Source organism: Microtus oregoni, unplaced genomic scaffold (assembly GCF_018167655.1).
Source record: "Microtus oregoni isolate MIOR12 unplaced genomic scaffold, Mior012 000007F_ref0000211, whole genome shotgun sequence".
NCBI lineage: Eukaryota > Metazoa > Chordata > Mammalia > Rodentia > Cricetidae > Microtus > Microtus oregoni.
This window is the reverse complement of record NW_024543066.1, coordinates 54,138,695-54,207,961: the sequence shown is the minus strand read 5'-3', so window position 1 is coordinate 54,207,961 and position 69,267 is coordinate 54,138,695. Positions and strand designations below refer to the sequence as shown.

General features: G+C 49.7%; 3 protein-coding genes across 6 annotated transcripts; 1 reads left to right on the top strand and 2 right to left on the bottom strand.

Annotated features, from left to right (window-relative positions):
- Window positions 1-18,521: 18,521 nt before the first annotated feature.
- Window positions 18,522-27,832, bottom strand: Ube2q1 (ubiquitin conjugating enzyme E2 Q1). 2 transcript variants are annotated; one of them, XM_041656634.1, is made up of 13 exons: window positions 27,204-27,832; window positions 25,091-25,195; window positions 24,655-24,759; window positions 23,983-24,033; window positions 21,693-21,833; window positions 21,430-21,514; window positions 20,776-20,836; window positions 20,514-20,604; window positions 20,343-20,401; window positions 20,193-20,241; window positions 19,830-19,925; window positions 19,456-19,522; window positions 18,522-19,009 (listed from the first exon to the last, which is right to left on the bottom strand). In XM_041656634.1, exons 1-13 carry the CDS (start codon window positions 27,528-27,530, stop codon window positions 18,978-18,980), a joined length of 1,269 nt encoding a protein of 422 aa, XP_041512568.1. In that variant the 5' UTR covers window positions 27,531-27,832; the 3' UTR covers window positions 18,522-18,977. The 2 variants fall into 2 exon arrangements, with proteins under 2 accessions (XP_041512568.1, XP_041512567.1); XM_041656633.1 differs by having other exon boundaries at window positions 18,522-18,944.
- Window positions 27,833-27,987: 155 nt separating this feature from the next.
- Chrnb2 (cholinergic receptor nicotinic beta 2 subunit) lies at window positions 27,988-45,277 on the top strand. 2 transcript variants are annotated; one of them, XM_041656632.1, is made up of 6 exons: window positions 27,988-28,967; window positions 36,334-36,479; window positions 36,654-36,698; window positions 37,222-37,331; window positions 38,079-39,051; window positions 42,395-45,277. In XM_041656632.1, exons 2-6 carry the CDS (start codon window positions 36,450-36,452, stop codon window positions 42,563-42,565), a joined length of 1,329 nt encoding a protein of 442 aa, XP_041512566.1. In that variant the 5' UTR covers window positions 27,988-28,967; window positions 36,334-36,449; the 3' UTR covers window positions 42,566-45,277. The 2 variants fall into 2 exon arrangements, with proteins under 2 accessions (XP_041512566.1, XP_041512565.1); XM_041656631.1 differs by lacking the exon at window positions 27,988-28,967 and adding an exon at window positions 35,086-35,356.
- Window positions 45,278-47,124: 1,847 nt separating this feature from the next.
- Window positions 47,125-68,789, bottom strand: Adar (adenosine deaminase RNA specific). 2 transcript variants are annotated; one of them, XM_041655590.1, is made up of 15 exons: window positions 68,742-68,789; window positions 63,468-64,887; window positions 61,218-61,401; window positions 60,065-60,213; window positions 59,400-59,538; window positions 59,107-59,291; window positions 54,137-54,362; window positions 53,748-53,919; window positions 52,990-53,083; window positions 52,359-52,481; window positions 51,989-52,122; window positions 49,752-49,934; window positions 49,004-49,116; window positions 48,592-48,719; window positions 47,125-48,423 (listed from the first exon to the last, which is right to left on the bottom strand). In XM_041655590.1, the coding sequence occupies exons 1-15, from the start codon at window positions 68,767-68,769 to the stop codon at window positions 48,177-48,179; spliced, it is 3,525 nt and encodes a 1,174-aa protein (XP_041511524.1). In that variant the 5' UTR covers window positions 68,770-68,789; the 3' UTR covers window positions 47,125-48,176. The 2 variants fall into 2 exon arrangements, with proteins under 2 accessions (XP_041511524.1, XP_041511525.1); XM_041655591.1 differs by having other exon boundaries at window positions 54,215-54,362.
- Window positions 68,790-69,267: the final 478 nt, after the last annotated feature.

Here is a 69,267-nt window from a genome sequence, read left to right as displayed (position 1 = left end):
AGGCATGGTGACACATGCCTCTCAGCATTCCGGAGGTTTGAGGGCGACCTGCTCTACCAGGGATACATAGCGAGACCCTGTCTTCCCATTTCCCCTGAGCACTCCCCAAAAAGGAAGGAAGACAAAGAAAGAAATGCATAGGGGACGTTTTCATCCACTTAGAGTGGAGCAAGTGCTCGTCCATGGGAGGGCGCCAGCGCTCGTCCATGGGAGGGCGCCAGCGCTCGTCCATGGGAGGGCGCCAGCGCTCGTCCATGGGAGGGCGCCAGCGCTCGTCCATGGGAGGGCGCCAGCGCTCGTCGATGGGAGGGCGCCAGCGCTCGTCCATGGGAGGGCGCCAGCGCTCGTCCATGGGAGGGCGCCAGCGCTCGTCCATGGGAGGGCGCCAGCGCTCGTCCATGGGAGGGCGCCAGCGCTCGTCCATGGGAGGGCGCCAGCGCTCGTCCATGGGAGGGCGCCAGCGCTGTGTGTCAGTTCGAGCTTGCAGCTCGGTCTCTCTGGGTTCTCAGGTGAACCCTCAAGGTGCTCCCGCTTCTTCCTTAGTGCTGGGTGCTGACTCCCACCTTCATCCCTCACAACATCTGTTCTCTTCAAGGCCTCTTAGAAAGTGCTCCGTACTTGGGACTGCGTGGAATCTGACCCAAGCAGCGATTAACTCCAACTTTTGGAAGTCTCTGGGGCCCTTCCCGCTACTGACCCAGTTTTGCCATCCTGTGAGTGTCTAGGTTGTCTGTGCCAGGCTGTGCTGAGTGGGAATGTCCCCAGTCTAAAGGTCAGCATGAAGGTGAAGCTCCAGAACCTTCTTCCCTGTAGAAATCGTCTTCTGCTATCTGCGCAACAACCTTCAGCGTTGTGCGCTGGGGGAGCTGCGTTCTGTCACATGGGTCCAGAGGCTGCCAGTGTGCCCTGGATCTCTCTTCCCTTGAGCTCTCTTGGCCAGACATGAGTTCCTAGTGAAGTTAGCCATCAGAACAGGTGTGCAGAGTCCCACCTGCTGGGGAATCTAACATTCCTAGATCAACAACCCATGGGCCAAAAAGGAAATGGTAACAAAACCATGAAACACTTAAAACTGAGCACTGAAGATGCTCCCGCAGATGCGAAGGTTTGGAGATACAATGAGAGCAGTGCGAGGGGAAGGGCCAGTCTCAACAAAGGAAGCTTGAAAATTAGCGGATTGAAGAAGTAGATTAAGGAAGAAAAATACATTCAAATGGAGAGATGATGCTACTGCAAAAAATTTTGCCTGGGAAATTTAAAAATTAGTGTTATAAGCTGTGCCTGAGTGCAGAACTATAATCCTAGCTACAAGAGGATCCTAAGTTCAAGGGTCTCAACTGCAGGAGAGTTCAAAGCCAGCCTGGACCAGTTAGTAAGACTGAGGGGCTCTTAGTGGATGAGGCTGCCTTAGCATGTTCTGGGAAGACCCTGTGGAAATACCCCCCCCACACACACACACCCACAGTCAAAGAGATTGTTAGAGAAAAAGTTTTATTTAAGAAAAGAACATGTTTATTTGGTGTCTATCTTCCCATCTATATGCCTAGTTGTGTGCACCATATGCATACAGATGCCTGCCAAGGTAGGAGGGCATCAGATCCCTGGAGGTGGTGGTGAGCCGCCTGACGCGGGTGCTGGGAACCGAACCCAGGTCCTCTGGAAGAGCAGCAAGAGTTCGTCACACTGAGTCATCTCTCCAAATTTTCTTCTTTAAGAAATTAATAAAACAAACAGACAAATAGCCAAACAAACTCTAGCCAGCATTGGTGGCTTATGCCTTTATCTCAACGCTCAAGAGGCAGAGGCAGGAGGATCTCTGTGAGTTCAAGACCAGCCTGGTTTCCAGAGTGAGTTGCAGGACATCCAGGGCTATACAGAGAAACCCTGTCTCAAAAAACCAAAGCTAGGGCTGGGCAGATGGCTCAGAGGTTAAGAGGACTGACTGCTCTTCCAGAGGTCCTGAGTTCAGTTCCCAGCAACCACATGGTGGCTCACAACCATCTGTAATGAGATCTGGTGCCCTCTTCTGGATAGCAGGCATACATGCAGACAGAATATTGTCTACATAATAAGTAAATAAATAAAATCTTAAAAAAAAGCTAAAACAAACAAACAAAAAACCCTCTGTAGCTAAGAGTCTGGCATGTAAATGGTGTGTGCTCTCAGCCTTAAGAAGGCCGAGGTCAGAGGGTCACAGTTTTGCAGGCAGCCTGGTCCACAAAGCAAGACCTTACCTCAAAACAAAACAGCAAACTGATTAGTCAAGGGGAAAGTGGGCTATAAACAGATTCTTATTATCAGTGAAAAAGAGACCGTGCCTGTAGATCCTGCAGAGGCTAAGGTGAAACACATGAAGCTGATGACTTTGGAAACCTAGATGGCACAGACCATTTTCTAGAATTCTCTCCCTAGATTCCTAAAGCTGGAAGCCAGGGTGCGAGGGTGTGAGGTGAGCGCTCTGCCACTGAGAGGCGTTCCCAGCTGCCAGGGCATTCTTGTTTACGACAGGAACAATGTCCACTGTCACCATTTCTGTTTAATGTACACTTGAGGTTTTGGTTATCCAGTAAGACATGAAAAAATAAAGACATATGTTATTAGGAGGGAATTGTTGGTGGGCAATATTTCTTCTTTTTACATTATTTATTTTGTGTGTATGGGGTGTGTCTTAGTTAGGGTTTCTATTGCTGTGATGAAACACCATAACCAAAAAGCAAGTTGTGGAGGAAAATGTTTATTTGGCTTCCACTTCCATGTCACTGTTCACATCAAAGGAAGTCGGCAGGAACCTGGAGGCAGGAGCTGATGCAGAGGTGCTGCTTCCTGGCTTGCTCACTGTGGAAGCAGAAATGACACCCGTGACAAGGAGCTGGCTCGCTGGGTAAAGCGTTCACTATGCAAGCATAAAGACTGGAGTTCAGATCCTCAGCAGATGTGGAAAAGCCTGGCATGTGTGGTAGCCACCCCTAATCCCAGGATTTAGGAGACAGACAGGAGACCCCGAGTGCAAGCTAGACAGACAGCAGGAATTGCCAGGCTGGGTTCAGAGAGCCCTTGCATCAACAAATACAAGTGGTGAGTGAGTAAGAAAGACGCCCAACTTTGGACCTCCACACTTGCCCAAATATGCACACATACCTTCACACACACGTATCCACACACAGGTGAACATGTACCATGGCCTGTCTTCTGATTTCGACTTTTATCTGTGTGTATGTCGTAGTTTCTATTGCTGTGATGAAGATCATGGCCAAAAGCATCTTGGAGAGGAAAGGGTTTATTTTATTTCATATCCTGTGCTTTGTCTTCCGATTTCATCTCTTATCTGTGTGTCTTAGTTTGTTTTTCATTGCTGTGATGGAGATCATGGTGAAAACATCTCGGGGAGGAAAGGGTTATTGTATCTTATAACTCCCAGGCCACACTCCATCACTGAAGGAAGTCAGGGAAAGAACCTGGAGGCAGGAACTGAAGTACAGACCACAGAGGAGTGCTTACTGGCTGTGTTCTATCTCAGTTACTTTTTTATTGCCCTGAAGACACTATGACCAAGGCAGCTTATAGAAGAAAATGTTTATTTGGCGTTTACAGTTGCAGAGGGTGAGCCATGACCGTCATGGCAAGGAGCCTGACAGCAAGCAGGAAGACTGGAGTAGTAACTGAGAGTCCTACATCCTGATTTATAAACAGGAAGCAGAGAGAGAGAGAGAGAGAGAGAGAGAGAGAGAGAGAGAGAGAAACTGGATTCCACATCCCCTTTAACAAGGCCACACCTTCTAATCCTTCCCAAAGAGTTCTGCCTGCTGGGGCCTAAGGGGCGCACGCCCATTCAAGCCACCATGCTCTCTGCTTTGTTCAACTCGTTTTTTTTTCTTTTAGTTTATTTATATGGTGGATTACATTAATGAATTTTCTTATGTTGAGCCATCCATATCTGTCTCTCTGGGATGAAACTTACTTGATCATGGTGGATGATTTTTTTTATGTTTTTTTCCCGTTTATTTATTTATTAAAGATTTCTCTCTCTTCCCCGCCACCGCCTCCCATTTCCCTCCCCCTCCCCCAATCAAGTTCCTCTCCCTTGTCAGCCCATAGAGCTATCAGGGTTCCCTGCCCTGTGGGAAGTCCAAGGACCACCCACCTCCATCCAGGTCTAGTAGGGTGAGCATCCAAACTGCCTAGGCTCCCACAAAGCCAGTACGTGAAGCAGGATCAAAAATCCATTGCCATTGTTCTTGAGCTCTCAGTAGTCCTCATTGTCCGCTATGTTCAGCGAGTCCGGTTTTATCCCAGGTTTTTTCAGACCCAGGCCAACTGGCCTTGGTGAGTTCCCCATAGAACATCCCCATTGTCTCAGTGTGTGGGTGCACCCCTCGCAGTCCTGAGTTCCATGCTCGTACTCTCTCTCCTTCTGCTCCTGATTTGGACCTTGAGATTTCTGTCCGGTGCTCCAATGTGGGTCTCTGTCTCTGTCTCCTTTCATCGCCTGATGAAGGTTAATATTCAGGAGGATGCCTATATGTTTTTCTTTGGGTTCTCCTTATTTAGCTTCTCTAGGATCACTAATTATAGGCTCAATGTCCTTTGTTTATGGCTAGAAACCAAATATGAGTGAGTACATCCCATGTTCCTCTGTTTGGGTCTGGCTTACCTCACTCAGGGTAGTGTTTTTTTATTTCCATCCATTTGTATGCAAAATTCAAGAAGTCCTTGTTTTTTACTGCTGAATAGTACTCTAATATGTATACATTCCATACTTTCTTCATCCATTCTTCCATTGAAGGGCATCTAGGTTGTTTCCAGGTTCTGGCTATTACAAACAATGCTGCTATGAACATAGTAGAGCATATACTTTTGTTGTATGATAAGGCCTTTCTTGGGTATATTTCCAAGAGTGGTATTGCTGGATCCAGGGGTAGGTTGATTCCGAATTTCCTGAGAAACCGCCACACTGCTTTCCAGAGTGGTTGCACAAGTTTGCATTCCCACCAGCAATGGATGAGTGTACCCCTTTCTCCACAACCTCTCCAGCAAAGGTTATCATTGGTGTTTTTTATTTTAGCCATTCTGACAGGTGTAAGATGGTATCTTAAAGTTGTCTTGATTTGCATTTCCTCAACTCGCTTTTATACAACTCAGGACCACTACCCAGGACTGGCACTGCCCACTGAGAACTGGGTCCTCCCATATCAATCTTTAGTGGGAAAATTCCCCACTGGCATACCTATTGGTCAGTCTGATGGAAGTATTTTTCACCTGAGGGTCCCTTTTCTCAAATGACTCTATCTTGTATCAAGTTGATTAAACTAACCAGAGCAATGTATATGTAGTTCAATCTAGATTCTGTTAGGTTTCTTGGGGAGAAAATGTGGTATTGGTCTTTTCTGCTCCCCATCCTGTATATGACAGGGTCTTACTATGCAACTCTGGCTGTCCTGGAACTTACTCTGTAGACCAGGCTGTCCTGGAAGTCACAGAGATCCACCTATCTCTACCTCCTGAGTGCTGGGGTTAAAGGCCATGTACCCTATATATAATTTTTAAATGTTTCCTTAATTTATTTTATTTTATGTGTGTGAGTGTTTTCCCTGCATGTATGTGTGTGCACCACAAGCATCCCTGATGCCTGTGGAGGTCAGAAGAGAACACTGGATCCCCTGGAACTGGAGTTATAGACAGTTGTGAGTAGCAATGTGGTGCTGGGAACTGAACCCAGGCCTCTGCAAGGCCAGTGCTCTGAACCACTGAGTCAGCTCTCCAGCTCTTTTAGAAGTTTTTTGGTCAGTCTGTTCTCTCCCCCTCTGCCTCCCCTCCCCCTTTCCTCTCCTCCCCCCCCTCCCCTTCCCCTCTCCTTCTGTCTTCCCCTCCTCCCCTCCCCCTCGCTTTCCCCTCCCCTCTTGTCTTCCTCATCTTCCCTTCCCCTCTCCCCCTCCCCTCCTGTCTTCCTCCTCCCCCTCCCCCTCCCCTCTCTCCCCTCCCCATTCCCCTTCCCCCTCCTCTCCTTCCCCTCCCCTCCTGTCTTCCTCCTCCCCGTCCCTGTCTCTCTTCCCCCTTCTCCCTTCCCCTCCCCGCCCCCCCCCCCCCCGTCTTCCTCCTCCCCCTCCCATTTCCCTCTTCTTCCTCCCCTCCCCTCCCCTCTCCCCCTCTCCCTCCCCTCGCCCCTCCCTGCTCCCCTCACGTAGCTCCTATCATTTTACCTTCTAGTCACCAGCTCTTGTTTTGTCTCATCCTGGGGTTGAGTTTATCTGCTTAGATTTTGGTTATTGTATTTTTCTCTATTTTGAAATGTCTGTTTAAAAGTATTTTAAATCTTTTTAAGCTTTCCCTGCAGCTTTCTGTGCCTCTAATGGAAGTTCCTATTTCTCATTCACTTTAAGGTGTCTGCAGTTCGCACTTGCTCACGGCTGTGGCAAACCGTGTGCCAGGTAGTGTGACGTCATGCTGTTGTTCTATTTGGTTTGAGAGTTTCTGGGTTCTGGGTCTGATGAGTTTCATTGGAAACTTGGATATTTTCTTCTTTCTTTTAACTGTATGACTGGATTTGAAATCTTTATTTATTTCATGTCCATGGGTGATTTGTCTGCAAGTCTGTCTTGCCTGCAGAGGCCAGAAGAGGGCATCAGGCTCCTTAGAACTGGAGTTGGGAACATCTGGGAGCTGCCATGTATGAGTGCCAGGACCTGAACCCAGGTCCTCTGCAAGAACAACCAGAGCTCTTAACGCCTGAGTCATCTCCCAGCCCTGTGACTGGCTTTGTGCTTCCTGCCCTTTGTGACACTGCTGTGGCAGGGGAAGAATGTGAAGGTCCAAGTCCAGGTTCTTTTTTATAGAAAGGCAGACCGCCACACGCAGCGCCTCATTTGGATGTGTCTGGAGTCTTGGAAGCTTGAACACCCTACGCTCTCCTACAAATGGACCTTGAGAGCTTGTTTGGAGGTTCCAGCAGGGGAGCGTAAGTAGCTACTTGAATACCCTTGACCGAAGACCAATCCTCCTCTATTCGGGGAAGGTCGTCCTCTTCGACTGAGCATGCAGCTTCTGGAGCGACGCACATGGAGCAGTGAGGGAGGAAGGGGACACCCGCCTAGCCAGTCAGATCAGCCAAATCAACCCTGGCAATCAATGGGGTGACAGAAGTCGCAGCCAGATTGCCCTCACATCCCAAGTCCAGGTTCTTAAGGTGACAGTACCTCATTTTTTTTTTGTTTTGTTTTTGTTTTTTCGAGATAGGGTTTCTCTGTAGCTTTGGTGCCTGTCCCAGAACTAAACTAGCTCTTGTAGACCAGGCTGGCCTCGAACTCCCAGAGATCCGCCTGCCTCTGCCTCCCAAGTGCTGGGATTAAAGGCGTGTGCCACCACCGCCCGGCTGACAGTTGGTGCTGGCTCACACTTCCCACTGATATAGCCCTGTGTGTGGCCATTGCCCTGGGAAAGAGCTGACTCCTCCCTTGACTTCTTCTGACTTACCCCAGTGGATAGAGAAAGGGAGAGTCGTAATCCTGCTGCGTAAGCATAGATGTCTAAACTTCTCAAGTGATCTCCATTGGTGTCCAGGCTGGGCATGAGAGGGAGCCATTCCTTTACTTCCTGGACGGTGAAACAGGCTGCCTGCTCTGTCTTCTGTAATATCATGGGGGGAGTACTGAGGTAGCTTACCAGGAAGTCGGGATTATCTATTCCTCTTTGGTTGGTGTGTGTGTGTGGAGGAGTTACTTCAGTCAGAATAGAGAAGTTGTCCTTTGAAGGCTGTCATGCCAGGCTGCTTCTGGTCCTTTGCCTGGAGGAAGTAGGCTTAGGTGGGGGCGGGTTTGTCTATGTCTGCTGGAATTCCTGGGTTGCCAGCCTCTTTGGCTCTGAATCTGGAATATACACAGCACAAAGAAATTCCAGAGAACCATCACCATGTACACTGGATGCCAAGGTCTCTAGTCAATCTGTCATCTTCTTACCACTTCTGAATCATTTTAGATATGTTTTATATACGACAGCCATGTTTCACTTCACTTAGCTCATAGAATAGGAAGGACCACGGCAATCCCATCCCAGGCTGGAGGTTCTTAAAGTGGAATGTACATCTTTAAATGGTTGTGAAAAATCAAAAGAAAAGATTTCCTGGTACTTCGTCAAGGCAGACATGGTGCGTGCTTGCAATCCAGCACGGGATGACTGAGGCAGGAGGACCTTGAGTTCCAAGATGCCACACAGTTACACAGTAAAGCTCGAGAAAGAGGAAGCATGTTTGAGGACGTGGAGTCGGAGGTCTCAATGAAGGTGGAATAAAGCCTTTTTCAGAAGTGTACATCGAAAAGAAATCTATGTTCCCTGTACTTGTTCACAGAAAGGTGGGGATGACAGTGTTCCCATAAGCTGCATCTGTAAGCTAGAAAAACAGGGAAGAACTTGGTGGTGGTGGCGCACACCTTTAATCCCATCACTCGGGAGGCAGAGGCAGGCTGATCTTTGTGAGTTTGAGGCCAGCCTGGTCTACAGAGTGAGTTCCAGGACAGTCAGGGCTGTTACTCAAAGAAACCCTGTCTTAACAAACCAAAAAAAGCAGGGAAGAGCCAGCTTGAACTCGTCAAGTTCAGGAAAGGAAATCCCAGTGTCTCCATGAGAAAACCAGCAGGGACCAAGGGAGGTGTCTGAGGATCCAAGGTTGATGTTGGCAGGAAGAAAAGCCAAAAACCGAGCAAGATGAGTAGATAAAAAGCCACGTGTGATGGTGCACACCTGCAACCCCAGTGGAGCAGAAGGGTCGGGAGTTCAGTGTCTTGAGAATCCACATGGCAGAAGGCAAGAACTGACTCCTGCAAGCTGTCCTGTGACCTGTATGTGCACATTGTGAATAGTGAACATAAAAAATTAGAAAGTCATAGCCTGAACACTGGTTCTTAGGATCGACGTTTAGAACTGCCTTAGGGATGTTTAAGTAGAAAGGACTGTGTGTGCTTGGCTAGAAGAGGTAACCTTTAAGACATGGCCCTGCTCTGGCAAGGCAGAATGTGGTGGAGAATGTGTTTGGCTGCAGCAGCTCCTCCCATGGACACTCCTGCTCATGATGTCACCTTGGGTCACATCTGATGTCATGATAAGTGATGGGCAGAGGCTCACAGCTAGGGGCACCCAAAGCCAAGCAGTTAGGTGACTAGGAGCCAGGATGAGAGCCCAGATGGACTCCAGAAGCTGCCCTGTGAACAGTCACACTGCTTCTATTTTTAAAGCACCTACTGAATGCCATGGTACACAAATGACAGTTCTACTAAACCCTCACATCACAGCAGGTGCCATTCATGGTACAGAGCAAAGTAAGGTTCGCTGAGCACCATAGTATATGCCTGAAATCCCATTACTTGGGAGGCAGGTGCAGGAGGTCCACCTTGAATTCAAGGCTAACCTGACACCTTGTGGGATCCTGCCTCAAAATAAGTGAAAAAGGAAAGAAAGAAGAAAACTCAGGCTTGGGGAGTTGTGCACAGGAGAGAATTCTGTTGGTGATTCTGTTGTCTGCCTGCTGTAGGAAGTCTTACAGCCAGCAGTAACCCGCCCACTGGGGCATGGCCTCTTCTACTATATATGCTGATGCAGAGCATGTGTCTGGCCTCTTTTCTGGCCTCTCTCTCTCTGTTCTGGTTGAGGATTTTAGTTTCTGATCTCTGTTCCAGCAGAGGATTCTGATTTGTGAGTTTACCCCTAAATAAATAACCATCTATTTCTCAATTCTGAGCTAGTGAGGTATTTCTATTAAGTGACCATCTTTATTTGGCGCCCAACGTGGGGCTCAAACCCATGCCCCTGAGATTAAGAGTCTCATGCTCTACCGACTGAGCTAGCCAGGCCATGCCAAGTGGTATGGGACAATGGTCTGTATTCTGTCAATTATATTTTAAATAAACACTGATTGGCCAGTAGCCAGGCAGGAAGTATAGGTGGGATAACTAGACAGGAAGTAGAAGTGGGTCACTGAGAACAGGAGAATTCAGGGAAGAAGGAAGTCCTAGTCTGCAGTCCTGACCCATCCAAAGAAGAAGCAAGATGTGACTGTCTTGCCAAATAAGGTACCAAGCCATGTGGTTAACATAGACAAGAATAATGGGCTAATATAAGTTATAAGAGTTAATAAGAAGCCTGAGCTAGTGGGCCAATCCGTTTATAACTAATGTAGACTCTGTATGATTTTTTGGGGATTTAACAATTGCAGGAACCAGGCAGGACAAAAACCTTAGACAACAAATGGCACCCAATGGACAACTGCATCCACATAAAGCCTGAGAAAGCTTGGGAACTGATTCTAGATATAAAATAATAGAGTCAAGCATGGTTTACTGATAGCAGCACTTTCTCAGGTGGGCTCTGCTTGCTAGAGGCAAATGCATCACATTTAAGAGAGGCTTTCTGACTCAGCTTTAGCACAAACTCTGACTCTTTCAGGCAGGTGGTCCCTGCATTTGAGTGTGGTTTTTGAGCACAGTGCTGCAGCTTGCTTGCTGGTAGGGACCTTGAGACGCCATAAAGTTGTGGTAGTAAACATGGTTACAGTTGATCCTCCACCATGAGGCTGGAATCTCATAAAGCTAAGGAATGGGCTGAATCTAGCCAGCAAAGCCATGTCTTTAATCCTACTCATATTGCTTAGCAAATTAAAGACTCATGTGGTCAGAAAAAGAGCGAGAGATACAGTAAAGATAGATTCAAAGATGAAAAAAACCTCTAAATGGTTTACTGTGTTTAAAAATATATGTAGGCTTGGGAGAAGAAAGAAAAAAGAGAGTAGTTGGGTGTGGTGGCACACACCTTTAATCCCAACACTTGGGAGTCAGAGGCAGGCAGACCTCTCTGAATTCAAGGTGTGGTGGCACACACCTTTAATCCCAGCACTTGGAAGGTAGAAGCAGGTGAATCTCTGTGAGTTCAAGGACAGTCTGGTCTACAGAGGGAGTTCCAGGATAGCCAAAGATACACAGAGAACCTGTCTCAAAAAACCAAAAATTAAAAGTAAAAATAAAAGAAATAGAGGTTAAAAATAAAGCCACATAAAGATGAAAAATATACAGAGTCTGAATACTGTATATTATTATGTTGTCTTTGAATTACTTGACAACTGAGGAAAGAGCAACAGCTGCTAAAAGACATTTAAATATAAATGCTGCTGGATTAATAAAACATAAATATTTTGAAAATACCTTGACTTCAAAATTGAAGTCAAAAGGTATGTTACTTTGGAGAAGAGGATTTGCTTTTGTTTCCACAGGAAATGAAAGGCTGTGGATTCATTTTAAGTTACAAAAAATCAGGTTTGATCAAGAAAGACCACCTGAGAAATCTCTGATAGGAACAGATGGCCCAGATGTCTGAGTTCTACATCCAGAACAGATTCAAGACTGCTGTCTGAGATGATCAAGCCTCAGCATACTCCAGTCAGGACTTGATCATAATTCTAAATTTTCTTTAAGTCCCCATAACATTATCAGTGCCACAAGCCAGCAGGAAGTAGCTTGGAAAACTACGCCCACATTCCCCAAAAATGGACTATGGATAATGGTCAGGAGGAAAGCTAAACAAAGGAAATTAGATTCAGAGTTCTTGGGTTTTTTTTTTTTTTTGAGGGGGAAGTGGTGTCAACTATATTTCAAATAAATGATTGGTCAGTATCTAGGCAGGAGAATTCAGGGAAGAAGGAAGAAGGAAGTCCTAGTCTGCAGTCCTGACCCATCCAAAGAAGAAGCAAGATGTGATTGCCTTGCCAAATAAGGTACCGAGCCATGTGGTTAACATGGACAAGAATAATGGGCTAATATAAGTTATAAGAGTTAACAAGAAGCCTGAGCTAATGGACCAATCAGTTTATAACTAATGTAGACCTCTGTGTGATTTCTTTGAGACTTAATGATTGCAGGAACCAGGCAGGACAGAAAACCCGACAACATCTGCCTCCAAGCCTGATGTGGGAATTTGAATGTAATTGACCCCGTAATCTCATAGAGAGTGGTACTATTAGGAGGTGAGGCTTTGTTGGAGTGGGTGTGGCCTTGTTGGAGGAAGTATGTCACTGTGTGACTGGGCTTTGAGGTTTCCTATGCTCCGTATACTGCCCCATATTATAGTCAACTTCCTGTTGCTGGCAAGATGTAGCGCTCTCAGCTCCAGCGCCATGCCTGCCTGCATGCTGCCGAATTCTCCATCATGATGATAATGAACCTCTGAAACTGTAAGATGACACCCCAATTAAATGTTTTCCTTATAAGAGTTGCCGAGAAGGGCTGGAGAAATGGCTCAACGGTTAAGAGCACTGACAGCTCTTCCAGAGGACCTGAGTTCAATTCCCAGCAACCACATGGTGGCTCACAACCATCTATAATGAGATCTGGTGCCCTCTTCTGGCCTGAAGGCATAAATGTAGGCAGAACACTATATATAATAAATAAATAAATAAATCTTTTTTTTTTTTTTTAAAAAAAAGAGTTGCCAAGAACATGGTGTCTCTTCACAGCAACAGAAAACCCTAAGACACCTGACCCCCTGAGTTTGATCCCTGGGACCCCCCATAGTGGAAAGAGAACTGATTCCCTAAGATTCCCCTCTGACTTCCATATATTTGCTGTGGCATATGCCTACCACAACCCCATTGGATATAGATAAATGTAATGTTTAAGAAAGAGTTCAGATGCAGCCTTGTTGTGTGTCTTGTCTCGTCCATTACTTTAGTGTGTATTTACTGAGGACAGTGCGCACCAGGATTTTCTAGAACACATTCGAGAGGAATCCTATAACAGTGGTTCTCAACCTTCTTAATGCTGCAACCCTTTAATACAGTTCTTCATGTTTTGGTGACCCCCCAATCATAAAATTATTTTCTTTGCTATTTTATAACTGTAGTTTTACTACTGTTATAAATCACAATGTAAATATCTGATATGCAGGTATCTGGTACTTGACTTCCAAAGGGGTCACAACCCACAGGTTGCGAACCACTGTTCTAGAGAGTGACTAAGACAGAAGCCCAGCTTTGGGGGTCTGAGCGCATTTGTTGGTCCCCAAAACTGTGGAACTGGGTACAGGCTGGGCAAGCAGGTGATGAGGAAAAGTGCCGAGAGTATCTAAAGGCAGAGTGAAGCAGTGTGGTGGTGCGTGCCTTCAGTCCAGCACTCAGGAGGCAGAAGTGGGTGGATCTCTATGAGTCTGAGGTTTGAGGACAGCCTGGTTCACATAGCGAGTTCCAAACCAGCCAGAGCAGAGACTGGTCTCAGATCCATCAATCAATCATCAATGCATCAATCAATAAATAAGGGGGGCATGGATGGGAACTGGGTGGTAAATTTAGGTCAGAGACTTGACTGTGGGACTGTGAGGGTCACTGCTGCTTCTGTGCAGACCTGGGGGATGGAGGACGACTGGAGAACACTTACTCTGGAGCAGAGAAGGGCTGTGGTAGAGGCTGACGTGGGATCAAATCAGGTCTTTCCAGACACAAGTAAGGGTCAAGCCATGTTGTTTCCTGATGGAAAAGGTCCCCACAGGAGAAAGACCAGGAAGAGGGAGAGGGCAGCCTAAAGGGTAAGGTGAAGTAGGGAGTCTGGCTAAGAGGGTAGTGCAGGGGAATTGCAGTGTGAATGGCAGGAAGCCAGGATGAAGGGTGTGGTTCAAAGGGAGACTGGTGTCTTTGGAAAGAGAAGGTAGGGCTTAGCAGGGGCTTCACGAACTATTATTTGTCTTGTTTTTATTTTTGCATTTATTTGTGTGTCAGTGTGTGTATGCACATGGGTATATGTGGAGGTCAGAGGGCAGCATGTGGGAGTCTGTTCTCTCCTAGGGATCAGACTTCTTATGTGTGATACTGTTGCCTGCTGAGCCATCTTTCTGACTTGACTTGGCTAGCCTTGAACTCACTCTATAGCACAGGCTAGCTTTGAATTCACTGCAATTTCCCTGCCTCAGCCTCCCACGGTGCAGGCACGTGCTACCATGCCTAGCTAATAGTGAGTTATTTCAGGATTACTGATTATAATGACATCCAGGCACAGCCCCAGCTGGAGATAGGAGGCGACTGTGTGCGTACGTGCGTGCGTGTGTGTGTGCGTGTGTACGTACTCACATGTGTGCTTATCTTTGGGTTTAACCAGGCCTGTAGTTTCCCTGGTGAGGAAGTGGGAGCCCAGGAGTTGGGGGTGGGAGTCCTATGTTGTTGGGCAATTCACAACTGAGTCATTCAGAAGGTCTCTGTCCCTGAAGCAGGCATAGCTTTGTAAAATGAGAAAGGACTGTATTAGAAAAAAAAAATCTTAATAAAAGAATTCACCTAGTGAGAACTCTTCCTTTAAGGGGCACCATGATGTTCCTGTTTGCTGTGTTCTTCCCCTCCAGGGTCTCTCCCTGGCCCAGGCCTGCTTTTGTCTGCTATGCATTGTATTTCTTGGGCCTTGGTCCTGGTCAGCTCGGTGCAGCTGACCCCACAGTCACTCACCTCCTTGCCCCCATCTCTCTTGGCTCCTAGTTCCTTCCTGAAGCTGCTTCTAAGGGACCTGAACCGGTTAGCTTGAATCCAGGGTCTCTGTGGGGTCCAAAGAAGCAAGGATAGAAAGGAATGACTCTTCTACTAGCCTCTCCTGCACCCACATTGCCCTCATGTTGTGGGGCGCACCTGTTCCAAGTGATATTGTAGACGCTCTGCCAGACAGAAGCCCCACGCTATAGGGCTGAGCCACCCAGGAAGGATTTCGGACCCTCCAAATAGAACTAGAACCTGCATACTCTGCCAGAGCGTCTGCGGGCAGGGTAAATGCAGTAGGCCAGACCTGTCTCTGCAGATGTCCTGTTATAGTAACAGTGCTAACCCATCCCAAGAGAACCTAAAGCTCCCCTGGACAAGACGAGATTCAAAGCAGGGATTGCATGGTGGTTCTGGGTCCACCACTGATGGGCCCATTGCCATGTTCACCCCAGGAAGAAGGCACTAGAGCCAAGAGGACCACCAACCCACGTGTACCTCGGTGATGTGCATGCCTGAGAGTTGATATAGGGGAAAGCAGTGTCTTGTTCCTTAGAGTTCCATTCCTTACAGAGAGCTGTTGTGCATAGGACCAAGTGGTATAACCTGCCTCTCTCCTTCCTTCCTATTGGCCCAGTGCTGGGTTAGATAAAGCAGGCTGCTGGGCTGTGTGGTTGTGTTTACTGGGCAGTCGACCACCGCCCCTGCATGGTCCCTGAACAGCCTAGACAATAATGACTGGATCTTCCCACCTCTGTCTCAGCCATCCTCTGGAACCTCTGGGGCACCGTCCTGGTAGATTATTCCCCTCAGCTCTGCCCTCTCTTTGCCTTAGTAGCAGCCGTGCCGGTGGTAGAGTGCCCGCCTGAGTTGGGGCTTGTCACACCTGTTTCTGGAGCCTTCTAGAAACACAGAGGACCCCTCTTTTCCCTACCCCTTCTCAAGGTTGAGGGGGAGGAGGAAATATTGATTTGGAGAACTGGGAAAAGTCGAGGGAGACACAGTCCTCCTCCTAGAACAGAAAAGTGCCTCCTGAAGTGAGAAGTTCAGGCTACCTGAGAGACCAGTGGTTTTGTGGGAGCTCCCCCCAGTGGTCAGGAGCTCCACCCAGAGGGCATCGTGGGTCATTGCATGAAAAGAGGTCTGCTCCCAGGCCTCTTGACCTTCTGGTTCTGGATATTGGAAGGTGGCCCAGAAGGGAGCCTCCTGATCCAAAGAGCAGCTGCCAGGAGAGCCAGAGAGCCTGGCCCAGTTGTATACTGGCTTCTTCAGTAGACCGAGAAAGCCACCCCAGGGGATGACTTTCTTCCTTCTGTGGGTGGAAAAGGCAGGGTCAGAAAAGTGAAAGGGCCTTTCTGGTATTGCATAGCATGACAATGGCATCCTGGAGGAGGGTTCCTTTTGCCCTAGTCAGACCTGGTATCGCTCATACCAACAGCCCCAGAGTTTGATGGTGGGAGAAAAGGCAGGGCTGAGTTCTGGAGAAACCTCTTGGAGAAACGTGGTTTTTTTTTTTTTTTTGTTTTGTTTTTTGGACAGTCTTTCAACAAGTAAATGCTCACTTACCATGGCAAAAACATCATTTTATCACCACAGAATTTCCCACTAGAGAACAGAACCTAGGACCCTGTAATTGTTTGAAAAGCAATAACAGGGCTGCCTCTTTTCATACAAGTTCCTACCTTGCCCCAACCCCCTGCTTCCCACTGCCTCAGCTTTCATCATCTTCCTCCCGGAGCTGGGAGTTAGCAGACACTAGCAGAGACTTGTTGGAGAAGCTGGTCTGCCGCCAGAGCCTGCTCCCTGTGGCCTCCGCCTTCTGCTTCCCTCCTCTGCCACCACCTGCCCTAAGTTTTGTGGTGTATTGTTTTGCAGACATTTTGAATTCACACCAGGTGTCCATTAAATCCCCAAGGAAAAATCACTGACTGTCCCTCTGCCAGAGTTCTGTGGATCTCCCTGAAATCTTAGATGAAGCAAGCTGAACATGGGCCAGGAGTTGGGGACTAAATGGGGTACCCTGCCATCTCACCGACTTTGCTTCCAGCCGTACATCCTCGGGCTTGAAGCGTTTAATGGGGCATGCTGGGAACATCCAGCTGATTTGTCTGTCTGCACTGCCTGAGTGCCATCCGTTCTTGGGACTCAGCACTGAATTGCTTTCCATTTTGCCTTCGACTTATCTTTCCAAAGGGTGAAGTTTTGTTTGCCAGGTGTCTTTAGCCCACTAAAGTGGCATAAACATTTGAACCCAAACCAGTAAGCTTCCATTAGATTAGAAGCCTGAGGCAGCCAAGCATATTTTCCCCTCTTCTTTGTATCCCAGGGCAGACTCATGGAGGACGGAAGAGCCCCTGCCTGTTTCTTGGTGTTACTTGTAGAAACAGGTAGAACAGTGAGCCATCACCCTACAAATAAAGGTTGCCATGTCTCCCATGTTTAGGGTGACTGACTTTCTCCTGGTTATTGCCTGCTGCCCTATTCTGCCCTCTCAGCACTGTATGGAGACTGGGAAGTGAGCCTCCCACTCACTCAGTTCCCGGGCTGTGGGCTCCAAGCCAGGAAACCCTACGTGGGTCAGAGATCCACATTCCTCGCCTTTTCTACTGCAAAGAAATCTGCCCTCTGTGATATGGCCTCATTTTTAAATTCAGTGGAACTTTATGAGAAGCCTAAACTTAAACTTTATCATAAAAGATTTGAGAAGAAAAATGGAGGGGTGTCAGTTGATGTCACAGTTCACAGACCTGACATTTTCCTTAATGTCAAGTGGATATGAACCCATTTTAATAAGTTTATTAGAGCCAAACTATTTAAATAACTTTATTTGATTCATCCTTTGGTAGATGAGAAAAATACATTACAAAATACATTATACAGAGGACTCACAGTACACATTACTAAAACACAATCTACAAGCCAGTCAGGGCTGGCATTAAGTTCAGAAGGAAGCCACACAGGCTACGACTTGGATTTCAGGTCCATGGAATGATTTTTCCCCTTGTACCCCCTCTGTCTCAGACTCACTGTATATTAGCACCCCTAATCTGGTGGGTGTAGGCAGAGTTAGAGCAGCATCAAGTAGGACTGGTGAACTCTCCATCCACCTAAAGCAGCAAGACATTCAAATTTCTAGAAGAAAAGGGGGGGGGGGCAAGGGAGGGTAACCAAATTAAAATGCCCATCTCAAAAGCATAAAAACCATCCCAGAGCTGGGTTTTCTAAACCCTGGGACCTTGCTTAGCCGTCCCTTGCCTCTGTCACGTCAGCAGGCGGGTGGTCCCACAGCAAGCTCATTCACAGGGAGATGCAGGCTTCGGTGCCACGTAGGGAGCAGTCTCACAACAGCAGGTCCATCCAACACAGTGCACAGTGCCCATTTCTGGCTCTGCAGACTTCTCCCTTCCGTGCTTCCTGGGCCTGAGCCGAGGACCCACCACACAACACAACCACATGGAGCTAGCTGTTTCCAGGTGGCCCACAGCTTGGGAATGGCTAGAACCATCAATCAGAAGTTCATGTCTTTTCTTAGCTCACCTAATGAAGCAGATGAGAGGTGAGCAGAGACCACACGGGAAGGCAGGGAACCAAGGAATTACAGCCACTCAGCAGGTTGCTGGGATTAGAGAAAACCTCATGCATCCAGCAGCCTGGGCCCCACCCCTCTCATCTTAAAAGGAGTTTATGAAGCAGCTACTAGAGTCTCATCTTTTTCTTGGAAATTTCAAAATGGAGATTAGTACAAAGTAGCAGTAACAATCAGGTTGTTTCTGGGCCTCTGCACTGTAGTTCAGCAGGCCAGACTGTTCCAAGGAATGAATAGCGGTGCCGGTTGCTCCAGAGGTCTTTCAGGAGCCACCTAGGGTCAGATCAGGCAAGTGCTTCCTTCAGCTTGGTATTTCTCTTGTGCTAGCAGGAAAACGCAGGCTCTCTGCAGCTTCTCCTTGCTACCAAAGCATGGTGGGCCTGGCACCCCTCCCCCCTCCCCAGCAGTCAGGGGATGTGGGAATAAAAATAAGGATGAGTCAAGACCAGCATCTTCAAATTAACAAACTGTAATTGTTTTCCCAAAGATACATTTTTTTTCCATACACATCCATCATACACTGTAACCAAAAAAAGCAGTGTACATGAAATAAGAGAAAATAAATTAAAAACCCATAGCATAGGTAAGGAGGCTCTAGTCTGGAGCACAGCTGAGTTTCCAGCAATATAAGGAGGCTTGAGAGTTTCTTTATAAGAATGCCTGCTAGCAAGGGTTCCAGCAAGGTGGTTGGTTTGTAGTCAGTCTTGAGTACTTGAAACAGTTCAGTGTGTTGTTTGTTGTTTTTCCTTAGCGTTTAGAATAGCCATCATTGTCCTGCAATAGGCAGAGCTATCACGTCCAGGAAAAATGAGGGAGGGAACCAGAGGCAGCGTGAAATCCAAATACAGCATTCAAAGGTAATTGGTCCAGTGGTGCCTGGGGGAGGAGGAAGGGGATGATACTCCAGGGTTAGCCATCTTCTTTTGGGGGTGTGTACCAGCCTGCACAAAACACAAACCAGCACAGTGAAAGGGCAGGCCCAGGTCAACTTTGCCCACCCCAATCCCTGAGGACATCTCTATGATTCCAGGAAAGCAGATCCTAGGAAGGATGTCCAGTCCCCACAGTGGGGACACAGGTGTAGGGAAGCCGAGGATACTTACCCGGAGGTTGTTTATTGTAAGGGAGAGAGAATGGTGAGCCCACCCAGAAGTAACCAGAATTAGATGACAGGACCCAGTCTACCTTAGACACTCCCGCCCCCCCCCCCCGGTACTTCTGGGGGGGGGGGGAGAGTGAGGTTAGCCACCTTCAGACTTCTAGAGAACTGGGCAGATGCTGGATCAATGGACAGTAAAGCTCAGAAACCAAAGGTTCTTGTACTTGACTGGCGTGGGGCCAGGGCCTGCACGGGGCTGGCTCTTCTGGGGCCAGGTTCCAAGCTCACCGTTTTTTTCGTGGATCTGCACCAAAGACTTGTAGGATTGCTGTGCTCTTGTTAGGCTGTACTGAGACTGGGGAAGAGAGTCGCCAGTCAGATCATGGCCAGCTGCAGCCTACTGTCCCTCCTCTGCAGGCTGTCACCCAGGGAACCAAGAGTCCCAGCTTCCAGCACCAAGCCCCTCTGCCTGGGAAGGCCCTGAGGACACACCACACACAGCTTCCCTTTCCAGACCTCCGCCCACACCAACATCTGTGGATGCCCTTGAGGCCAAGGCCCTCCCTCCATTTCAGAGGCTTTACCCTCTGTCTCTCAAAGGCAACTTTAGCTTGCTAGTGGCCCAAGCTGTACTTGGCTCTCCATGGTCCCAGGGCCCTTACTTTGTTGGCTCCAAACTGCACCCGTGCCTTTCCCTTCACCAGCGTGGCGCTGATCTGCATGATCACGGACTCTATGGAGTAGGCACTGCTCCAGCCCTGGGGCACAGCAGGGACAAAGCAGGAAGTCAGGAAACAGCTTCCTGAGAAACCTTCAGCACCTTTCCCCACAAGAGGCTGCCTTTACAGAAGGGCCCTTTACTCCCAGCACAGTCACCACCTGTCCACCTAAGTTCCTGGGTACAGGCTCTGCCTAGTGCAATGAAAGGGCCATATTATGGCTATGACTTGTCCCCCCACCCCAATGGTAAGAGCTCAGCCAGCCCCACCCAGGCCAATGGCCAAGAGTGAAACAGGCTCACTCACCTGCTTGGTGAGAAGTTCCATGCAGATGGCACCTCCACCCAGAACATACCTGTAAGAAGAAGGGTTAGTCAGCTGTGCCTGGCCACAAGTCCAGTCCCTTCTTCACCTGCTGCATCACAAATGGCCTATTCCCTTTGCCCAGTCACTCACCCTCCAGAGAGGACTGGAGACACAACCCTGACGAATGGTGGGTCAAAGGGGAAGTTATCCTGAGAAAGAGGCAGACAGCAGTCAGGGAAGAGAGGCCTGCACTCTCGTAAGACTCAAAGCAGGCAGGGAAGGCTCAGTCAGGAAGAGAGCACTGGGACCAAGCCATCTTACTTTAAAGGAGAAGTTAAGTAAGATGAAGTCTGCTCCCTCCTTCTCCTTTAGGATCTGAAGATCATTGTGCAAAGCGCTGTCCTGGTCAACTCTACAAAGCAACGAATCTGGGCTCAGACTGCTGGGTCCTGACTGAGCAGCCTCCTATGGGCCCCATTGCCCACACCTGCTCCTGGGACCCTGCAACCAACACATTGGATGGGACACAAGTGCCCCTGAGGTTCCAGTCACTCCACTTTCTCATCCCAGAGCTGCCACTCACTTGAGGAGTTTGACATTCCAGTCATACAGACTGTCATTCACGAGTTCGACTGCATAGTTTCCTGGAAGGAAAGGAAGCATCAATAAGATGGGTCTGGACCAAAAGGTAGAGCCTTCCCTTCCCAAGAAAAAGACTCAACCAGAACAATGGTGGTGCACGCCTTTACTCCCAGCACTTGGGAGGCAGAGGCAGGCAGATTTATGGAGTTTCAAGGCTAGCCTGATCTACAGAGCTAGTTCCAGGATAGCTAAGGCTACACAGAGAAACCCTGTCTCAAAAAATGAAAAAGGGGAGGAAAAAAAAAAAAAGGCTCAAAGGGTCCAGGTTTGTCTCTGGATATGTGACAACCCATGCTTCAAGGACCTCCAATCCCAGTCTGAAACTTTTATAAGCATTTGTGTGATCTAGAAATTCTCAGGGCTTCTTGTCAGCATTATACTGCATCCTTTAAAAAACAATTACATGAATTTGCTTATTTCTGTGTGTGTGTGCAAGTGCCATCCGTGCAAATAGCAGTTCTCTCTGTCATGTGGGTATCAGAGACTGAACTCGGGTCCTAAAACTTGGTGCAAGTGGTTTTATCCACCAAGCCATCTTCCGGCTCATACCATGTCCTTTTTGAGGAACTCCTATGCCGCCCCTGGGCAAACTCACCACTTTTGAAACTCTGTGATCGGTATATATCCCTGAGCTCCTTCATCAGCCGGTCAGTGGCCTGCACCGAGCCAGACACTGCACCCTGGGAAGGAGAGCACACACGATTTACTCCTTGATCTGGTGGGTAAACCTTAAAATAATCTGGCATGGGGGAGGATCCGAGAGATCCAACAAAGGAGGCAGCACTCCATACTGGTGCCGTGGCTGCTCCCCAGTCAGCACCCACCACCCTTCGCCTCACCTCTCTACAAGGCACGTACATTTAAGTAATCTTGCCTCTGGTTCTTTTTAATTTTCTCTAGGATGGCCAGGTTTTCTTTTCCGATGCCATCATCTTCAGATTTCTTGCCCTCTGCTGGCTCTTCCTCTTTCATTTCATAGTGATCTAGGTCTTCTGTATCCTGAGGTAGGTGTGGGAGCAGAGGAACACCACAAAGGTAGTGGATAGACTATCCTTTCTTTAGTCCCATTGTCCCAGAGCCCCAAGTCCCCGTGGCATTCTTGGTAATACATTTCCAGTTCTGGAAACAGCTTAGCCTCATTCCCTCCACAATCTACAGGCCAATGCAAGTTGGGTCTAGCTTTTTCAAATGGAGTCTCATATAGCCCAGACTGTCCTCAAACTCATCATATAGTGAGGCTAACCCCTGATCCTCCTGCTTCCACCTGTCACGTGTTAGGGATACAGGTGTGCACCTTTTATTATGAGACAGGGTCTTGCTATATATATGTATCTTTCACTGTCCTAGACAGGCTAGATTGAAAGTTGGAGGGATTGTCCTGCTTCAGCCTCCTGAGTACTGGATTAAAGGTGTGTATCAATACATCTGGCTTCCCAAGGAAATTTTCTTCTCTTTCTCAATTCTCAACCATAGCAGCAGAGTTACAAAGAGGACTGAGAAAGGGACTGTCTTCTGTTCCCTAGGAAGATCCTACTTCAACTGTTCCTAAAATTTCCTTGGCAGCAGACACTTCTCAATTTCTAGGTGAAGGACCTTTGGCCTCCAGTGATTAAAAAGCTTGTTTATTAGTCTAGACTCTCAAACCCAGGAGTCCTTAGGACCTTAGGCCTAACAGAATAGACTAAGAGCCAGTGAGTGGCTCAAAGGATACAGGTGCTTGGCGCTAAGTCTGATAACTGTGTCTAATCCTTGGGACCTGCACAGTAGCTAGAACTGACTCCTCCAAGTTGTCCTGACTTCCAACACACACACAACACATCTTAAAAATGTGAAGAGAAAACTAAATAATAAATTTCTTCTTCTCCTCCTACAATAGCAGGATCTGAATTGGGTCCCCAGAAGTACTCATTGCCAAGACGGAAATGAGGTGGCCCAAAGTAGGAGATGGCCAAAACCAACAACATAATTAGGTCCTTATTCACCTGGCTCTGAGTGAACAAGTGGCTCACCAAGCAGAGGCCACACAGAGGCAGCTTCAGCTCCATAGTCAGGTGCTGGGGGCGTGGTACAGAGGGTTGAACTGCCAGGAAGGACTGTTTCATGGCTCATCAGCCCACTGTGGGTCTGAAGATCAGTACAAAGTTACCAGATCTGGGTCCAAGGCTAGGAAACACGATCAGAGATACAGTACTACAAAAGGATATCCTGTAAAGTCCTGTAGTAAGGGCAACACACACTAGCTTACTTTATTCCTTTATAACATTGAGTTATCCTATCATTACCTTTATTTTATAGGAAAGTTGAGGTCTAGTGAATTAATTCTCATGCCCATTCAAAGCAGATTTCACAGAAGTAAGGTTATCTATCTGGCTGTGAAGCTCAACTTAACTATTGTTTATATTCTATAGAAGCACCTACAGTTAGACATGGTGGCACATGCCTGTAGTTCTAGCACTTGGGAGGTAGAGGCAAGAGGATCAATTCAAGCCATCCTTGACTATACAAGTGAGTTTGAGGCCAGCCTAGCTTATACAAGACCCTATCTCAAAACATAAACAAGAGTTAGAAAGATCGCTCAGTGGTTAAGAGCACTGGCTGCTCTTCTAGGAAACTGGTTCCCACCACCCACATGGTGGCTTATAACCATCTATAATTCCAGTCCCAGGGGATCTGATGCCCTTTTCTCGACTCCACAGGCACTGCAGGTATGTAGTGCACAGACATTCATGCAGGGAAAATAGCCATGCATTTAAAAGTGAGAAAAATAAAGCATCTGTATTTTTAAAGATTCTTTCAAGTATATTATACATTATTATTTATTTACCACCTGAAATAACCCTGTAATATGTATCATAATCTTATTTTGGAGATGAAAAGACTGTAGCTTAATAAGTGAAACTCTCCAAATAAGACAATCAGGGTGCAATTAGGGTCTGTCAAGACTCTTGAAGCCATCTGAGATGAGTTTGCCCAGTATTTGTTTGTTTTCAAAGAATGGACAATAGATGGTCATTTCCTTCACTCCAGGCCAGTCTTTACTCCACTGACACACTCCTTTCCCCAGTTGGGAACTGGAGTTGTTTATATTGAATGACCCATACTAGAGATGAACACTTCCTGTCAATGCCATTTCAAGTGGTAAGCCTACCTCAGGCATCTCCTCATCTTCGTCTTCTGAAGATACTTCTTCTTGCGTGCACTACAGTGGAGAATAGGGCAAAGACCAAGATCAGAACCCAGTGGGTTGCAAGAATGCAGCCTGACCTACCCCTGGCCCTGAAGGTCTGGAAGCTGGGCACTGTGCCCATAAAGATGCCAGTTTCTCTATCAGCGAGAACTGAGTGGAAGCATGAGCCCAAGGGATGGATGACTTTGCTACCAGCCAATTATTCTCTTGCTACGACATGCCAGGAAAGAAAAGAAAAACAAAAAGAACTCATGGCTGCTCTTGTCATCTGCTCTGCAGATCCTAGCTCACCTTCTCTGAGAACCCTCTAAGTGACAGTGCATTTCTGGTTCTAAACAAAGGGCCTGGGTTGCCAATAGTTATCAATTCCTATTGCTAAGGTAATAGTAAACACGTCCTCCTCATCTCAACCTGAGGGATGCTGCCCCTGAGAATAAGTTCTGATAGGACAGAGCAGTGGATAGTGCCGTATTTAGCTAGAGTCTCATCTGGAGAAGAAAGAAGCTGGGAATCACTGGGAGCAGTGGGAGTTGCAGGAGCAACCACAGTTCCATTTCAGTTATCAAGAATTTGTCGGGCGCTCTTTGGGATGACTGAACAACAGGACCCAAAGCCCAGTCCTCAGTTGCATACCTGATCCGCTGGCAAGGGCTGATCCAGCATTTCCACATCGGGATGCTGAGGGAGGTTGTAGAGTTTACACAGGTCAGAGATGATCCTCTTCAGATGCTGCAAGAGCTGGGGTGGGGACCACAGACACATCAAATACACCTCCCCTACTGCAATCTGGATTGCTGCATGGATGAGTTTTTAGCTCAGATCCCAAAATGGTGGCTGTTTCTCTAATTGGATAGCCCTCACAGTTACAGGAATGACTTTCCCTAGTGGACCTACCCTGGGGCTGCTACAGGAACCTGTCTCCTCTGACCTCAGAAAGCAACTCTCCCAAGAAGTCTTCCCCAAGACGGTCCACCTGGGGACCCCCACTCTCAGATCCAGCTGCCTCATAGGGTACTTTTATGGTTGAAACCTCACCAGGAACACATGCACTCTACCCCCTGCCCCTCACCAAAGTATTCCCTTTCTTTATGTCCACCAGCCTCTCCAAGACAGCAGCCAAGTTAGGGTCATCAGACTCCACCGACCAGATGGGGGGCACAGCAGGGTATGATTCCTGAGGGAGAAAGCAGGGAGAGTGGTCACAAGGGAAAACTGGGAAAACCAGTTTTTGCTTAGCCTTCCTTCTTCCCTGAAGACTCTGGTTCCTTTCCTTCCCACCACCATGCCCTCCACTAAAATCGCCAGTTCAGCTTCCCTAGACCAAGAGCCTAGGAGGGCCTGAACTAAGAAGCAACCTGCAAAGTTACTTTCTTCTAGAGGAGAAACCAGGGAGAGCTAACCATAGCGAAGGAGGCTCTGGCCTTCTGTCCTGTTACACTCAAGTTCTCACACCCAGGCTAGAGTCTCAGTGTTTCCACACTCCAGCATTAGGGAAAGGAAGATCACCTCCTAACAGCCACAGTGATGAGAAAAATGCAGGCTGTAGCCACCAGGGGAGGAAGAACTAAAATAAAACGGTCTTCAAAGCTAACAGTTATAGGGCATGTGTAGGAACCGCCCTCCACCCAAGACAGAACCCTCTGAGACCCGTTCTCCCTACCACTCCCTGCCCTCTCTTCAGTCCAGGCATGGGCTGGGAGAAAGAAGCCTCCACCACTGCTACTGACATTCCCAGCATTCCTGAGCCACAATGCCAAAGGAGCCTAAACAGACTCCCCCACTCTACCCAAGGCCAGGGGACCTGTGTAGGCCAAGCTTCCTTTAGAAGGGCCATGGGCACTGCAGCTGAGAACCCCCAAAGACAAAGATGGCCTCTGGCAACTGAAAGGAAGCCGCTGGAGGAAGCAAACCTACCCGTAAAGTGAATCCACTTAGCAAAATCCAATCTTTGATGTCTCAACACATGCCAGGGAAGCCTTACCCACTTCTACTGGGGGGTCTTAGCGGTGCCATAGCTCTAACCAGTGCTGCAGGAGAAACAGGACCGAAGATGCTAAAATCTTTACTTGACTGGTCATAGCTTGGTGAGGTAAGCCTCAGCTTGGCTAGATTCCCCACCAAAACTCAAGTGTCTCATGACTACTCTGCTCCCACTTCTCACCACCATGGCCTGGTTTGGTGGCAGAAAGGGATAGAAAACACCATGGAAGACAAATTGAAGCGTTCAAGTACCAGAGAATTCACAAGTCTGCCTCTCCCAAGCCACTCCCATTTCCAGGGTGGCTAAAGGTACTGCCCACTGGCTCTCTAGCTAGCTCCAGCAGGGGCAAGACCATTAACAGTGGGTGTTATCAACCAATGTGAGCACTGTATCACGCAGTACCAGATGTTACAAAATTACACCCAACAGTTTCCTCAAGGGATAAAATAAGGCTGGCCACATGAAGTGTTTCCTAATCTGGTCTAGTTAGGACGATATGAAGCCCACTGCCGAGCAATGGCGCTATTACTGCTCAACACACACTAGCACCACCAGAAAAGGCAACAACCACCTAGGACAAGTAGACATAACGCCAGAAACGGGGAGGGGAGTGGCAAAATTGCTACCAGCTGAGGCAAAGAGGAGTTAAAGGTTAGCTAGTTACACCAGAGTGAGATGAAATCTAAAGTGGAGCCAATTCAGGGAGCAGAGAGGGGTTGAACGAGGGATGCCCGGGCAGGGAACCCACAGGTGCTAACATCTAAGTGGCAAGAACTGCTGAGAAGGGGTCACTACCGAACAGGGCCGAGTTCCAGGCCAGGTCCTTCCAGCAGAGGCCTGGACTCTTTATTGGAGTTGGGGGTGGGGAGAAGAAATGGGCCTTCCTAAGTGACACGGTAAAGTTGTGGAGGAGTCACGGAAAGGCACCAAAGCCATAAAACCTGAGGTGTAGGTGGGTTCCTAGGAGGGGGTGGTCGAGAGCCACAAGTCCGGGTGTCTCTCGCTCTCAGGGGTCAACAGTAGAGACTGTGATTGCACCACAGAACCTCAAGCAAAAGAAACGAGTGCAGCCTGGGGAGAAGGAGCCGAGCCCCAAGAGGGGGCTCCGGCCTCGGGGTCCTCCGAGGGCAGGAGGCTGTAGGGTGTGATTTCGAGCACCAGACAAGGGACCCCAGCGCGGTGCAAACGAGAAGGTCCTCACCGTGATGTTGCAGTGGATGCGGACGGGTTCCCCCGGTACCGATCCCCGAGAGGGGAGATGGGGTCCGGGCGCAGCCCCGGCCCCGGCCCCTCCGGCTCCGGCCAGCAGGAACTCGCAGCTCAGCTCGTCCAGGCAGGCGCTGGCAATGCGGAAGCGCTCGTGGCCGCGGTGGAAGATGGACTCGAGCAGCTTCAGCTCTCGCCTCAGGCAGGGCCCCGGCCCTGGGCCCCCTCCCGGGCCGCCCCCGGCCCCCGGCGCCGCCCCCTGGACCCCCAGCTGCTGCCCCGGCCCCGGCTGCTGCTGCCCCTGCGGCTGCGGCTGCTGCATCCTCCGCTCCGCTCCGCTCCGGGGCCAGCGGGCCGGGAGCCTCCGGCCTCCGCTCCGGGCTCCGCCGCCGCCGCGGTCCGCACTTCCTGATCCCCCCTTTGCCAAGATGGCGCCGCCGCCACCTCCGGGACAGGCCCCCTCCGCTCGCCGGCCCACCCCCCCACGGCCGCCGGAAGCCGCGCGCCCCTCCCCCTCCGAGGCGGCCCCGCCTCCGTCCTCACGTGACCTCCGAGCTCCGGCCCCCGGCACGTGATCCCCGCGTCTTTCCCGCCCCCCGGTCCGCGCCTGTCACCCTCCACATGTGACCCGCGGCCCACAGCTCGCCGGTCGAAGCGCCTCCGTGCGTGTATGTGCGTCGTGCGTGACCGCGCACGACGACCCTTTGCCGGCGCTCCCCCGTCACGTGGCCGGCGTGTCTCGTCACGTGGCCGGCGTTCCCAAGGGCTCGCCCCGTCGGAGTCTGCTTCCTGCCCGCACCCCGCGGCCCCGCCCGCGCGCCGGTGTCGCGGGCGCTCGGTGGACGGCGGATGGCGGCGTCCGCCCCGCATCCTCAAGCGAGCCATCGGGCCGCGTCGCCCGCCTCTGCGCCTGCGGCAGACCCGGCGTGCGGTCGGGGAGGCGTGCTCCACCGCGGTCCGCTAAGCTGGTTTGGCTCTCCCTGCGGTTCCTCTACGGTCGTGTGACCGTGTCTGGGTTATCTACGCTCCTGCCGGGCCTCGGTTTCTCCATCCGTACAATGGCTGTGTAGAAAACGACGATCTCTCTGGCCTGTTCCAAGGACTCGGTGCGAGGATACCAGAATGTCGAGTATGGCCCCTGGTCGGTTAAGTCTGATGGGAAGGATGGTGCGGCTTTCTCCACAGAGTCACAGGTTTGATCCAGCAGTCGGATAGAAGTCTCTCCAGCCGACCGGCATCCTCCTGCACTGTTCCGGAGCAGTTGGGAATTCATGGCAGCACCGCTACATTCCCACTAGGTGGCGCTGTCACAAAGGACAACGCCGTCTGAGGTTCCTGAACCCCAGAGCTGCAAAAGGCAGGTGCCAGCCTCTTCGAGCCTGATGCATTTGAGCCAGTTCAGCCTGTGACCTTTTGGCCCTTCTGCCGCTGCCACCTTTACCTCTGTTGAAGCTGACTGTACCTTGCTTGGTTCTGGGCTGTTCATTCCCTCAGTGATGTTAGCAGAAGGCGTCCCTTGGCCGAGTTCAACTTCGGATTTTTAAAGAAATTCCATGTTGTTATTTTATTTTTGAAGGGGGAGGACTGGTTTACTTGTGATGTGAGCATCACGATCATTTGGCTACATACCGTCTTCGTGCACGTGCTCACAAGCGGGAAGCATAAAATGATGGGTTAGGCCAAACCTAGCAGTTGTTTCCCAGCAGTCTAGGAGGGTCGAAAGTTCAAGGCCTACTTAATGAGCTTCTGTCTGGGCCACGTAAGTAATGAATAAGAAAAGGCTGGGGATATGGTAGGCTGCTTGCCTAGTATGTGGAAGCCCTGGATTTGATACCCTTATCACGACACAAAAACGAGTAATGGTAAGTCTAGTCTACTAAGGACTCCCTGAGCTGGGGATATTTCGCAAATATTTCTAATCCTTCCAACTACATTGCAAGGTAAGTGTTTTAATTCTTATTTTACAGATGGAGGTCAGGATCTCTAAGCTGGACTTGTAGGTCTGTGCCCATGACCTCTACCCTATTCGGTCTGCTTACTTGCTTGTTTTATTTATTTTTTGTTATTTGTCAGGGTTTTGCTATGTAGCCCAGGCTGGCTGGAATCTTCATCCTCCTGCCTCAGCTTCCCAGTGATGAGCTAGCTGATAGTCAGGCATACATCACCTTGCTCAGCCCCCACATGCTTTAGAACTTTTTACAGGTCACATGACTACAGCCCTGATCCAGGAAACTGGAACTTGAGATAAGGAAGTGGAATGTCTCTCAGCCTTCAAGTACTGGGATTACACAGGCACACACCAGGCCTGACTCGAGCCTTCTCTAAATACTTTGTGTGTATGCATATTTTGCATGCACATATGCACATGTACCACATATGTGCCTGGTGCCCACACAGCCCGAAGAGGGCATTGGATTCCCTGGAACTGAAGTTACAGATGATTGTGAGCTGCTGTATGGGTGCTTGGAACTGAAACCCAGTTCTCTGCAAGAACAAGGAAGTGTTCTTATTTACTGAGCCATTGTCTTACCCCATATGAAAGTTTTAAATGTATACATTTATTTATTGTCCTGAAGATTGAACCCAGAGTCGCACCTATGTTAGACTTTGCCATTGAACTACATCCCATAAGGGCTTAATTTGGAAGAAAACACAATGAGACAACCCCACAATATTACAAACTGGTAAGCCACACCCCACCTCCTGAGGAACCCACAAGTCATGGTCTCTGGAGCGTGACGTCTTCTATTGCTGCTTTGTTCAGTATCGCAGGTCTCTCATAAACCTCATATGACGTCATACCTAAAATAATAGGGCATAGTGTGGCCTCCAGCAGAACTGGCAATGAGTGCATAGGTTTGTTTAGTGAATTCTGGGGCAGGAAAACAGTGGGTAAAAGGTTCCTGCCTTCATGGAACTCGTGGAAAAGAGAAACGATAAAGCCATAATCTACAAGTATGGGAAGTGGACAAATGCTTCCTGAGCACCACTTGTGAGGCACTGAAGAAGCAGCCCCAAGTGAAGCAGACCCAGTCCTTACATTCTCAGGTTTATGTTTGGCCTGGCAGATCAGATGCCACACAAGCCTAGTACAGTTTAATTCTGCTTACCCACAAAGGTAGAAGAGTAAAGACTGCACAAAACTGTCCCATGATCTTCACCCACTATGCCATGGCCTCTGCCTCACCCCCATAAATAAATAAAAACTTAGAGAACCAGACATTTACTGCATGGACAGACGTTAAAGCGCTGAATTGCAGTTGTAGTGAGTACCTCGTAGGAGGAGACTGTAGGTCTGGGAAGGTGTTCTCAAGAGTGCCTAGAGTGGACAGAGCAAGAGCCGACAAGTCCCAAGCAGGAGAGATGGCATTATGGGAATTGTAATTAGATAAATTTATTAAGACTGCTAGCAGGGTGACAGCCTCAAAAGCCAAATTGAAGGCATGCTACACAGAATGGGCTAAGGGAAGGATTTTTAAAGGTGACAACCACAACAACCTTGTTTCCGTGGAATGCACAGTTGTGTAAACCACTTCACTCCCCTCAGCTGTGTGAGGAGCTCTCTTCTCCCCATTCACAGCCATAACCGAGGTACCTCACTCCCCTGTATACAGTGATAAGCGGGTTTACAGAAGCCAGAGCAAGCTGTTAATCAGTTCATGGCAGTTACATCCTTCTGGGGAGGGTGCAGGTTCCTAGGAACTCATCTTTCAGAAATTTAGGGCAGAGGCTAATGGCTATGAAGGAGATACCTGGTACAGAATGGAATTTCCGTAGCCATCACATCTTGAAGGATGTGGCAAGTTGAAGAATAATAGGTCTTGAATAGAGGAGAATGATGGAGGTCAGGCAGACAAAGGCTGAATCTTGCAGCTGTTTAAGGATTTGAGCTTCTTTTGTAAGCTCTGGGAGGCTCAAAAGGTCAACAGAGCGTTAAGAAGCTATGGAAGCAAATGTCAGTACCAGCACTAACAGCTGAGCTTTGCGGGAAACTAAGATTTAGTTCTGAAGGGGAAGGAGTTTGGGAAGGAAGACCTAAAAGTTCCTAGACAAAGGGGATCAAGCACTCGGGATGCTGAGACAGGAGATCATGAATTTGATGCCATCCAGGGCTACACAGACACTGTCTTTAAAAAAAAGGAATTGGAGGGATATCTGAGTAGTAGAGGACTTGCTAAGCTTTTCCAACCCCTAGGGCATACCACTGATAAATAATAGAATCAAAGAATACTTACCCTTATGGAGAGAGGCTTGTGAAACAGTGAATGAAGAAGGGTAACTACAAACGTATAACAAGCACAATTTGCTCCTCTTTGCAAAATAACCAAAATGTATGCCTTATGTTTATATCTTTATACCCAAAATATGACATGAATGTCCACAGCAGTGTTATTTTAATGGTCCTAAATAGGAAACAAATGTCCATCAGCTGGGTGGTGGTGGTGGTGCACACCTTTAATCCCAGAACTTGGGAGGCAGAGGCGGACAGATCTCTGTGAGTTTGTGGCCAACCTGGCCTACAAGAGCTAGTTCCAGGACAGGCTCCAAAGCTACAGAGAAACCCTGTCTCGAAAAACCATAAAAAAAAAAAAAAAAAAAAAGTCCATCAGGGGTGGAATGGATAAATATAGTGTAGTCACACAATGGGATACTCTGCAGTTATGAAGGGTGAAGTACATCAACAATGTCCATAGTTCTCCCTAACATAAGATCAATAAAACAGATACAGATTATTATTCCATTTATATGAAGTCTAACAGGCAAAGTTGACTTCTGCTATTAGAAATCATAATGGTGGCTCTTTTTTTTCCTTTTAGTCATCTAAGAAAATTGTGGGTGGGTGTGGTCGTACATGCCTGGAATCCCAACACGAGATAGGTAGAGTCAGCAGGATTAGGAATCCAAGGCCAGCCTCAGCTCTGTTGTGAATTTGAGATCAGCCTGGGCTTCATGAAACTCTCAAAAATAAATTATGATAAAATACATATACCATAAAATTTTCCATTTGCATTCACACTATTGTGTAATCATTCCCAATAACTGGTTCCAGAATTTTGTTTTTTAATATTTAGTTTCATTTTATGTGTATGAGTGCCTGCATGTGGCCCCACAGGTGTCTGTGTATTCCAATGGGTGTGATGTCTTTGGAGGCCAGCATCCCCTGAAACCAGTATTACAAGTGGTTGTGAGCTGTCATGTGTGCTAGAGCTCAGACTGGAGACCTGGAAGAGCAACCCGTGCTCTTAACTACTTTTACATTGCTCCAGCCCCACTCCAGAACTTGAAGTAGTGTTGACTGGGGTCTCTGTCCTCAGAGAGGAGAGATAATGACTGGGAGAAGCACCTGACTATTTATTGATAATTATTCCTTTAAACAAAATTTCTCTCAAGATGATGTATCCAGATACACTGACTATACTTCTCTGTGTGAATGTTATACCTAAATAATTGTAGATACATAGTTTTGCTGAGTAGATGTCTCTCCCCTTAGTGGTAGGACTCTGAGTCGTCTTTGCTTTGCTAATTGTATTGTTTTAGTTCTTTATGAACACAAGTATTACTCTGGCAACAAATTTTTAAAATGTAAATCACTTTAAATAAAGGAAATACAATGTTTTCAAAAGAAAATATTCCTTGTAATCCGAGGCACTAGAACTCTGCTTACTCATGTTTGTGTCATGGTTGACATTTTTGTGTTTGCCCCAGCCCTATATGGTTCTGTATCTCTCCTGTCACCTCTCTTCCCAGGGGCATGTAGAAGGATGTGGGTACTGATGAGGAGGGAGGGTGGCCCACTCTCCTCCATCACTGGTGATTATCTCCGTAGATTCATCCTTGCCAAACTAGAAATAAACTTGAAGCCAAAACTAAAGTTTTGAGAAGATAATGTAAAGACCAAGGTATACAGCTACCTGAACTGGCAAGATCTAGAAGTCCGTCATCTAGAAGGAAATGAATGGTGCCCCTAGTCTGTGATAAAAAGAGTGAGTGGCCTTTAGTATGTCATCAAGAAAAGAGTAAGCACTCCAGGAAGTTTAGCAATAGGAGGCATTGCCAGCCTTCTTCACGCTTCACCGACTGGAGATGCTGTCTCAGGAGTGTGGAATAACTAAGCTACCCTGTTAGGCTCCCACACTCCTCTCTGTCCTTTCCAGAGCAGTCGTCACAATGGCTGCTAATCTGCTGCCACTGTGGTCTCTTTAATAACTGGAACTAAGTCTTTTTGATCACTGCCTCCACAGCTCCAAATAATTCTGGGCTCACAGGACATACTCAATCCATGTTGATCTAAATTGTTGGAGACATATCCTGCCCTTGAGTCTTTCCCCAAGTGCTGTGACTCCACACTCTGCTCCTCTCTAGGCTTCACTTGGTGTTCAGATCTCTTCTGAAGAAATTATTCCCCATGCAGACCCTGCATATGTTCTGCACCTGTGACGTAGATCTAAACCCACCTCCACACGCACTGTAGATGTTCTCCCTCCCCATCACCTTGCTGCTTCTACTGCACTTTCCTGACTTTGCCCTTCAAAGTCTTCCCCATACCCTTTTCTTCCCATGCTGGGGATTGAATTCAAAGCTATGCACACGCTAGGTGAGCACTCCTTCACCAAGCTGCATCACTAACTTCTGGACTCCCTAAATCCGAGCACTTGTTAAGTTGCTTCTGCCTGAATTTATAGCAGGAATTTCCCATACACAATAAAACATGTCTGTCATGCATTATCATTTTCTGGCTAAGCCCTCATCTTAAGCCAAGCCCTATGCAAGTTCCTACTCTATTGGAAAGGCAGTGCTGCTGTAGGATTCCATTATGGGAAAGCCTAACAAGGTACCTAACTCAATCCTAGTCACAGTTTCCCTGAGGAACTGAAATTCCTGTGAACACTCAAGTTTAAGTAGAAGGAGTTGGGGCAGCGGGTAAGAAAAGAGGTGAAGAGAACTCTATGTTTAAAAGGCCAAGGGCTGGGAGGGGTAAAATATCCAAGGACTTTGAAGACATTGCCACTAGCTGAGTGTGGAGCGGAGGACGGTGTGCCCTGGTGAGGCTGAGGAGCAGGCACTGATGGAATGAGAGAAGCCTTGGTGCCTGCTAAGTTTGCTTCAGACAGGAGTCTTTTTGGTTGAAAGTGACCACTGATCTGCTAAGAAAAAAAGGGCTCAGTAGCTAAAAGTTCAGGGCTTTCAAGATAAAAGATGTCATTGAGTTTTGACATTGCTCTCATCTTTGCTCTCCTTTGTGCTTGCTCCATTCTTTTCTCTGTGAAATGGTCCCCTGATCTCCCCAAACACAGAAGATGACTGCAGTGGAAGGGACCATTGATATTGGCCGCTTATCCATATGTCAGAACTTTCAAGGCTACCTTCTTTTCAGGAGGTCTAGACCTTTCTAGCTTAGATTTCCCCCGAAGGTTGGCAAGATCTTGGCCTTATAGGAACTTATGGAAGCAGAGAAAGGGACAGGTGAAGGGACTCTATTCCAAAACTCCAAAGCAATTTGCTTTTTTAAACTAGTCAGCCTCCTATTCCTTGCTTCTTTGTCCCAGGTCCTAACATGCATATTCTCTGTCTCATCCTTTGCTTTCCTGAAGAGCAGAACATAAAGAGGGTAAGAACATAAAGAAGGACAGTAACCTTAGAAACAGCCCCAACCCACCCCGCGTCCTACCACTCTCGCTCCCTCCCAGCCCTACTCAAACCTTGCCAAGTCCTGCCCCAAGTTCGGGGCTTTTGAACTTGTCCACTGAGCAGAGAGAGGGTCGCCTTCTCCTCACACGCACCCCTCCTAGGCAGGCCCAGCCAAAGAGCATCCCACTCAGGGACCACCTTTTTTTCCCTGGGATCCCGCGCTTCCGCCTCCGGGGCGGAGACTCCTCCCCTCGCAGTCCCAGTTGTGTTCCCTGGAAGAGCCGCCGGAACCGTCACCGGCGAGAAGCCGGGTCCTCCTTGCGTTCTAGGAACCGCTCAGTCCTGGAGGCCGAGAGCCCCACCCGGAATTCGGCGGCTGCGCGGCTTCAGCACCGCGGACAGCGCTCCGTCTGCAGCACCTAGTGTCTGCGGCAAAGCCGCGCTATGCTAGCGGCATGGCCCGGCGCTCCAGCTTTGTGGCGCCGCTGCTCAGCTTCGGCCTTCTCTGGCTGTATTCAGGTAAGAACTGGCGGCCAGGCTCCCCTGCTTCGGCTAGTGGCTCAGGACGCCGAGTTCTGCCACCTCTGGCTCAGGACGCCGAGTTCTGCCACCTCTGCCAGGACAAAGGCAAAACGAGGAATTCCAGTCTAGAGGTGGAGGAGCCTGCTGGGGGATGGGGAGTGACTCCAGGGTCGGCAGGGAGCATCTGGAAGACTGATCTGGGAGGAAGACTCAGGTACAGGCGCAGGCGAGAGGCCAGGGAGAGGTGGAAACCTGGCCATTGCAGGGAAGAAACAAGCACAAAGAGGAAGGAAGGAAGGAGAGGATTCTGAGATGACAAGAGACTTGATACCCTTTGACTTTTTTTATGACCCGGGTTAATGCCTTCCTCCTGGCTCCCCATCATTTCCCACTCCCCTCATTGGGGTCCTGATTTGGGTCACCCTACAGGGCACGAAGGGGAGAACTGTGACTTCCCACCTGGGACAGGAGACTTGGAAGAGTAGAAAATGCCAGACTAAGGACAAGGGAGGCGCTCTGTGGGTGATCAGAAGGTCACAGAAAGAGAGGCATGAGGAGAGGGGCCAGTACAAGGCAATGCACAATAGAACAAACTCTCCACAACCACATGACAACACGGGGTGGGTACCTGTGCCCACAGTTCAGGCAACCCTACTATTCTGCCCCAACCCATGGAGGCAGAGATCTCAAACCTCAGAGGCTTGTCCCTCTGAAACCTTTTGGGGAAAACAAGTCCCCATTAATCCTTGCAGTCTAGAGGTGAATGGTCTCGGAGAAGGACTTATCTATGAAAGTCAACCTGGAGCTTCTATGGTCCTGTGGCTTATTTGAACATTTTGCAGTATCCTTAAGCACAGGGCTGTGAAGAGGCTATAACTTCTAGGCTGAGGAAGTTGATCAGTCACCCCACTCCCTGGGTAAGAGGACCTTTGTGAACCCTTCTGCTTACTCGCTTCCTGCCCTGCCTTACCCAGAGGTTTTGGCTACCGACACAGAGGAGCGGCTAGTGGAGCACCTCCTGGATCCCTCCCGCTACAACAAGCTGATCCGTCCAGCCACGAACGGCTCGGAGCTGGTCACTGTTCAGCTCATGGTGTCCCTGGCCCAGCTTATCAGTGTGGTGAGTGTGGCTCTCCAACTCTCTGTCCAGCTACAGGTCAGCTCAGCCAGAAAGGGTTTGCTCCTGCATTTGCTCCTGGCGCTTCTAAGGTGGTGGTGGCTGCGGGACCCTAAGAGGGCGGTGGAAGGGCTGAGGTCTGGGGACCTTTTCAGCAGCTACCTTGTTTCCCTGCAGCATGAACGGGAGCAGATCATGACCACCAATGTCTGGCTAACCCAGGTCAGTGGTCTTTCCTACCCACATCCTTTCCTCCTTTCTTTCCATCTTCGGCAGTGAGGAGTCCTGAATAGTTGGGTTTGAATCCTTTGTCTGGGCTACTCACCAGCACTGTAACTGATTCAGAATCTGCTCTCACTGTGTAACTCTGACTGACCTAGAACTCAGTTTGTGGATCAGGGTGGTCTTGAACTCACAGAGATGTCTGCCTGTCTCTGCCTTGCTGGTGCTGGGATTACAGGTTTTCACAATCATCCCTGTTCAACTCTGATTTTAAACACATGAAACACGCCCAAGACTCATTTTCACATCTGTGAAATGTAAAGTCTAGTACCCTGGCTCAGCTGGCAAACGACATGGAGAAGCATCATCACATGACCTATGTCTGGGCAGAGAAGTCGCTGTGGAGAGAAGACTAACTTGAAGTTTTCCACAAGCCATATGAGTTCTCTTTTGTACCTTTCTTTGGATCTGGGTCCCCTTTCGGGCTAGAGGCTGGTAGTACCTTGCTCTCTCTCTTTTCCAGGAGTGGGAAGATTATCGCCTCACCTGGAAACCTGAGGACTTCGACAATATGAAGAAAGTCCGGCTCCCTTCCAAACACATCTGGCTCCCAGATGTGGTCCTATACAACAAGTAGGTGACCCTGGAATGATAGGAAGGTTAGGAAAGACCAGAGGTGTGCTTGGGAGGGACTGAGCTCATGGGGGGGGGGGGCTCCAAAGGAAGGCACTGTTGTGAGAAGCAGGGGCTTTCCCCAGCAGGTTGTAGACAGGCATTATCCACACAAACAGACCCAACTAGTGGAATGTAGTGTGGGCAGTCATGGCGACATGATCAGCCTCTCCCAGCTACTTAGGTTGCCGGTATTTGGAGCGGGGGTAGGGAAAGTGAAGACTGACAGTTCTCAGTGCCTAACTTGATTCAAGAGTGGGCACTTCTGGAAGCCTGTGTGGTGGTGACAAAGAACATAGGGTCCTCGTTTCACCTAGATTCTGTTCTGTTCCCTTCAATGAGTCTTCTTACCTTGACGGCACACAACTCCCTTAACTGACGGGACTGCGCCCATACCTCTTCATTGCTGGGGTTTCTTGCTCAGACCTCTCTGGCTTCCCCACCTCTTTACCCTCATATTCAGCTTACACATTCGGGACAAGTAGCAGATGCATCCCACCCCCATCATCCTCTTCTACCGCTGAGGCTATGCATGCCTCCTGAACAGAACACCTGTTCTTACCACCAGCCTGTGCAGCTCCCATCTCAAGCCCCATTCCTGCATCCTATCTGTATTAGAGGGTCACTGCTAGCCTAGGTCCTCCTTGCTGGGTTGATGAGTGGGATGGAGACCCTCAAGCCAGGGCTGACTGCCCCATTCCTTGGCAGTGCTGACGGCATGTACGAGGTGTCCTTCTACTCCAATGCGGTGGTCTCCTATGATGGCAGCATCTTTTGGCTACCACCAGCCATCTACAAAAGTGCGTGCAAGATTGAGGTGAAGCACTTCCCATTTGACCAGCAGAATTGCACGATGAAGTTCCGCTCATGGACCTACGACCGCACAGAGATCGACCTGGTCCTCAAAAGTGACGTGGCCAGCCTGGATGACTTCACACCCAGTGGGGAGTGGGACATCATTGCGCTGCCAGGCCGGCGCAATGAGAACCCAGACGACTCCACCTATGTGGACATCACCTATGACTTCATCATTCGTCGCAAGCCGCTCTTCTACACAATCAACCTCATCATCCCCTGCGTGCTCATCACCTCACTGGCCATCCTGGTCTTCTACTTGCCCTCGGACTGTGGTGAGAAGATGACACTTTGCATCTCTGTGCTGCTGGCGCTCACGGTATTCCTGCTGCTCATCTCCAAGATTGTGCCTCCCACCTCCCTCGATGTTCCGCTGGTGGGAAAGTACCTCATGTTCACCATGGTGCTTGTCACCTTCTCCATCGTCACTAGTGTGTGTGTGCTCAATGTACACCACCGCTCGCCCACCACGCACACCATGGCTCCCTGGGTCAAGGTGATCTTCCTGGAGAAATTGCCCACCTTGCTCTTCCTGCAGCAGCCACGCCACCGCTGTGCCCGTCAGCGCCTGCGCCTGAGGAGGCGCCAGCGGGAACGCGAAGGTGCAGGCGCGGTCTTCTTCCGTGAGGGCCCTGCCGCTGACCCATGCACCTGCTTTGTCAACCCCACGTCAGTGAAGGGCTTGGCTGGGGCTTTTGGGGCTGAGCCCACGCCTGCAGCTGGCCCGGGGCACTCGGCGGGGCCTTGCAGCTGCGGCCTCCGAGAGGCAGTGGATGGTGTACGCTTCATTGCAGACCACATGCGAAGTGAGGATGACGACCAGAGCGTGAGTATGAAGTGTAAGATAGGTGTGCTAGGAGCAAGGGCCCCTATGTTCGAGAAGTAGGTGTTGCTTAGAGTCCCAAAACCAAGGTACAGGGGAGAGGCAACATGAGCGAGGCGGACTCTGCAGGATAGGCTAGCAGACTCACTTGCCTGCACTGGAGTCTGCACCACACAGATGATGACCTTGTGGTTCCCCGAGGAATAGTACTCAGGGTGAGATGCATCGGCTGGGACGTCATCAGTGTGGTGAGGGAGGTATCCAGGAATCTTAGGGCAGGGGGAAGTTCTTTTGGGCTTAAGGGTGTCACTGAGTTTTTCCCTGTAGGACACATGAGCACATAAAGTTGTTAGTGTGTTACTCTTAGTGCAAATGGAGATGCGTCCTTGTGGGCCACAGAGTAGGCAGATGAAGACAGTGATGATGACAGACAGGGAAAGGAAAGTTTAGAGGGTCCATGGGGTTGATTCCGGTGGACAGAGCAGAATTTCAAATCAATATCCCATCTCTACTGTCCTGGGCCTTGAAAAGAGGCTAATGAAGTACTTATAGAGATGGGGTGGATAGAGGCACGGGCTCCCTAGACCCATTTTGCACATCCAGTTTCTGGCTCCCCCTCACCCCAATCTTCCTAGAAGGGGATTCCTTGAGACTAATCCAGGAGTTGGGGGAAGGTGCAATGGGTTGACTTCCTACCCCCCATTTTGGGTACCATCTGGCCTTCTCTGAGATCAGTGTTTAGGTACCTGACTAGTTTTAAACCAAGGCTCAGTTGTTGCTATAGTGACCATCAAGGTTTCCTCTAGGATTCTGCCATTCCTGGTGAAGGAGAAAGAACAGGCACTGTGGTTTTTGTTAGGAATCGAGTTCAGACATCTTTTCCTCTGCACGGCAGGAAAGCATGAGACAGGGAGCATTTCATAGCTTAGAGGAAGGTAGAGGGGCTGAGACCACGATGAGGCCGCTGAGGCCAACAGGGAGACACTAGGGTGCAGGCTCAGCTGCTGCTGGATCACAGGCTCCACCCCTGTCGCAGTCCATCATGTAGCCTCCATTCTAAGCCAGGTGCTGAGCGGGCAGTGACCTACTTGGATGCCTCAGAGGGATCTAAAACTCAGCACATCCAAAACCGAGTGCTTGGTCTATACCCCAACCACCCCTAGTCTCTCTCTCTCTCTCTCTCTCTCTCTCTCTCTTTCTCTCTCTCATTTGTTTGTTTTTCGAGACAGGGTTTCTCTGTAGCTTTTAGAGCCTGTCCTGGAACTAGCTCTGTACACCAGGCTGGCCTCGAACTCACAGAGATCCTCCTGCTTCTGGGAATAAAGGCGTGCGCCACCACTGCCCACCTCCAGAATGATTCCCCACTTTAGTGCTCTGCCACCCTAAGGCGAACACCCTGGTCAACTCCAGCTCTGTGTGGACCAGAATTGCCTCCCTGATTCAGCTTCCGGTGCTGCAGTTAAATAACCCCTGTCCTAGGCTCTTGACACTACCCCTTTGCCTGGCCCTTTGGCTGACCTATCACTCAGTTGTCTCAAGCAAGCCAAACTCTTTCTTGCCCTCCAGCCTTTGCTTCTGCGTTCCTCCACCCTGAACAACCTTTGTATTAGTTACTGTTTCTCACGGCTGTGATGGAATTTCTGACAAAAGCGGCTTCAGGAAAGCAAGGATTGTTTGGGCTTATAGTTTGAGGTTATAGCCCGAGGTCCTACTGAGCCTACAGTCAAGAAGCAGGGGGAGGTGAACACTGATCCGCAACTAACCTTTTCCTTTTTTCTTTTTTCTGTCTGGACCCTAACCCATGGAATAGTGCTGTCTGCCTCAATTAACCCAATCTAGAAAACTTTCCATAGACTTGCCCAGGTTTGTTTCCATGGTGATTCAAAATCTCATCAAGCTGACAATATTAAACCACTTTTTTTCTAAAGACAAAAACCTATTAGTGTCACTAATTTTTGCTTTGTTATTTAAGAGTAAACCTGTATATGACCTATTACCCCAAACACTCCAGTGTGTCTCTCCTTAAGAACAGGGATACTCTCTGCATGACTCAGCTTCAGGGCTGGGGATGTGGCTCAGTGGTAGAGGTCACAGTTCACATGTGAATTCCAACTGTAGCCAACAACCGACCAAAATAACAGTGAAGTGCCAGGCTCAAAGATCAACTTCTGGAAAAAGCATCAATACTTTCATTACTGTGAAGTCCACATTCAGGCTTTTCCAGTTGTCCTAGCAATGCCCTTATTAGGACCATCACCCCCAGACCTAGGACCCCGAGTTGCGTTTAGTTGCCAAGCCCCATTAGTGTCCTCCCCCAGATTTGCCTTTCACTGGGACCAACAAGGTGAGCAGGGCTCTGCTGGCTTTGCCTGCCCACGTCTCCAGTGTGACCTTGCGCCCGCCTGATCTTGCTCCTGGAAGAGGTGTTTCCAGGTCACACCCTGCTCCCTTCTTCCTTCTGTTTCTCCATCCTAGTCTTCCATTCCCTCTCAGTGAAGAATCTTTGGTTTATTGTCTCCGTCTCCCTGAGAGACTGAAAACCACAGGGTTGTGTCCCAGTGCCTCTCAGGATGCTATTGTGCCAGCTACATGGAGGTGCACAGCTGTCTTCCCCCCATCCTGTGAGCTACTGGGCCCTAGAAGAACATGTCTGCAGGAGAGACTGGCTTTTCTGTGACCGTGTAGTTGGTTCCCAACCCCCATGGGCTATTATTAGCTTTCTGACTGATTTTTTTCCTACCTGGGCTCCATTCTCACCTTCTGGACATCAGTATAGGATGGGGTGCCCCAACTATTATGAAAATAGAGCTTCAGGGCCCGTAGTTCCCAGTTACTGACTTCTGTCCTAGATGCTATCAGGGTCCCTTTAATGTAGGAGTTTGCAGTTTGGTGGAGGGCTAGCCATACAGATGCAGTATGGCAAAGTCTAAACATTACGTCGGCAATATATAACCCTGTGCCAAGGGAACAAAAGGATCAGGGAAGCCTTCATAAAGATTATATTTGATTAGGGCTTTGAAATATGTGTAGGCTTTGAAATATTTGGCAGGGTTTTGTTGTTGTTGTTCTTGGTTTGTTTAAGGAAGTGAGAGAACCAGGAAGACATGTTGGAGTTCTCACTAACCCTGAGTTTTAGAGTGTGGGAGGCAAAGGAGGCTCCTATGCATGATGGGTGGGTTTGGATGGGCCCTGGGGGCTGTGGAGGCACTAGAAGCTTTAGAGCAGGCAAGATCGGGGCTTGCTGACGAAGAGGGGTGGGGTGTGTACATGAGTGGAAGGGACTTTTCTACCCCATCCCACACATCATGAGACTAGTATCTGAGCCACTTATATCTCCTCCATCCAGGTGAGGGAGGACTGGAAATATGTTGCCATGGTGATCGACCGCCTGTTCCTCTGGATCTTTGTCTTTGTCTGTGTCTTTGGCACCATCGGCATGTTCCTGCAGCCTCTCTTCCAGAACTATACTGCCACTACCTTCCTCCACCCTGACCACTCAGCTCCCAGCTCCAAGTGAGGCCTCACTCGTCTGCAGCTCTTCCTCGTGACCCCTGGGGTTCAATAGTACTGGGTGGAAGATGGCTCCATCCCCACTCCTCTGAAGACCTGTTTCACATACCCACTCACGTAGCCCTGCAGCCTGGAGGCTGTGCCAACTGCTCTCCTTCCCCTCCTGAGCTAATCCAGGCAGTAGTGATAATAGTGGGAGCCAAGGCTGGTAAGTAGAAGTCAGAGGAGGAGGGGCCAAGAAAGGGACAGAGTTATTTATGGCCTCCAAGTCATGGGAGAAGAGGAGGTGAGAAGAGGGGTTCAGATCCTCCAGCCAGGCTGACAGTGGAGACTGCTGAGATAGATGTGGGGGAGTGCGGCCAAGAGTTGGCACCCGGCCACTTATGTGGACAGCAGCTGGTCTGGAAGGATCGCAGTTTCAGGGGGTCCTTCTGAGAGCTTCCCGGGGAGCTTCAGCTTAGGCTCTCCAGAGCCCAGCTCCAAGGCTACGGACTGCTGGACAGACACAAGAACACTGTGAAGTGAACGGCCCCTCGGAGCACTTCCCAGCCATCAGGGGTGCTCCTGGGCATCTCTGCTTGGTGGCAGGAGGGACCTCCTTTTACTAGAACAAGAAATTGCCTATAGAAGGCCTCCCTCTCCAAACTTCCAGCCCCAGAGAAAGCACCCTGGCATCAGAAGCAGCATCTGGAAAGATGGTGCACCTCTGGAGGGCAGAACCACTGCAGGCTCCAGGCTCAGAGACCCCACCAGCTGCTGCTGTGCCCACCTTGACTAAAGTAACTGGCTGTCAACTACCTCCTGTAACTGGCTGTTGTGCAAATTAGTCACAGGGCTGGCAAGGTCAGTGAGCAGTTTGTCCAACGCTTCTCCGTGTACTGTTGAACATATCAGGCAAACATGCCCATCTTAGAACTTGCTTTCAGCATCTGTACAGTGGGAACCGAGGTTGGCAGGGCTGTGATGGGTGGGAAGGACCCGTGCGGGTAAAGGATCCTGAGGAAATGCTGTCCCTCCCATTGGGTGTAATCTTTTGAAGAAGAGACTTCAACAAGGGAGGGGAGGTAAGAGGCCATCATGTGTCAGAGCAATGTGAGCCCTAAAAGATACTAGGAGGCTTTGGGGGAAACTCAGTCCCTGCCACTTTGTGGCTTTCTGTCTCTACCCTGGGAGACTCTTGCCTCCTCCATGAAGCTGTCTCTGAAGAGAATCAGGTAACTGGTTTGTTGAGCCTGCATGGGAATCTGGGACAGGGTGGCCTGGGAGTGGCAGTGAAGAAGGGAGTTGGGGATTCCCATCAGTGACCAAGCTCCAGCAAGCTGGCGACCGCCTTGGCCTGGAAACATGGCCCATAGACTCCCTGCCACTGTGGAGACCTGCCAGTCTGGAGCAGCTGGTGCCAAGGGCGAGGAAAGCCAAAACAAACAGAACACAGGACCCTCCAGAGTTTTCTTTTGTTGTTGTTGTTTTTGGGTTGGAGATTAAATGGAAAAGAAGGACTTCCTTGTAAGGAACAAGAACAATGAGGGACTGGGCACTGTTCCTATCCTCTGGGACTCTGCCTTTGACAGTCCTGAGGGAAGCAAGCTCCAGAGAGACCAGGAGCAGCAGCAGAACATGTCTTCAGAGAGCCTGGTACCTGCTCCCTGCCAGTCACCTTGGCCTCCTGGGGAGGAAAGCCAAGGCCTTTAGAGCTGCCTGAACTGTCCCCCAAGCAGAGTGACACGGTCCCTGTCTATTGTCACCCTCTGCTTCCAGGCAGAAATGGCTGTTGAGCCCCTCTTACGTTGGCCAGCTTCCCACTCACCAAACCTAACTGGACAGAACAATGGTCACTTTGTAGTAATTATCCCATCATGTCTAAGAAGTCAGTCAGTGTGCTGGTCATGTGCTTCCCAAAGGACTAAAACTTTGGAAACTGGTAGGTTCCTCACCCACCCGCATCCAGTACACTCATCTCTATGCCATCTTGGCAGCCCCTGTCTCCACTCTCAGAGTATGTGCAGTGGTCCACATCACTTTCCCTAAACCTACATCCCCACTCCTGCTGCCCACCCCTGTAGCTGGACTCATTCCTCTTAAAATTGTTTCTAAATATTGCCTTGTTACTTTGTTCTGTTTGGGGAGAAGGGCGCTAACCCTTACAGACAAGACTGACACAAGAGAAGGGGAGAACACTAGAGAACCCCCACTCGGGGCGAGGCACTGAAAAGCCAGAACAGACGGGAGTGGCAGCACGTCCTGCCAGCCAGTGTTATGTCCCATTTACCAGAAGCAAAAGAAATGGCCTGGAGGCTGAGCCGAGGGGCCCTCTGGGGAAGACCCTGTAAGGAAGCAGGGGGTAGGGTGGGCTTGGGCGTCCTCTCCAGCCCTGGCTGGCTGCCGTCCCCCCCCACCCCACCCCCGCAGCTCTGGCTCTTCACCTCTGCCCAAATCCTGGGATCAGAGTGAAACTGTGGCTGGCCTCTCTGCCTTCAGCTTAGTCTTCAGAAAACTGTTTCCTACCTTCAAGGCTGGGAGCCAGGGATCCTGTGTATGCCAAGCAGTACTGCACCCTGAGCTACATCCTCAGAGACTGGAATACTCCCATTTCCCTGGAGGCGGGCCCAGTGGCTGAGGACAGAGATATTTGAGACTCTAGGACAGCAGGAGCTGTCACCCCGAACTGCCTTTAAAACTGCTCAATTCCCGGAGTCCTGCATCGAAACAGGTGATAAACGATACCACATAAAGTCCTGATCTAAAGTGTTATGACCTCGGTTGGCCCATCGTCTTTCACTCAACGTCCTTGGGTATGGTATCACTGTTGAAGGGCCAAAGATGGGTCATGCAGGAATTCTGGAGAGAGTGACTGTGTAGAAAGAGAGGAGTTTCCTTGACATTTAAGAGGGAGACTTCGGATGCCATCCACAAAGTGAGAAGATGCACTCAAGGCCACCCCGGTTCCCAGCTCTAACTCCCTTCCAAATGGCACATACAGGCACAGGAAAGGCTGAGCGCTTGTAGGGGGAAGGAGGTGAGCCCCAGGAGCAGTGACTTGTGGTCTGCAGCCTTGACCCTCCATCCGGGGCTTTGAGAGCCTATATAAGCCCCCCCCAACCCGTGAAAAAGAGATGAGAGGAGGGCTCAGATGGGGAGGGGAGCTGTGAGCAGGGAAAAGGGGGGCAGGGTTGGAGCGCCCAGCCCATTGACTCACCACACTGATACCCAGTCAGGTTGTAGAAAAGTGGGAACCGCAAATCAGCTGTGGCCGGAGATTTTAGTGTCATAGGTCTGTCCCCAAACTCCCTCCGCCAAGCAACCAAGCCATGAAACTAAGAGTCCTGTTGCTTCAGTGGGTTTATTTCTGAGGAATGTATACTGCAGTCTGTTAAGGGACACATGAAGGACTGCATCCGTCACAGCACCAAGGCTAGGCCTGGGCCCTTCTCCATTCTGTCTTGGAGTCACTGCCAAAACCCCAAGGCCAACAAAAATCCCTTCAATTTGAGTACAGGAAATAGTTTCAGGCATTGACAATTCTTACATGTGATTATTCAAAGAATGCAAGACAGTCACAGCTCAGACAAGTCAACTATGGAAATCAGTAAGAAACAGCAAGGAGGGAAGGCTGTTCCTTAAAATGAAGGTCACACACAAAAGAGAAGAAAACGTGGTGGAAGCTCCGCCCCTCTGACCGGGGGCCCGGAGGCAGGGTGTGTGCCAGAGGTTCACTTCAGCAGGCCCACAGGAACAGCTGCAGAAACCGGGAACCACAGTTTGCTAGGCAAGGTCCGAGGGTAAGGGTGGGGCTCTGGACTGGAGAGCCCGCGTGCCTGGCTGAGGAAGAAGCTGCTGAAGCGGATCTATCTGCTGCTTTAAATGAATACCCAGGAAGGACCAGAGGGGCCAAAGTAATCAATGGAGAAAAGTCCCTGGCTGCCCTGCCTCAGTCAGATGCAGGTGTCGGGTGTAACATGCCCCAGCTGACAACACACACATCTGCAGGCAGACCCTCACCACTGCAGACACTAACAGTTCCATAGGATAATTTGGTGTTGTGCAAACAATACATCCCCAGTGTATTGCTAAGACACAGGTTCTTCTGTTAGCCAGGTCTGATCAAAGGTTGAGACAGCAGCCATTAGAATCAAAGTGCGAATATGATATGGTTGCTGCTGGCAGTGGGCCAGAGGGTGGGGGAGCCAGCACTGAGGGTGAGCAAGGGAGTGCAGGAAACCGCTGATACAGCTATTCCTAGACAGAGCCACGCCATTCAGAGGAAAGGCATGGGTTTGGTCCTGTGGAGCAGAATGGAGCAGGGTCTAGCTGTCTGGCTGACTTGGTGCTAGAGCCAGACTCTGTACAGAGGCTAAGGCTCTTACACACCAACAATTCAGTGTTAGGGGGAGGAGGAGTCAGAGGAGCCCACCCCAGAGTGGGGGGCTAGTGTGCCCTGTCACCTTCAACACTGCAGTACATACATATATCAAGATTCCCAAAGGGGCGGGGCAGGTCAGGAGATCGCGGTGCCCTGTGCCCGCCCATGAATCAGCTTCTGAAGCCATCTGGTAAAATGAAAGTACATTCACTAATGTAAAAATATATTTGTCTCTCAAGTCTGTAATGCAGTCCAGAATCAGTATCTCTGGCCTTCTAGAAACATTCATTTTACGCATGGCTTTGTCAACTTCTGCTGATAACAGTGCTATGAGAAGAATCCCGAGTGGACCAGGATGCTTTGCATTCATCCCTTCTAGGTCCGGACAAAGATGACCGTGACTTGTCCTCAGCTCTTCACACAGATACTCCATGTGGACAGAGCCAGACTCTGGGAACGCTTTACGGAGGGCAGACAGGAGTGTGGCTACATTCCAAGGAATGCTGCTGTACCCTGGCTAGGGCTCTGTGGGCCCCCACCACCGGCTCGGCTTGGGCACCTTCTCAGTTCCACATCTGGTTCTCAACTTTCCCGTGCCCAGGAAGCAAGTTCCCTGGCTGGCCAGCACAGTCTGTTGTTGGGCAGGGCTTGCCTGTCCCAACCATTCTACCATATTCCCACTGCCCTACAACCCCTGATCAGTTTTCAGCTCCTGTTCTTGTAAACATGTCATCAATCCTTTATATAACTCTTCCCCCTCTGGGGTGGGAAGGAGAAACCTCATCACGGGAAGGAATTCTGGGAGGGAAGACTAGGGGCCTGCAGGTCTACAGAGGTGCCATCATGAGTCCCCGACATGATTTACAGAGAACTGATGGGAATGTAATCAGATCCACAAGAGGTCAGTGTAGCAAACGAAAAGGAGATGCAACTCCACAAAACTAAACTGGAGGGACCAGGCGCCCCGGGGATCAGGGACTGGCTATGCCACACGGGGAACAAGTGCCCCTCTGCTTTGAATCTCTGTCTTTTTGCTTGGGAAAAGGGTGCGGGGAGGCTTGGCCAGACCCCACCTCGAAATCCCAAAGCAAGTGGGATAAATGGGAACCAAAGGTCTTGGTACCATCTATCATGGTTCCTCCATTGAAAATAAGGGGGGGGGTAGGGTTTAAGAAAAACAAAAGCCCCCAAACTCTGGCCCAATGTGATGAGGAATGCCACAAACTCCCTCTGACCCTGTGGGAAACATGCCCCACTGTCAGTCATTGGGCACTGGACAGAGATAAAAGTTCTTTTCCTCCTGGGGTTTGCTGATCCAGTTCCCATAGCCCATGTCCCGCAGGCTTTTCTTGAAGTAGTTCTTGGCTAACTCGTAGTCTCGGGCAGCTTTCTTGGCCTCCCCGTAGGAGAGCTGCAGTAGATCTCTCCGGGCACGGAAGGAGCACAGCTTCTTAAACTGAAGGAAAATGTTCTTCTTGGACACCCGAGACAACTCCTTCCCTGGTCTGGGGAAACAAAGGCATCGGTCATTCATCTAGAAGCAGGTGAGGTGAGGGCTAAGGTGTGAATTCTGTAGAAGGTGGATGGCCCTGAACTCCCGAGCGGCAGGCAGGGGCATGCCCTTGGGAGTGGCAGCAAGCCTGGTGGGCCTCTCTCGTGCCTTGCCTCCTTACCCATCCACAGTGCCTCTGGTGCCATCCAGGATCTCCAGGTCGTAGCCATCAGCCAAGCACCAGTTGACACTTGTCTCCTTGGTCTTTCCAGACTGCCTTTTGGAGTCATACACGCTCACTCGGCCGACCTAGGAACCCATGGAGTGATGGGAGAAAGGGAACCCTTTCAGAACAAAGGTTTGGGGGCAGGGCAGCAAGATTGCTGGGTAAGGAGTGTGAGGCCCTGGTCGTTCCCTTTGAGAGCTGCACTAACTTCACCATGGTTCAGATTGCACTTCGGACTGAGAGCTGAAGCCCAGACACCCAAAGGGAGCAAGCGCTTGCTCTTGGGACCCCAGCAAAGGCTTCCCCATCCATAACGCTTTGCATAAGGAGGTGTGTGTCAAGAGCAAAGAGAATGGGATTGGAGCACCTTGGGGTGGTTGACAATAAAGGGATAGCGGAGCCCGTCCTCAAATGCATTCCCATCTCTGGTCACACGGCAGCAGATGGCACGGGTCAGGTGCCCTTGGCTGAAAAGGTAACCTGGGTGAAAACAAAAGCAAGTTTACAACTGGGTCCGCAGAAAGTGCTGCCGGGAGGCAGAGGCACACAAGGAGCTGGGAGAGGAGAGCAGCTCCTTTGCTGTGAGACGCCTGACTGTGTCCACACAAGACACACAGGACATCAAATACCTAGGCTGGAGGAAAGGCAGAGGACTGGGAGAGGATGGGAAGGAGGACAGCAAGGCTCTGAGGGGCCTCGCTGCACCCCAGGACCCATGGGGTCTGGCATGTCTTTCCTCCATTTGCTTGCTGCCCACGCCCACCTTCCCTGCCATAGTAGACTGAGCACTTAGATTCTGTTCTTTTTTTTTTTTTTAAGATTTATTTATTCATTAAGTATACAATGTTCTGCCTGCAAGTATGACTGCACACCAGAAGAGGGCACCCGATCTCATTATAGATAGTTGTATGTCACTATGTGGTTGCTGGGAATTGAACTCAGGACTCCTGGAAGAACAACCTTAACCTCTGAGCCATCTCTCCAGCCCTAGATCCTGTTCTTAAGCGAAAAACCCAGCTCGCTTGGGAAGGGAGCCATAGGAACACAGGACAAATGGCTTGCTGGGATCTGGTCCAAGGACAGGAGGATTCCAGCTCCCAAAGTAACTCCCTTACCTAGTGTTACAGATTTCAGGTACACAGGCTGTAGGAAGTGAGTCAACAGTGCCCCTTGCAGGCCCAGCACATTCCAGCGTAGAATTTTGTCACTACAGGACATGGTACGGAGTCTTTCCCCAAGTCGGATGCCATCCCACGTGGGAACAATGTCACTGGACTCCACAGGAATTGTGCCTTCCCCTGCATGAGAGACTTGAGTTGGACTGATGAAGGCCACTGGATCAAACCATATCCTGGGCACACTATGTGTGCGCCCAAGGTATGGGCCATTGGCTGCTTATATTTTATAGCACCTACTATGTGCCCTACTATATGCTTGGTACTGAAAACCACATGATTAGGAGAACGAGACTTTGCCTCTTGCTGTGTTTATGGGATGGAAGGGAAGAAAGGGAGAGGGAAAAGACCAACAAATAGACATGTATGCAGAAACTCTGGGAGCTCGCAGTGCTCGGAAGACTTGAAGGAGCTATGACCAGGACAGCACAGAAATGGCGAGGGCACAGGAGTCAGGGAAGCTAAGCACAAGGGCGTGTGGCAGACAGAGACAGCAAAGGCCCCGAGGCAGCAAGGGGTCCAGTGCATCTGCAGCAGCAGGCTGAGAGGAGGAGTGTGGGGTCCTGTGGGAACCAAGTCCACTCCTAGCCTATACTGGCTGGCTTTGCATGTCAACTTGACACAGCTAGAGTCATCAGAGAGGAAGGAGCCTCAGCTGAGGAAATGCCCCCATGAGATCCAGCTCTAAGGCATTTTCTCAGTGATCAATGGGGGAGAGCCCAGTCTATTGTGGGTGGTGCCATCCCTGGGCTGGAGGTCCTGGGTTCTCTAAGAAAGCGGGCTGAGCAAGGCATGAGAATCAGGCCAGTAAGCAGCACCCTCCATGGCCTCTGCATCAGCTCCTGTCTCCAGGTTCCTGCCCTAACTTCCTTCAGTGATGAACAGTGATGTGGAAGTCTAAGCCAAATAAACCCTTTCCTCCCCAACTTGTTTTTTGGTCATGGTGTTTCATTACAGCAATAGAAACCCTGAGACATAGCCCTAGTTTTAATATGACCATTTAGTGTGTATATGTAGCAGGGGTGTGTACGTGTACTTGTTAGTATAGTGTATTTTTGTGTGTATGCAAGTAAACATACAAGTGTGTGCATGCAAAGGCTGACGTTGGCTGCCTTTCTTTGATCTCCACCTTTCTTTGAGGCAGGGTCTCTGAACACGAAGCTCACTCATTTGGCCAAATTCTCCTGCCTCCTAGCCTCCAGCAGGGCTCCAGGTGTGCACTGCCAAGGCTGGGCTCTGATACTGGCACTCAAGTCCTTGTGGCCTGCACAGCAGACATTTTACAACTGGGCCATTTTGCTTTTTAACCCAAGTACAAATGTTTGATCCTGAAGTTTTGGCCTTCCAGAGTTGGGAGTAGCTGCATACCTGGAAGGTTTGGCTTTGTTTCAGAACAGTTGTATGGAGCCACAATTCCTATGCCATATCACACAATCCACCATTTAAAACACACAAGTGTTTTTAAGCTTGTTCCATCATTACAACCAGTCTTTGAGCATTATGTCACCTTACAAAGAGACAAAGAAGTCTTTTACACTAGGAAGTCCCTTGCCTGGCAACTCCCAGTTCATATTCTATGTCTGTGCACCTGTCTAATCTGCCCCTTTAAGACGTGAAATCACATGATATATGTTCTTGTTGCCAAGGCCCACGTTGTGGCAGCTCTCAGAACAGCTCTTCCTTCCTATGGCAGGTAATAGTCCCTCACATGGACAGATCCCATTTATGTGGGTGTGGCTACCTGTGTTTGCTCCACTCTGGCCATCGTGACTAAGGCCATCATGAGCAAGCCTGCTCATGTGTTCCCGTGGACACACACCTTCACTCCTTAGGAGTACAACATGGGCTGTAGGGAGAGGAAGGGACCTGACTAACATCTGAGGACCATCTGGATGACACTGAAGTGTGAAGGGATAGGAAATACGTGAGGAGACACCGGGTAACAGAAGAGAGGATGCTGACAACACACATGCCAGCTTAGCGGACCCCACATCTGTCAGTCCTCTTCAGTCCTGCACACCCACATTGTCGGACACAGAGAGCGGCTCCTAAGCAGCCTGGAGATGCCCGGCTCTCCCAGGCCTCAGGCTTCCGCACAGAACCTGCTCTCCCTCTCACTGCCCACTGGCAGTCTCGCAGAGCCTGTGGAAGTAGAAGGGAGGTCACCTGTCACTCACCGTTCTCCACCTTGGTGCGAAGCTTGCCTTGCTTGGGATTTTCAAAGACAGGGTAATGGCGGGAGTCTGCGCTTTCCACAGCACGGTCGCTGCAGGATTTGTCAAAGAGGGCTCCGTCTCCACACGGCGCCGTGCTGCCAACAATGGCATTAGTTAAGACTCCCCCAGCAATCTCCCTCCAACTCACAGGTCCTGAGACCACTTGTCATCAAAGCCAGGAATGTTTTCTTAAGCCTATATGGGTACTGGGTGGCAGGAACGACTTTGCTCTCTGGGTATGCACCTCAGACACAGAGCAGACCTGGCTTACAGTACAAGGTCAGGAATTGGTACAGAGGAACATGTGGACATCCAAACCAGGGGTACAAACCTGATGTAGAGATGAAAAGAAATCGTCTTTTTTATCTGGAGCTTCTCTCCTCCCCTGGCAAGCTCAAATATGCTGTTCTTGGCAGTATGTTGGTTATACTTCATGAGCTCACTGTAGAGAAACCTACCGAAAAAAACTGGCTAGGAGGCAGCTCGAGTCTGGGCAGAGCAGAACACACCTCCACACTCTGCCCTGGGTTTGAACTCAGGTAAGGAAAGGCCTCCATGGGACAGCTTTCTGCCTCTCAGGTACAAGAGGGACTGAGAAGTTCTCCTCAGCAGACCTTGGCATTTCACTCCAGGCAGAATACACCGACTCAAGACCTTACAGGGCTAGCTGCTGCTTCTCCCGGACTCTGCCCTTCACCAACTACAGCAGAGCCCGAGAAGAAAGCCGGCAGAGGCAGAGCCTGAGCACAGGTTCTCACATGGAGAGAAAAGGCTGCTTCATTCCTCAGGCTTGAGGACGCAAGGGTCACTTTGTTTGGGAAGATGCAGTCAGGTCACAGAAGGGACTGCACATGACAGGCCCTATGGACGGCTGCCAATTTGCTGGGGTTTCAAGGTGAGTGGACTGGGAACCAGGAGGGCCCCGCCCCACAACAGCAAACGGCTGTGACCCTCTTGCTCACCTGATGAAGCCCCTCCGGGAGATGATCTCTGCATGGCAGTCGTTGACTGTCTCTCCCTTTAGGCTGAGCGAGTCCCCTTTCACACAGCGATTCCCTGGGCATCAAAACAAAACTGGAGCAGTCACAGAGTGCTGGTGAGGCAGGCCAAGACTACGGCAGAGGTTTTGGACTCTATGCACAGTGGCGCATGCCTATAACCTCAGCACCCGAAAGGCTGAAGTAGGAGGATGAGGTATTTGAGGCTAGCCTGAGCTACCATGCCTCCAAACAAAACAAATCCTAGTCAAACCCCAAACTCATTCCAAATCTGAGCAGATGCATCTGAAAGGAACAGAAATCTGAGCTCCAGAACTGGCGAGCTGGACCCAGAGTTGGACTCCACAGGCCCTGGGGCTATCTCTGCAGTGCTCACTGCTAAGACAATCCCTGAGTCAGACAGTGCTCACTGCTAAAACAATCCCAGAGTCAGACAGTGCTCACTGCTAAAATAATCCCAGAATCAGACAGTGCTCACTGCTAAAATAATCCCAGAATCAGACAGTGCTCACTGCTGAGACAATCCCAGAGTCGTACTCCACAGACCCTGGGGCTATCTCTGCAGTGCTCACTGCTAAGTAGCTAACTAAAGCAATCATAACAGCTCCAGCTCCAAAATGCTTCAGCATCATGCCAACTATTCTACCTATGTGGACTCTCTGGCCCATACCTTCGGACTTGCTCACAACGACTCCAGAGGGGTCAATGTCTCGGTCACTCACCTGTTCCCAAACTGACTACAACACCCATGTCCTCAGCGCTTCTCTTCATGATAATGGCAGCCAGGATCTTGCGGCCGAGCAGGGAGGGCTGGAAACTGTTGGTGAGAGCGTTGAAGCACCGGTGGCTCAGCATAGCCATCTGGTCGTGGAAGGTGCTACCAGTGAGAGGAAGCTGTGAGGACAGGAGCAGTGTCAGGACCCTGTGTGTCTGCTGACAAGGGAGCCATCTTTTCCCACCCCACATCTAGTATCCTAGCATGCACTCTACTGAGACCAAGACAGAAGCCTAGGGATAATTACGGCCAAGTGAAGAGCCGACTTCTTCTGGGCAGGAGCAAGCAGAACCCCACCACCCCTGAAAAGAGAGCACCAAAAGCAGATATCTTAACTGTCTTTGGATGTGCGTCTGGGGACCGGGAAAGGAGAAGCATAGTTCTTCTGAGACTGGCCCCTGTCACTGGGGTTACCTCTGCGAAACCCAACTGCTCTGCCTTTTCGCTTTCCCCGATCAAGACACGGAGGGCTGCGTCGGCTGCATCTTGCTTGCCTTGTTTCTTGCTGTGTGCACACACGGCTGGAAACCAGCGGCCCCCGACTTTCGCTTGGTAAACAAACCTTTGGGAAGAGAATGAGGATGAAAACAAGCAGTCCCCCCCCCCCCCCCAAGGCTGTGCGGGGAAGGCAGGCTTGCTTAGAATGAGGCCACTTTTGCAAACATAGGACCAGCTGGTCTCACTTGGAAGTACTCCTCAGATTCTGGTCATTCATGATTACATGGTTTATTTGTTTGTTATCCAGACGTCAGTTGTTCTATTTCTTAGTATTTCCCGCTAACCAGAATCATCAGAACTATAAACATATTTTAAAAGTAAATTTCATTCCATTACCATAAATGGGGAAACGGTGCCACTTCCCATAAACTGGAAGTGACTATAAAATTCATACAATCACTGGGCAGTGGTGGCACATACCTTAAATCCCAGCACTCAGGAGGCAGAGGCAGGCAGATCTCTTGAGTTCAAGGCCAGCCTGGTCTACAAGAGCTAGTTCCAAAGCTACAGAGAAACCCTGTGAAAAACAAAAACAACAACAAAAACCATTCATACAATCTTATTAAATTCTGTCTAGACATTGTGGTGTTACCTGCGAAGGCTCTGAGCTGTTCCTTATTAGAAGGGAAGCTGAGAGAGAACTGGAAATGGTTTCTTTACAAGCTGGGAAGATGCCTTACAAGTACAAGAACCGGAGTTATGCCCCCCTCCCCAAGGACCACCACCTCAAAAAAAAAAAGCTTCTCAGCATGCTTGCAGCTCCGGCAACAGAGGGAAGTGGCTCCCAGGGGCTGCAGCCTAGCTAGCCTATCCCAGCTCCAGGCCAAGCGACAGGTTCTGTGTCCAGATTTAAAAACAAAGAAACAAAAGAAGAAAAATAGATAGTAATTGAGGAATGACATATACGGACACAAAAAGGTTTCTTCTCAAGTGGAAATGAAGGATACCTGCCTTCCCACATGCTAGGTGTTCAGCACTCTGACTCCCCTCTCCAAGACTAGGGCCTCTGGAAGCCAACCAAGTGCAGTGCCATTTTCTGACTCTTAAAACTGTCTGATCTTACTTAAAGGACCCAATTTTGCTTCCTTGTGCCTCCTGACAACCTGGGAAAGGTGCATATGACAAGGTCTGCCTTAGGCCAAGAGCCAAGCTTTCACAAGGCATTATTTGTTCATTTCCAGCAGGTCTGAGACAGCTATGGGGGAGTGGAGGAGGGAGGGAGGAAGCGGACCAGGGGCTCTTAAGTAGGGAGGGGTCCCCATTGTTCCTGGGGCAGGCTCCCACAAATCCAGAGGGAAGTCAGAGCACAGCAGCTTGGAAACCTATTAGCTTTCTGTAGGATCCTGATGCAAACTTAGCACTAGGTAACCCACTGGGGCAAAGAGGCGCACGGCCTAGGCTTTGCCATCCACACTGAGCTTCTCACTGTCCTTCGGTTACAAAGCCGCTGAATGCATCTCCTCCTTTCTTTGCCCCTGCTGGTAGGTTTCTGCCAGCCAGTGGTCCAAATTCAGAACTAAGTGAGGGCAGCCTCTGCCTCTGGAGACCAGAAAGATTTTGTGGCCACTGTGTCTTTGGGAAGGATGAGCCTTGTCTACATACTTTTGTGTGTACAAACAGAATGTGTTTAAGCTGTTAATTGTGAAATTAGAATCCTTTAGAGCTGTGCATTCTTATATGGAAGCTACAAACCACATGAGGCTAAGTGACTAGAAGTTTCGACTGAGTGATGTATTCAGACCTCGGTCACGCTGGCCACATCTCAAGAGCTCAGTGAGTACATCCGGCTAGTGCTTAGGTTTTTAGCAGAGTACGCCGAGATCTTATTTTTATTTTCAATTGTGTATGTGCATCTGTGCAGTGCCTGAGAGGACCAGAGAGGGGTGCTGGGTCCCCTGGACGTTGGGGCCAGGTGGTGGGTGCTGGGAAATGAATGAGGCTCCTCTGCTGGAGTAGTCCACATTGTTAACTGCTGAGCTCTCTCCAGCCCCCAGGGGGAGTGAAACACAACAGTGACTACAAACAGTCTTTTGGAGACGTCCAGCATCTAGAGCAGCAGAGAAATGGGGTAGAGCCTGGAGGGAAGAAGGTCAAGACTCAGTCTCTCAAAGATGGGTAAGGGATCAATAAGCTAACACAGGCTGCAAGAGAGAGGAGGAGGAGGAGGAGGAGGAGGAGGAGGAGGAGGAGGAGACAGGAAACAACCAGTTCCCACGCACTCAAGGGGAGGGCCTGGACATGAGTATCTCTTCTCTCAAGTTGGAAGAAGCTATCAGTTCAGAGTGCCAACGGCAATTTAGGTGGCAATCTGAGGCAAAGGTCTGGAAGAGTGGACTCAAAGGAGAAAATAAAAGTTAGCAGGAAAGCGCAACTAAGGGACAAGAACGTGGTGAGGCTGTGAGCAGCGCACGCTCGGCGGGCTGTGTAAGAGGAGCGGGCCAAGCAAGCCATAGCCTTCCCTCAATATGAGTCCACTACTGGACTGGAAATGGCAATAAACTCTCCCCCCCTAAGCTGCTTTTGTTCCATGGTGCTTATCAGGGCACTAGAAATCCTGGCGAAGACAGGGCTTGGCTTCAGGGTAGGTAGTGTTTACTGAGACAGGAAGTCTTGGAGCTCTGCTTAGAATATGTCCTGTAGGTGTCTGACTGGAGTGGAAGGGTGTAACTGCACACAGGAGTTTTGAGAGGTCTGGGTTAGAGAGGCGCAGCCAGCACTTTCCAGCAGTTAGACGTTAAAAGCCAACAAGTTAGTCAAGGTCACCCAGAAAGAGAGGGAAAAGTGGGTGCGGCATTATTTACACAAAGGAAGGATCACCTGAGCAGGAAACAGACTGGTTACTAAATTAGCATTCGCCTCCCCAGGACAAGCCACAGGGCAAGTCCAACACTGTCACCGCCCTAAATCTGTAGCATCCTCCTAGCTTCCATCCTAGTGCTTAAGTTCTCACGTTCCAAGTGAATGACTGAGTTGAGAGAGAGGGGAATGCATGGACGCTCCACTATCATGTGACCAAGAGAGTGAGGCTGGCTGGAGGGGGGACAAGAGACCATGTCCTCTTTCCCAGCCAGCTTCCACACAGGATAAAGGTACCCCGAAATGGGGGTGCTCAGGGGCTCTTTTGGGCCCCTTTAGTTTGAGGGATCTAAATTGGGTTATGATCATCAAAGGGCTAATGTTCTTATTGTTTGAAAAGCTCTAAAAGACTAAAGAGTGACACTCTGGAGAAAATGGGTGTCAAACGAGGCAGTTCACAATGGAACACAAAGCCTTATGGACACAGAAACATCAATGGCAGTACTACTAAAAAAGACAAGTTTAAAATAGCAAGACATCAGTTTTAGTCAGTTTGTTTTTTGTTGGGGGAGGCACACACATACGGTGCATGTGCGGTGCCCAGAGACAATCTGTGAATCAGTCCTCTCTATTCTAATATGGGTCACAGGGATAGAGCTCAGGTCATCAGGGTGGGTACCCTTGCCCACTGAGTCATCTTGCTGGTCCAAAGATAATAATAAAAAAAAAAACAAAACAAATCTAAGCTGGGTGGTGGTGGCGCACGCCTTTAATCCCAGCACTCGGGAAGCAGAAGCAGGCGGATCTCTGTGAGTTCGAGACCAGCCTGGTCTACAAGAGCTAGTTCCAGGACAGGCTCCAAAGCTACAGAGAAACCGTGTCTCGAAAAACCAAAACTAAAATAAAATAAAAAACTACACACACATACAGACACACATAAAATGTTTGCCCACATGGATGGAAGTGTGCCACGTGTCTAGCGTTCATGGAGGCCAGAAACGGGAGTCAAATCCCCTGGAAGTGGAGCTACAGAGAGTTATGAGCTGCCCTGTGTGCTAAGAACCAAACCTGGATGTTCTGCAAGAGCTGCTAGTCTCCTAGCTTCTGATTCATCTCCCTAGTGCCCCTGCCCCATGCTATTTTTTTTATGAGATTTTTCATCTTAGTTACTTTTTAAAATTAAAAAATGGATGGGGGGGGCTAGAGAAACGGTTCCTCCAAGGATCTGTGTTTGATTCTCAGCACCCATACGGCAGCTTGCTAAAATCTCTAACTCCTGTTCCCAGGAATATGGCCCTTTTCTAGCCTTCACGGGCACTGCGAACACACAGTACACAGACAGACACGTAGGCAAAACATCTACACACGTAAAATAAAGATCTTTACAGAAAGGGACTCGAAAAGGGATGAAAAGGAGAGAAACTCTTCATTGAATAATCTTTCAACCACTTGAATAATTTTTGTATGAAACTAAAGGCTCCCACTCTGGAACAGTGACAGAACTCTCCAAATGGCTGACCCACTGTCTTTATCAGGCTGTGCAGACACCCTATTCACAGTCAATGCGCATCATTCTTACATTGGCTCACAGGCCACCTGCAGGGATATTTTATTTGTATTTTAATAAATAAAGCTTGCCTGAAGATCAGAGAGTGAAACAGCCATACTGATCAGCCTTACAGACCAGGCAGTGGTGACACACACCTTTAATCCCAGTAGCCACACTAGTTTGCCATAGAAAACTCTGGCGGTAGTGGTGCGTGCCTCTAATCCCAGCACTAGAGAGGAATATAAAATGGGAGGAGACAGCTCTCAGACACAGTCTCATTCTGAGGTTCCTGGAGGCAGGATCACCATTTTGGACTGAGGTAGAGAAAAGAGCTAGTGGCTGGCTGTTTTGCTTTTCTGACCTTCAGGCTGAACCCCAATTTCTGTCTCCCAGTTTTTATTAATTGTGCCACAGCCACCCTCCCCCGCTGACACACGGTTGCTGCCAGGACTAAGACACTCACTTGGGTTCATGAGGAGGTCCAGACTGGTCAATCAGCTTGAACTCAGCAGCAAAGCCATGGGAGCGGGCATACTCTAACAGGCCACCCACGGGGTTGGTGTTCAGGTACCTCACGAGCTCACCAATCCTCCTGATCTTGTTAGGTGCCGCAGACTCATCGAGTGATTCCGTGTTCGCACCTCCAGACTGAGGGAGAATTAACCGGGGAGGAACCAGCAACAAGTCAGAAAATTCAGAGGGGCTCAGAGACACCCCAAATCTGCCCATGCTGTAACCTGTAGAACCGTACCCCACCTGGTCATCAGCTGAATTGGCTGCCTCCTCCTGCAGAGCCTTCATGGCTTCCTCTGCGGCCATCTGCTTTGCTACTTTCTTGCTGGGGGCACTCACAGTGGGGAAAGTCTGGGCTCCGACTGCTACACAGTACTGGAACCTTGGAGGAGACGAGGCAAAGGACACAGATGCTGGGCTGAGGGGATCTGCTCACCCTTGTCAGGCTGCCGTCCTCTTGAACTACTTGTAGCTTACACAGCACTTCTGCAGAGTTTATTTTGGCCTTGGTGAGTTAGTGTGCCCCGCCCACTCACTGCCCCAGGGTCTCCTGACTTGGCTATACTCGCACACACGTCACTCCTCGCCCTCCAGGAAGCCTTCTTTGAACAAGCATGCACAGAACCCCCAACAGGGAGCTGCTAAGGCATGCCCAGGTCCTCAATCTTTCTGCTCCAACAGTGACCGCCACGCTGCCCACGTTGTGACCCTACCTAGTCCTCGGTCCCTTCGAACTCCTAATCCCAGATTCTCTGCTTCATAGCAGCAGCCAGGCCCTGAAGGCCCTTTCCAGACTGTAGCAGGAGAGACCATAAAGAGGGAGGACGTCTCATCTCCGAGGCTGCAGGGGAGGTGCCTTTCCTACACTGGGGGAGACCTCCACAGTAGGCACCACACAGAGGACATACTTGGGGTCATGGGCAGGGCCTTCTTTGGACAGGAGACGGAATTCGCAGGAGTTCCCTAGCTTGTGCATACACTCGAGCAGCGTGGTCACTGGGCTCTTTCCAGAGAGCAAGGGTGTTGCTGAGGAGCTGGAGGTCTGGGACTCTGCTGCCTGGAGAAAAGAAGAAAACACTAGACAAAACACAGAAACAAAACTCTCACCAGATTACCCGAGAAGAGGGCAGTGGGCTGTTGAGACTTTCTCTCCCAACTCCTGGTTTTGTTGAAACAAAGTCTCTTGCTATAGCCCAAGCTAGCCTTGACCTCAAAGCAATCCTGCCTCAGTATGCCAAGTGCTGCAATGACAGAGTCACTGCACCCAGCTAAGTTGTTCTTTTAGACACCTAAATGTGAGGAGTGGCTTCCAAAGGAGCTACTGTGGGCACAGGAAGGGGAGACTTATCTCCTAAAACAGGCAGGAGAGTGGATTTAAGGTCTGTGATGGTTGGTTTTGTGACCTGACACAGCTTAAAACCAAAGAAAAGGAGCCTCCTGAGGTGCTATCTGGGTCAGACTGGCCTGTGGGCACGTCTGAGGAATTGTTTGGATAATTTAGCTGACTGAGGAGACAACCCTAAATGCTAGCAGCCCAGATAAAAGGAAACGGGCAATGACAGCTTGGTGTTTTTGCCTTCACTCTCAGTGAGGAGTTCATCCGTGCTGAAGCTGCTGCCGCTACCTCCTTCCCTGACATTAGAACTGGCTTTTCTGGATCAGAGCAGCTCTCCAAGAAGAACTGCTCTGGCCTTCAGTGCCAGGTTCGAACTGCCAAAGTACCCAGCCTCAGGGACTCATCAATTCCCAGTTTTCAGTCTCCCAGCTTTAAGACAGCCCTCACTGGGCCACTCTGACCATACTGTGTACCTATCCAAGAAATCTTCTTTTAATTATTTGTTATATAAGTTCTCTTCCTCCAGAGAACCCTGATTTGGATCTTTCCCCTGACACTACAAATACCATGAGACCAGGATGGTGGAAGGGGAGCAGGCTAAGAGGGAAGGGGAGACAGGGGGCACGAGGAAGGGTAGGTGCTGCTTCAGGAGACTGTTCCAGAACAGCTCCTGGAGTCTGTCACACAACAGCCAAGGGTTACTGTCCCCAGGGAAGAACACCTACCTTCTCTGAGTCCTCCTCCATGGGACAGGGGGATAATTCTTCTGGTTTTCCACTGTCTTTAGCTTTGGCTTCCCGAAGCAGAATCGCCATGGCCTTCATTGCTGCATCCTGCTTGGCCACTTTCTTGCTGCCGGCTTCAGCTGGAGGAAACTCTCGGCCATTGATGACAACCTGGAATTTAAATCTTGGTGGAAAGCGATTAGATATGTCAACACCAGGCTGGGTCATCCCTCTGCTCATTCAGAAGAGATCTCTATCCGGAATGTTCTGCTATACTGAGTACTTTTCAGGGTCTCTATCTCTACACAGCCCTGGATGACCTGAAGCTTTCTATATAGACCAAACTGGCCTCGAATTCAGAGGTCCTCCTGCCTCTGACTTCTGAGTATTAGGAATGGAGGCGTGGCCACCACACCCAGTGGTGTTTTACTTTAGCTTGTGAGCTCGTGCAACTCAGAGACAACATGTGGGAATCAGCTCTTCTTTCACCTCACAGGTTCAGAGAGCTGAGCTCAAGCTGTCAAGCTTGGTGGCAAGTATTTTCACTTCCTGAGCCATCTTGCTGGTCCACCACGTTTTAGAGACACGGTTTTGCTCTATGGCCCAGGCTGGCCGAATTACACATCCTCCTGCTTCTGCCTCCTGAGTGCTGGGATGAAAGGTGTGTGCCACCACTGCCCAGCCCACTATCACTTCTAAACATGAAAGCGGATAAAGTGCACAAAAGAGATATGTGAACAGCCTTGTTAACAAGCCCAGAACTTTACCCTAGCCGACTGTGGACCCGCCTCCTCCATGGAGGTGCAACAAGACAACAAAGATAGTGTAATGCCCCTTCTCCAGTTCCCAGACACCACAGCAGAACCTGCCCCGGGGGAAGGGAGGAAGGGGTGCTGGCTATGAGAGGAGGAACAGGAGGCTGGAGGGGCAGGCCTGCTGTTTAGGTGGGTGTTGTGTCCCAGGTCACTGTAGCAATCTGCCCTTCTTTGATTGCTTGTGCAGTGCTACAGCTGTCTGTCCCAGGTCTGAGATGAAAACCAAAACACTTGATCCTAGACCTCTGGTCTTAGCCTCGGGGTCCTTTGCTCAAGCTTTTAAATCTCAAGCCGGATCCACTCATTCATAGGAGGTCAGATCTCTTACTTAGCAGGTCTTCAAAACCCTTAAATATAATATAATGTCATTTCTTTTCATTTTTCCCCTTTGAGGCCGAGTCTTACTATATATTAGCCGGGCCAACCTGGTACTCAGCCTGAGAGCTGGGGTCGTGGCTATGTGCCAACACGCCCGACAGCATGCAAGTTCCTTACATAGCTGAAGTCCAAAGAATGACCAACAGCAAAACCCACGCTTTCCCTTAACTCTCTGGAGGGGTGCTGAGAGAAACCATGATAGCCCCTCATCCCAGAATGGGCCCTGGCTCTGTCAGTTTGGGGAGCACACCCCTTTCTTTACAGTTCTCCTGCAGCGGTAACTTGGTATCATGAAGGAAGTTAAGGAGGAAACAGGTCACTGTAGGGAGCCCTCACCCCTAGAAACCAGGGGTCACACATCAGATAGCCTACAGCTCAGATATTTGCGTTATAATTCATAACAGCACCAAATGTACAGTTATGGAGTAAAAACAAAGTAATTTCATAGTTGGGGTCCCCACAACACAAGGAACTGTATTAAGGCTCGCAGCATTAGGAAGGGTGCGAAGCCTGGCCAGCTGCCTGAGCATGAGCCTGTGAGTGCAGCCCCACTACCCGTGCTGGGGAAGTGTGCAAAAGTACAGGTACCCCTGCGATAAGACTGGCAGGCAGCTTTCTGTGTGACACACCCTTTCTTTCCCTCCCAGCCGAGGCTGGGGTGGAAAGTGTACCTGCTGCTGCCGAGCAAGAGCTGTTATTCTGGCCTGCTCTGGTCCACCTGCTCCTACACTCCTCTTGAGAGCTTCAGTCTGGCAGGGATGGGGACAGAAGCAGTCTGTGTCACCTCTGGGTGCCCAAGAGCCAGTCATCTCTAAGGAAGGTCACTTCAGCCAAGAGAGTCAATCTCTCTTTGCTCAGCCAGGATTCTGGCTACCCTGAGGTCTCTTTTCCCTGACTAGCACTTAGAGAAAGGACCAATCAAGGATGATTTAGCCAAAAGCGGAAACGAGAGAAGGCAAAGACAGGAGCCACCAAGGCCACCCACTCACAGTGAGCTGAGACAGTGCAGGAGCCAAAGCACCTGCAGCACTAGGCACGATCCTGGGTGGTGTCTTACCGAGGTTCATGGGACGGTCCACTCTGCTCTATCAGGTTGAAATCACAGGTCTGACTAGTGAACTGAGCATACTCTAAAAGCCCGCTGACAGGGTTCTTCAGCTGGCATTCAGTCAGCTTCTTGTATGGTGAACACCGTGGCAAGACAGGGCTGTAGAAGGAGGGCATCTCCATGATGGCTCGAAACTCACCTGGTGCTGTGTGGATACTATTCAAGTTATCTGGGATGTCATCTGTGGCCCACTGGCCGTTTTCAGAGTCAACATACCCTGCTCTAGAGGGGCCACTGTGATAAGCGTGTGGCCGCAGCCTCACTGGTCCTGGTCTGGCCTCATACCTACTTTCATACTTTGTCACAGGTTCCTGGCCATTCTCCACTCTTTTGGGGGTTGCCATGCTGCTGGAGGCACCCGATGGGGGCGAATGGCAGGTGGGGAATGAGGTGCTTCTGGTAGCCTCTGGGACAGCAGCTGGGACACTGTGTGTACTTCTCTTGATCTGCAGCCTCTCCCGCTTCTTGTCCGTCAAGTCCCAGGTGGGAGGCGTGGCCCCTTGCCTGTGGACATCGCCTTGCCTTTCCAAGTCAATCAGTACCGCATTCACATCCCGGGCCTTGGCCAGGCCAACGTTCTTAGCCAGGTTCAGGGCAGAGGAGTTCGGCACATTGAACAGGTAGTCACAGATTTTTTCCTTGATCTCCGCCATGTCAAGAAGCTCAAGGGGTCCTTCTAAATCAGAGGCAGGGTCTCCGTCTTCACTGTTCAAACCAGGTTCTTCTTGAGGGACTTCCTGGCCACAACTGACTGGATTCACAGTTTTAGGGGGCTGAGTCCAAGCCTGATGTGGGGGTGCAAGGCTCCACAAAGGAGGAGTTCCTACTTTTCTACGCAGCTTCCCCTTCCTCTCCAGGGAGTACAATACACGATTGACCTCCTTCTTTGGGACCCTGAGCTCTCTGGCTAGTACCTGAGCGCTGATGGCCCGCCCCTCTCCAAGCTCCTCCAGGCGGCCTAGGATCTTCTGCTCTGGATTCTGACTGATGCTCAGCTCCTGGAAGTGAGAGCAAAGTCTATCATCCGCTCTCCATGGCAGACTTGTGCTGTGTGGGGGAGGAAGTGGCAGTCCTATGTGGAAGCCCTGACTCCTAGGAGTCACTCTCCTGGGGAAATTCCAGGTTTCCAGTTGCTTGCCTTGGGAAGGTGGCCCTGGGAACCGTGGCCAGTGTCCTGGGAAGAATGGCGGCAGCGACTGGGGCTGGTGTCCAATCAAGGGTGCTTCTGGGAGCCGGCCTTTAAGAAACTCTATCTGTTGGAGCTGGAAACTCCTGGGGTAAGACTCGGGCACACGTGGCTGCAGGTGTCTCCAGCTGCTATGCTCATAGCTGGGGTCCAAGCAGGGGCGTGTCTGGTAAGGGAATACCCCTGTAGAAGACAACATGGAGGCCAGAGCTTGAGTTAGAGTCATGCATGAGCCTGTCATCCCTCCAGTTTCTGCCTGGGCGAGCTGTTCCCGAGTCCTAACAGGCAGGGTAGCTGACTGAGCCTATGTTCTCACAGGGTGACTCCAGTCCACACTGGCTACTGCTGGTAAGCTCATCAGGGAGCTCAGAGAAGAAGGGGACAAGCCACATACTGCCTTCTTAGGCCTCAGAGAGGCCTCCAGCAGCTTAACTCTCCCCCTTGTAACCGGAGTTCAAGGGGATGGAAAAACCTTCTACTCACTCCAAATGACCCTTCTAAAACTAGAAAACACAGCCAAAAAGACGGCTCAGTGGGAAGGGCGCTTGCCATGGGACCTGGTGACCCGAGTTTGATCTTGGAGATAGAAGCGGTGGAAGAGAAGTGACCATCCTCAGATTACCATAGATGCAGGACAGTATCTGCACTATATAATAAATAATATATAAATATATAATATATATAAATAATTATACCAATATATCTCAATAAATATATAAATAACTATAAAGTTGAAAAACAAGCAGATGGTATTTTAGAAAGAAACGCAACCCTGGAGTAGAGAGGAAAATGGGGCTCAGCGTGCAGGAGGGCAGCCATGTGGGTCAGGCTCCCCACCACAACACAGCACTTTACAGTCTCTCAGACCTTGACCTGGAGATGATCTTGCCAAGCAGGATTTAAGACTGGGTGAAACTGAAGCGCATGTCCCTCTCCCAGCTGAAGGAGGAGTGACTAGTAGGGGCCATCTCCATGTGATGAAGGGCCCTCAGAGGCTGGCCTGTTAGCCAGCTGGGCCTGGAGGATCAGAATTTAGTTTTAGGGAAGCCAGAGAGTCGCTGCCCAAAAGCAGCACGTGATCTTCCTTCCCTCTTGAGATGGCACCCGGGCTCGCCTGAACATGGGAACAAGCAGTGTTGGTCTCTGCACCTTCCCCAGCTACCCCAGAGGCAGCATCCATCCCATGGACACCCTGCTGGAGCACGCATGTCATGGGACGGGAGCATGGCTCTGCTTCCTTTCCCCGGCTCGCACACTTGGGAGGGATGTTTGATGCACTCACAGCGTTCCTCTGATTCTCTCCATCAGGACTGGGGATCTTACCATCCTAATCACTACTGTGGTACCTCACCTCCTGTATCAGTGACCTCCACATGATGTCTTTGCCTAGTGACCCTACCAATACCACCATTATGTAATTTGGGTCTCTGCTAAATTGTCAAACCTTGAACCTCTTTTCTGGTAGCCAGTAACCATTTTCTTGAAGAGGGTAGATAGCTCTGAGCAGTATTTCCTGAACTAAAGTCTGAACAAACACCACCACCTCTGGCTCCTCATTCTGCACCACGTGATGCAGAATGAGCGACCCAATCACACAGTTCAATAACGGGGGCTGTAGGAGATTTCTGATTGGCTCTTTGAGTGAATCTGGGGAAAAGACATTTTCATTTCAGAGACATTAACGTCAGTTTCTAGGTAAATACTTTTTAAGATTTATTTATTTTATGTGTATGGGTGTTTTGCCTGCATTTATGTCTGTGCATCACATGTGTGCCGGGTGCCCAAAAAGGACAAAGGTCCTCAGAACTGGAGTTACAGATGGCTGAGACCTAACAGCAGCCATTGCCCTTAACTTCTGAGACATCTCTCCAGTCCCTAAATACAATCTTGATTTAAATGGCTACTTTCAAACAAAGTCTGGCAAATATGAGTGCCTAGTTACAAAACAGCTGAATAAATTGAAATATACACACACTATGGATCATTAGTCACAGTTTTTAAACATATATGTTGGATATATTCTGTCTCTGACTCTCTCTCTCTTTAAAGAGACGGGGTTTCTGTGTAGCCCTGGCTGTCCTCGAACTCACTATGTAGACCAGGTTGGCCTCGAACTCACAGAGATCTGATTCCCCTGCCTCCTGAGTGCTGGAATTAAAGGCGTGTGCTACCACACTGGCTACATTTGCATTCTGACCACAGAAATTTTGGGTATATATTAAAAGTGTGAATGGACGAGTACATATTGGTTATACTTACTTCTACTAAGAAAGAGAAAACCCAGAAGAGTGCACACACACACACTAGTATGATTAAAGATAAAAAGAAACAGTAATGAATTTACTGAGTTACTTTGGGAAGGTAGGACTACAGAAGGAATTATTTATTCTGTCTTTTTACCCCCAAAAGTCCCCTAAAGACCAATTCCCAATTGAGAACAGCTGCAGACAGTCATTTAATGGGACATAGTCTTTAGTCACTATATATAAACATATACATATATACACACACATACACATATATATACACATACATATTCTATGTGTTCCATGGTGTGCATATATTTCACATATACTTGCATACATGCATTTTCTTCAAGTCAGATGTCCTCAGTGTTTTTAGAAAGGACTTTTAAAAATACAACATTAAGGGCTGGGGCAATGACCTGGTGGGTAAAAGCACTTGCTGCACAATTCTAAGGGCCCGAGTTCCACAAAAAGCCTGATGTGTAGTATGAGCAGCAGTAATTTCAGGACTCCTAAGCATATAGGGGACCAAGAAGAAATTCCTGGAAGCTTGAGGGCCAGCACTGAAAACAAGAGACCCTGTCTCAGACAAGGTGATGGTGAGGAGCCAACCCTGGGGCTGTCCTTTCACCTCCAGACAGGAGCACATGTGTGCGTGCACATCTACAAATTAAAAGCTGGCTTTTTGGGTAGGTTTCCTGAGATAATGTCTCACTCTGTAGACCAGGCTGGTCTCGAACTCACAGAGATCCACTTGCTTGCCTCTGCCTCTTAAGTGAGGGGATTAAAGGCGCCTGTCACCATGTCCTGAAAAATTAAAAGTTTTAAAAGTATACACACACACACACACACACACACTTTTAAACTATAGCTCAGGGGCTGGAGAGATGGCTCAGTGGTTAAGAGCATTGCCTGCTCTTCCAAAGGTCCTGAGTTCAATTCCCAGCAACCACATGGTGGCTCACAACCATCTGTAAAGAGGTCTGGCACCCTCTTCTGGCCTTCAGGCATACAGACAGAATATTGTATACATAATAAATAAATAAATATAAAAAAAAAAAAAAAAAAAAAACTATAGCTCAGTGGTAGAGTGCTTGTCTACCAAGTGTGAGGCCATGGTTCATCTCAAACAGCTTTTTAAAACTGGAGGGATAAACCTGGGTGGGCCATGCCCTCAATCCCAGCACTAGGGAGGAGGAGTGCTCTCAAAAAAGAAACCACCATCACTCAACCAAGATAAAGAACATTTCTACTTCCACCAAAGTTTTCTCCTTCCCCTCTGCGTTCCACCTTTCCTCCACTTCCAGCCTTCAGTGCCAAGCAGCAGTTTCCGTCCTCAAATGTCTCATTCAGTGCCACACAGCATGAGCCTTCTGAACAGAAGAACACCACAGCACAAGAACACCATTCCTTACTTCAGCGCTAGCAGAATTCCACTCAGCCTGCAGGTTATCTGAAGGCTGATTTAAATTTCCTAGGAAACCGAAAGTGAGCAAGGAAGAAGGTCCCCAAGGCAAGAAAAGCAGCTCAAACGCTGCTACAGCGGATCAGCGAGGGTCAGAGGCCCTAGCAGAAGGGAAGGGGTGTTTGCCTTGGCCTGGGTTCTCAGGGTCGGGCTCAGACCCAGTTCACCTTCTCCCACGCCTCCATCCTGCGATTGTTCAAAGCTGTAACAACTAACTGAATACAAAGCACCAGAGAGCAAGAGCTGCTGGATGAGGGTGCACACGACCCGTGCAACTCACGCTCCACAAGCCCAGCACCGCCGGGGTGCAGACCCCATGGGCTTACCTGCGGGTCCCCTGAGCCCCTGGGACATAGCGCCGGCCAGGCCCCCACCTGGGCCGCAAGATGGCTCCCCAGAGTTCGCTTTCGTTTCCTTGAAAAGCTTCCCCGCCCGACGACGGGGCCAGGGGGAGGGGTTTGCTCTCAGCAGCGGCGCAGCATCCCGCCCACCCCAAGAGCTGGACTGCCGCCGCAGCCACGCCCTTCACCGCCACTCAGCCTTTGCTAGTAACGCACTATTCATTCATATACATGTCGTTATCTGAGAGCTGGGGTGCAATTTATGTACAGGACAAGCTAATTTTTGCTCATAATATTCTAAAAGCTTCATTCGGGCTCAACAGCGCCCCTCTACCCAGTGAGGAAGTTCCTTTCCCGTGTTTAATCCCCATCACTTACGAGATTTACAAGTCTGTCCCTTCCTAGAGTGGCCCATGCGCCCCGATAAAACTCCTTCCTTTCCGACCTTTGCATATTCTATTACTTGGCCTAGAATGTTCCTCCTTTTCCTTGTTTTGGATTTTTTGAGACA

Bases quoted from the DNA above. Each gene is read 5' to 3' on its own strand.
- Ube2q1 (XM_041656633.1), bottom strand. From the start codon at position 27,530: ATGCAGCAGCCGCAGCCGCAGGGGCAGCAGCAGCCGGGGCCGGGGCAG. The intron at 20,837-21,429 runs GTGAGTTTGCCC...CTTTCCTTCCAG, and splicing joins ATCACAGAGTTTCAAAAGTG to GAAACTATGCAGTCGAACTC. The intron at 19,523-19,829 runs GTAAGGGCCCTG...TCTCTTCCCCAG, and splicing joins TGCAGTTTGGAGCCAACAAA to TCTCAGTACAGCCTAACAAG.
- Chrnb2 (XM_041656631.1), top strand. From the start codon at position 35,293: ATGGCCCGGCGCTCCAGCTTTGTGGCGCCGCTGCTCAGCTTCGGCCTT. The intron at 35,357-36,333 runs GTAAGAACTGGC...TGCCTTACCCAG, and splicing joins CCTTCTCTGGCTGTATTCAG to AGGTTTTGGCTACCGACACA. The intron at 36,699-37,221 runs GTCAGTGGTCTT...TCTCTTTTCCAG, and splicing joins CCAATGTCTGGCTAACCCAG to GAGTGGGAAGATTATCGCCT.
- Adar (XM_041655590.1), bottom strand. From the start codon at position 68,769: ATGTCCCAGGGGCTCAGGGGACCCGCAG. The intron at 61,402-63,467 runs GTAAGACACCAC...CTTTCCACCAAG, and splicing joins GGACCGTCCCATGAACCTCG to ATTTAAATTCCAGGTTGTCA. The intron at 53,920-54,136 runs GTTAAGATATCT...CTGTCCTCACAG, and splicing joins CAGACGCACATCCAAAGACA to CTTCCTCTCACTGGTAGCAC.